The 72089-nt window shown below is 41.2% G+C and overlaps 2 protein-coding genes, 2 long non-coding RNA genes and 6 gene segments (V, D, J or C); 3 read left to right on the top strand and 7 right to left on the bottom strand.

The window, feature by feature from the left end:
- Positions 1-5430: 5430 nt before the first annotated feature.
- LOC121677724 lies at positions 5431-7879 on the bottom strand. The segment is given in 2 exon segments: positions 5431-5995; positions 7716-7879. Coding segments are annotated over 2 exon segments (438 nt in total).
- Positions 7880-12505: 4626 nt separating this feature from the next.
- Positions 12506-25791, top strand: LOC121706296. The gene is made up of 3 exons (XR_006031004.1): positions 12506-12516; positions 20000-20010; positions 25341-25791. It is a non-coding gene; the product is annotated as an uncharacterized LOC121706296 (long non-coding RNA).
- On the bottom strand, positions 20874-23092 carry LOC121706259. The segment is given in 3 exon segments: positions 20874-21092; positions 21203-21547; positions 22960-23092. Coding segments are annotated over 2 exon segments (438 nt in total).
- On the bottom strand, positions 20874-39890 carry LOC121706275. The segment is given in 3 exon segments: positions 20874-21033; positions 37784-38129; positions 39732-39890. Coding segments are annotated over 2 exon segments (438 nt in total).
- Positions 39891-40770: 880 nt separating this feature from the next.
- LOC121706283 lies at positions 40771-41341 on the top strand. The segment is given in 2 exon segments: positions 40771-40843; positions 40941-41341. Coding segments are annotated over 2 exon segments (360 nt in total).
- Positions 41342-44159: 2818 nt separating this feature from the next.
- On the bottom strand, positions 44160-46597 carry LOC121706252 (piggyBac transposable element-derived protein 4-like). The gene is made up of 2 exons (XM_042087840.1): positions 44681-46597; positions 44160-44412 (listed from the first exon to the last, which is right to left on the bottom strand). Coding segments are annotated over exons 1-2 (1770 nt in total). The 5' UTR covers positions 46450-46597; the 3' UTR covers positions 44160-44411.
- A 2598-nt stretch (positions 46598-49195) lies between these two features.
- LOC121706257 lies at positions 49196-51989 on the bottom strand. The segment is given in 2 exon segments: positions 49196-49613; positions 51536-51989. Coding segments are annotated over 2 exon segments (438 nt in total).
- A 250-nt stretch (positions 51990-52239) lies between these two features.
- Positions 52240-52814, top strand: LOC121706289. The gene is made up of 3 exons (XR_006031001.1): positions 52240-52367; positions 52460-52743; positions 52804-52814. It is a non-coding gene; the product is annotated as an uncharacterized LOC121706289 (long non-coding RNA).
- A 4377-nt stretch (positions 52815-57191) lies between these two features.
- LOC121706266 lies at positions 57192-59679 on the bottom strand. The segment is given in 3 exon segments: positions 57192-57410; positions 57525-57869; positions 59524-59679. Coding segments are annotated over 2 exon segments (438 nt in total).
- A 7616-nt stretch (positions 59680-67295) lies between these two features.
- The window catches only part of LOC121706248 (NACHT, LRR and PYD domains-containing protein 3-like), a 9823-nt gene continuing 5029 nt past the window's right edge, over positions 67296-72089 (bottom strand). Inside the window, 5 exon segments of the mRNA XM_042087825.1 lie at positions 67296-67320; positions 68703-68752; positions 70142-70315; positions 70513-70686; positions 71462-72089. The exon segment at positions 71462-72089 is cut by the window's right edge and continues 1039 nt beyond it. Coding sequence (XP_041943759.1) covers positions 68737-68752; positions 70142-70315; positions 70513-70686; positions 71462-72089 — 992 coding nt within the window. The 3' untranslated portion in view covers positions 67296-67320; positions 68703-68736.

Raw genomic sequence — 72089 nt, 5'->3', positions numbered from 1 at the left:
AAGACATGTAGACAACTTTAGGTTATCAACATTCACATCAAAGAGCAAGAACTCTTGTGATTCTAAAGATTGTGTTTACCATGAAAAATGTCCAAATGTAACCCAGTGGGTTTTACCCATTGTAATAATTAAATATTTAAATATAGTATGTAATATATTGTAGAATATTCATTTTCCTTAAATATTAACAGATTGTAATTACAATCAGAACAGCAGAAGCAGATACATACGGAAACAAGTAAATACACATTCAACAACAAAGAAGAAACTTGAAAGAAGTTAATTGTTCAGTCCAAAATTACTACAAAAATATATCTGCGAGCAGCAATGAGGGGGCCAAGCAGAAAGGCTGGAGTTGCCATGACAACTTAATGCTGTTACATCAGACATATGGCCGTAAACCAGGGGTGGGCAAACTCCGCCAAGCACTTTCATTTTTCCACATTTTTTATGTGGGTGTCGTGGGGGGTGGGGGGGTGGTTGTTGTGCGGCCCGCCGGCCAATTTTCAAAACCCAGTGTGGCCCTTGAGCCAAAAAGTTTGCCCACGCCTGCCGTAAACAGTCAAAGCAAGTTTTATGTCTAACAAACCAAGACTGCCTAAGATACACGGTCATTTCCAGTTAAGCAGCTTCACCACCAATTTCGATTGGCTGTGTTGATGATGGACTCTGACGAAGACAGACGTGTCGATTGCTGTGCACCAGAGTAAAAGAAATTTAAGCCGTCTCTGTGGGCTCCGGTGAACCTTCTCCTTCTCTACGTGATCAGTCCTCTCCCGTGAAGCACCAGACGAAGGGTGGAACAACCCTTTTTTGACAAACGCTGTCTCCCTTATTATTTTCAGATTGTATCCCTTTTCTTGGCAAACACTGCGCTCTCCCGATTGTTCTCTTGTTTCTTGTGGGTGCGTGATCCAGGGAACTCATAGAAAATAACAAATGGTCGCACCTGATGCCTGATGGCCTTCGTCAGTGTGTTACCAGATTGTATCCCTAAAATTTCCAGCTATCGTTTCTATTTAACTTAACAATTGTGTACAGAGTTTTGGGTTTTACTGTTCCTCCAAGCTGCTCACTTAGGTCAGCCCACACTGTGTCTGAGGGACCAGCAATTGACTTTCCCTTCACAACTCTGTCTCGGGCAGTATTGATGGCATGTAGGATTTCATCCTTTTTATATGCAGTTGACCTTTAACCTGACTCTCGCCAGATGAATTTCGTTCTGCCTAGCTCCACTCACATCCATCTGGGATCGCTTCGTTGAGAGTGATTTCGGCACCAGATTTCATGGTAGAGCCAATCAGGACGCAGGGCGGGAGTTTTATAGATGTGACGTAGCGTAGAAGCGACTGTGAGACTGTTCTCAGCGTCACGGGTTGGCTTCGATGTGAAGTGGTTGAAGTAGCACGTCAATAGATGACGGACAAGTGGCTTATCCAATCATATGCAAGGATTTTTGATAAGGCCCAGCCTTCTGAAACACCACTCCAATGGATCGATCGATCGAGTTGAGCTAGGCGGAACGAAATTCATCTGGCGAGTCAGGTTAGTTGACCTTGGCATCTGTTGTAAAACAATTGTCTGAGTGTAGCTGCTATTTCACTTTGAATCAGACTTTGAACTCTTTTGGCAAGCTTTTCCCAAGTTCAACTATTTTTTGTGATATCAATGTTATTGTTTGGTTGCCAACTCTTGTGGGTAGCAGGCCTCACATCCACAACCAAATGAACTTTCTCACTAATCCCAAACACACCAAGTGCATGTAATCGAGCACAAATTGGGAGACCATACCTATGTTGATGTCTGTGAGAGCACTTTCACCATCCTTTTGGTGATCACTTTGGCCGTAAAGCTGTCGTCTGCACGTGGTGCCGCCATTGTCTCAGTGAAGTCTGTTATTGCACCAAACACCATCCTGAACACACCTCTCGCATACGGTGTTCATTTTAGGACATCCTCAGACTCCGGTGTCAGACTCAGAAAAACATCGGTCATCTTCAGACAAAACTGCCTCAGCGTCAGAAAAACCAGACTCAGGTGTCAGACTCAGAAAAACATCTGTCATTTTCAGACAAAACTGCCTCAGCTTCAGAAAAACTTCTGTCATCTTCAGACAAAACTGCCTCAGCGTAAGAAAAACCTCTGTCATCCTCAGATAAAACTGCTTCAAACCAAACTGCCTCAGAAAAAGTGGAGTCAGGTCTCAGAAAAAACGCTGTCAGAAAAAGTGGAGTCAGGTCTCAGAAAATCAGGTCTCAGGAGTCAGACGAAAAAGTCTCAAATGAAAAGTTATTGTGGGGACAGAAGAAGACGACGGATACAGAACGGTGAGTTTAATATTATGCTTAATACGTTATTCTGTCACTGGCAGGGTAGGAATTTCACGGCGGCGAGACGGCCGTGGTAGCCCCTTGCGTTGGCCGTGAAGCCCCTTTGAAAATCATAGGTTTACAGGCCACGGTGCACTTGGTGCCCCCTTCTTTCAATATTCTGCTTTGTGTCCTACTAATAGCGATTTTTATTTAGCCTGCGGCCTGTCAAAATAATCTTAGCATTCACAGCGCAAATTAATTTAGTCTTTTACGCAGTGGAGAAAGTGACATCGCAAGAAAGTGCGTCAAAATTCACCCATTCTTCTCAGTTGAACTACTCGCGAAGTAGCCTATTCATCACACAGACATCACAAGTGATGTCACATGAAAGAGCTTTTTCTCAGCTTTTAAACGATGTTAGCCGATAATTGCTGTGTTGAACGGTTCGCGAGAAAAGTAAATAATATATTTCAATTTAATCATACATTCTACTGAAGGTTTTGCGTCCATGATCTCCCTACCCATTCATCTCGGTGGAATTCTTTACGAACCCTTCTTTTAACACATGACAAACCACATATCAGAATAAACAGCAGACCTTACCGAACATAAAGGTGTAAAGCAGTCCCCTGTACAGTTAGCCGTTGCAGAGTAATCCAGTTTTGAATTTGCAGTAATTTTCGACATGCATTGATGTCTCCAAATTTGGGCTTTAAGTTTTACAATATGTTTAAATTGTTCTACATGATTTCATAACGGGCCAAATACAAAATAAATGTTACAAATATCGCCTAGATATTGGTAAATCAGAGGACGGCTGACTAAGAGTTTATGAAAGTAGCCTCACAAAATGCTAAGCATGCATCTAGGCTATTTGAGTTTCTTAAAGATGAGCTGTGCTTAAATTTAAATTGTTCAATACATGATTTCATAGCAGGCCAAATATCAAATAAATGTTATATATAGCCTAGATATCTGTTTTTATTAGATGATCAGATGATTTACAGTTATATGTAATATGTCATGTTTCATGTTTTGTAATGTTTCATACAATGATGCAGGTCTACTGTAGTGAATAGGCTAAATACAACTTTGATCATTTTTATAGCCTACTACTGTATAGTTAACTTTTGCCTTGGTGCCCATGTGGCCTTTGTGCCCCCCACCAAATATGCCCAACTGAAGGCCAAGTGACCTTGCCCCCAGAATGGTGAAATTCCAAGCCTGGTCACTGGCATGTTATATTTGGTGCTTGGTTAGATGTAGAAATTATAAGTAAAGGTAGAAAATGATCCAATGGTATACACATTGTAGGAAATCCATGGATGTAACTTAGCTAACCTCACTTCGCTAATAACATTAGCAGCTGCTGTAAGGCACATACCGGAGTAAGCTACGTACTACATACAGCAAAATAATTTGTTTTTCATAGGATTACGGTACATTCAATGAGCTAGGGAAAAGTGGGTTAAACATTTTTCCACCACGAAAGTCCAGAACGACACCTGGACCATTATTTCTTACTTTTGCTAACCGTTTCCTAGTTGTACACTACCTACCAGTAAGAAACCTGCATCATTATCATCACATCATTATTCCCAAACCCCCATAAAGACAAATGTGCTATGTCATGATGTAATACCATATAATACCATTATGATAATACATGAAATAGCAGGTACCAACAACAAGGCACATTTCTCTAAATAAGTTAAGATAACATCTCATATCAAATGAATTCAACAACGCTGCAGTTATTGTCCCCTGGGGATTACATTTCAAGTACCTGTCTATCTTTATGTCTGTCTATTATTGTTGTGCAATGACAATGACAACTGCTAACGTTTTATAATGGTATTATATGGTATTACATCATGGCATAGCACATTTGTCTTTATTTAATACTTAATACTTTTCTGAGACCTGACTCCACTTTTTCTGACAGCGTTTTTTCTGAGACCTGACTCCTTAGAGATGTTTTTCTGAGGCAGTTTGGTTTGAAGCAGTTTTATCTGAGGATGACAGAGGTTTTTCTTACGCTGAGGCAGTTTTGTCTGAAGATGACAGAAGTTTTTCTGAAGCTGAGGCAGTTTTGTCTGAAAATGACAGATGTTTTTCTGAGTCTGACACCTGAGTCTGGTTTTTCTGACGCTGAGGCAGTTTTGTCTGAAGATGACAGAGGTTTTTCTGACGCTGAGGCAGTTTTGTCTGAAGATGACCGATATTTTTTTTCTGAGTCTGACACCTGAGTCTGAGGATGTCCTAAAATGAACACCGTACTCGCAGCCGTAATAAGAATTGTGATATTTTATATTTTTGAGGAACGCTTTTGCTGGTGCATCGCATACAAAGGCCGAAATGACTATTTTGTGTAATTTTGTTTGGTATGTAACACGACCTGAGGAGATGACTGACATCTCCACAAAATTGGAGAAAAACTCACATTTGATGTCTTTTTTAAACCCAGAGTACAATGCCACAACAAAGGGAATTTTGTCTTCTTCAATTAATGCCAATATTGGCCATAATTGGTCATTGTTGCTTTTAATAAGTGGCATGCCATCAATATTGATTTGTAGGTGGAGCGTTTGAGTGATTGTTAGGGTAAGACTGTACTGCATTCTCACCAATACACCTTTAGTTACTCCAAAATAATGCATGGATCCCCCTGCGTTTTCTTCCACCTCTATGCTTTTAAGAGTGGGCAAAAGTTTATGACCATCTTCTGGGAGACCTGCGTCGGGCAGGTGTTTGTTAAGGACAGTGACTTGAAAGATGGTTGAGTGGTGTTTCCACTGCCCATGCCTTTAAATCATCACGTAAGTTAACATTGACATTGACAGTACGGATGAATATGACAAAGTCCTCATCTTGCATATCATAACTGTAATCGATATTTGGGATTTCCTTCAGACCACAGGTGGCACTTATGTCCTCTAAACCAGAGCTGGTACTAACGTTACACTAGGTTCCTCCTTTATCACAGCTGTCTACTGCCGTATTATTAGGAGAGCATTGGGTTTCTTGTGAAGTCCTGGTCAGTCCATCAACGGGGTTCCTCTCTTCTCTGTGTGGGACTGTATTGGAAGTACTGATGACATCACACACAACAGTTTCTCTCAGATTCTTTATTTTTCAACAGTGTTTCACATAAAGCGCTGAAGATACACACAGATCAGAAACACATCAGCTAAATTTTAACAACAAAGCATATCTTGATTTTTTATTAAGCAATACACTCTCTCTTTGTCAGCGTGTGTTTGTGTGTATGTGTGTCTCTCTCACTCTCCCTCTCTCTCTTTGTCTAAGCATGTCTGTGTGGCTGCGTCTCTCTCTGTAAGCGTGTGTTTGTGTGCTGCGTCTCTACTGGGCGCAGTCTCCCGTCTTGATGTCCTGGGTGACGGGTTCCTGGGTGCCCTGGGTGGCCTCACAGGTGACGGCTGGCGCCTTCCTCCACTGCTCCTGGGTGAGGGTGAGGCTGCTGCTCCAGCTGTAGAGGCCGTCCTTCTCCAGGAGCGCAGGGCTCTGGCTCCCCTCCCAGCGGCTGCTGCTCCCGGACACCTTCCAGCTCAGCCTCCAGTCCCAGGGGAAGCCCTTGGTGGCCAGGCACACCAGGGTGGCCTTCCCCTGCTGCAGCTCCACACTGGAGGGGGGAAGCAGCGTCAGGCTGGGACGCGCATCAGCTGCAGAGGAGAGGAGGGGGAGAGAGGGAGAGGAGGAGGGAGGGAGAGAGGAAAGAGAGGGGAGAGGGAGGGAGGAGGAGAGAGGGAGGAGAGAGGAGGAGAGAGGGAGGGAGGTAAGTGAGGAGGAGGTGAGAGGAGGAATAGAAGCCAAAAGAAGAGAGAAGAGGTGAGCGGATTAAGGAGATGAGAAGAGGAAAGGAAAAGAGAGAAGATGACAGGAGTGATGGGACAGGAGAGAGAGGAGGAGAGAAGAAGGGATGTTAGAGAGGAGAGAAGTGGAGAGGAGGTTAGAGAACAGAGGAGGGCAGAGAGGAGAGAAGTGGAGAGGAGGTTAGAGAGGAGAGAAGTGGAGAGGAGGTTAGAGAACAGAGGAGGGCAGAGGGAGGTGAGTAGATCCCCTCAGGAGGCCTCTTGTCCTCAACATAGTGGAGCAGCAGCTCTCTCTCTCTCTCTCTCTCTCTCTCTCTCTCTCTCTCTTTCTCTCTCTCTCTCTCTCTCTCTCCCTCTCTCTCTCTCTCTCTCTCTCTCTCTTCTCTCTCTCTTCTCTCTCTGGGTTCAGCTGCAGCTCCTCCTCTGGGGGTCTGAACAGGACTCAACACACAGGCCTGCATTTGCATCCCACTCTCACTTCTCTTTACCCACTCAGCACAGCAGTGGAAACACTTCAGTCATTTACATACTGAAACATAATCTAAAGTTTTATTTCTGTTATCTAGAAAACATATCTGTCATCTCAGTCATTAAATTCAAACACTACTGATAAATAGTCTATTGGCATTGGAAAAAACTCTGTAAATCAATTGTAAGAGTTGCCTTTGCTGAACCTTTCAATCAGCCTAATTTCAACATGTCTGTCATTTTAGATGTTGAAAGCTATTAACAACAAATGAAAGAAGAATATCCATATGTTTAAATAGCATAACTTAAATCAGTTTTCAGACCAGCAGAATCTGTTTCCATTTTTAACTTCTTCAACCAAAATCTGACTTCTAATACCTTAATTTAGACAGGTCTGAAATGTGTGGCCACGTTTTTATATCATTAACTGCAGTGTAATCAAAACTATATGGCAAGAAGAGAGTACACATGTGTACCGTAATAAAGACAAAAGTAAGTCGCCTTACTGACACACAGAATGAGAGTTATCATGGCATGTATGCCATATCTGTATTACTGTATATGCAACATACCGGGGTACCCTATGACTAGCAGTTTTCAAAAGTACAGTAAATTGCAAATGCAATGCAGCTGAATTACATCAAATCTCAAAAGCCTCTGAGATCCTCTCGTAATAGTATTGTAATAATTCCTAGCTTATAGGTCTCCTCTGCACTCTAGCTTGAATGTTATTTTCTTTCTGTGAGTCTCTTTGGATAAAAGCGTCTGCTAAATTAATAAACAAGATACCAAAGAGAAATATTCTGGATGTTTTTGAAGCAAAATCAAATATCTTAAACTTTCCATCACCCATGTTGAAATAAATTCTTTTTTTTATTTTTTGTTTTATCAATGTGGATATACATATTGTTTCTAGAGAGCACTTGGGCTGAGCAAGGCTTTCAAAACTATCAGTTAAATCAGCTGATAGATATAAACAAATACAAAAATATCAGTTAAATCAGCAGATAGATATAAGCAAATACAAAATGCTCTCATCTCATTAGACATTTTACCCCACAATGTTTTCCTACAGTGAAAAAATAATAAAATGGTTACTTACTTCCAACTGCCAGTCTGGTTCCTCCACCAAAAGTGAGCCACAGTGATACAGACTCATTAAGCAGCCGTACAAAAACCTCCTGCACACTCCAGTAGTCTCCAGTACACAGACAAGACATGCTTTACATTTCATTTTGTTTACATGGAAGAATGTTATTAATTATGTGCATTTGATTTATTTTGAATTGTTATTTTGAAAATCAATATACACTATGTTTATTTAATTTCAATATATGAGTCATATATTTATATTTTAGTCAGTAAAATACCCCATGTATATTCATAGCTCAACATTTTTTCTAATTATTTAAATAAATGTATTGTTTATTCTTTCAAATACAAATGTGAAGAAAGAAAATTCATTTAAGATATTCACAATTCAATTTGATGCCAAACCTTAAAAAAGGCTTTGTTAAGTGAGAAAATTATTGGATTCATTCATTTGAGAATATTTAATTTTGCACTTACTTCGAAATCTTTCTATATTATACTTCACGTTAAATACAGCGGAGCGTTTTGGATTTATCAAATCAATGTACTTAAAAGTTCACACTGTTGGCTTTAGTAAAGGTGAAGGGAAAAGGCCTTTGATGTCTGCACTGCCTGTGATTGAGGAGCGCCCTCTACAGGCTGATTTGAATACGATCATTTTTTTAAATCTCTTTTAGAATTCTGAAGAACCATCTTACTTGGGTTTGTTAACTTCCATCCCTTTTGATGTTGTGGAATTTGGAGAAGAGGCTATGTTCAGGGGTTTTATTACATTAGTGTGTGTGTGTGTGTGTCAGTTTTGCATAGTGCTACACCCCTTGCAGCTCCATCTACTTTAATAGTCGCTGAGGGGATCAGAGCACTTCAGGGCTTCATTGATCAAGATCCACAAAGATGATTTCTCCCACTCTGATGCTGCTAGCTGTGGGACTCATGGCCCAAGGTAAAATGCTTTTATTCTCTGAATTACATTCTCTGATTATGTTTTTTCTGCTACAATTGCATTTGCGTAAAGGTCTACATTTTTACAACACTCCCGTTTTTCTCAACAGAATCATCTGGAATTAAAATTTTGACCCAGTCTCCCTCATTGTCTGTGAAGGCTGGACAATCTGCCTCCATCCGCTGCACAGCAAGTGAAAGTATTTCCGATGTTCTCAGCTGGTACTCCCAGAAACCTGGAGAAGCTCCTAAACTCCTGATCTCCCACTATCCATCATACACTCGTCAGCCTGGTGTACCAGCTCGGTTCAGTGGGAGTGTGTCTGGTACACAATACACTCTGACCATTACAGGAGTCCAGCCTGAAGATGCAGCAGATTACTACTGTCAGCAGGGTAATCAGTTTCCGTTCACACAGTGTTAGAGCGCCGTACAACAACCTCCCTCAGCTGGAGAGGATCAGAGGCCTCAGCAGACTGATCTGAGAACAGGTGCAGAGCTGCTACAGATGACTGAACTCAGCTCATGTAAAAATAGATCTCACACTTCCCCGGTTTGACTGACAGGTGTCAGTCCTTCACATTAGTCACGGAGTCATTTCCCTCAGTGATAACTGATTCATTTCCATTAGAGTCTCCTGTGGCCCCTGATGTCTGCCCTCCACTCATCAGGTTATTATGGTCTGTCCAGTCTGCCCTCCACTCATCAGGTTATTATGGTATGTCCAGTCTGCCCTCCACTCATCAGGTTATTATGGTCTGTCCAGTCTGCCCTCCACTCATCAGGTTATTATGGTCTGTCCAGTCAGGCCACCATGCTTGTGTTGATTGATGCCTCCTGTAGTACCATAAAGCACCATAGACATACTGGATTACATTACCTGTTCTTTTGGTTCCAGTTAATCCCATACACAGTTTGATCTCAGTGGTGACGCTTTGAGTTAAACATTAGGGGGGGTTGAACCCCCTTCATCACGCTCATCATGCTTCATCAGACCACATGATTGGCTCAATGTATTCACATTGAGCCAATCTTGAATTTCCCCTGGGGATCAATACAGTATCTATCCATCTATCTATCTATCTATCTATCTATCTATCTATCTACATGTCGACGTTTGCCGCGGAAGGGGTGGGATATGTGTAGACAAACTAACCCTATGCATTTCTATGGAGAATTTTTTGAGTGCTGTGTCTCCTCATTAGAAAGTCTCTGCTAACATTACACTAGGTTCCTCCTTTATCACAGCTGTCTATTTCCGTCCCTGACAGAGTAATCTTGATGATCTTTCTTATTATTAAGAGAGCATTGGGTTTCTTGTGAAGTCCTGGTCAGTCCATCAGCGAGGTTCTTCTCTTCTCTGTGTGGGACTGTATTGGAAGTACTGATGACATCACACACAACAGTTTCACTCAGATTCCTCCACCAAAAGTGAGCCACAAGACATGATTTACTATTCATTTTGTTTACATGGAAGAATGTTATTAATGTGCAATTGATTTATTTTTAAACAAATCAGTCTATACAATAGATAAGGGCAAAGTCTTGTAAAAATTAACATTTAGTGAATTAAGAATATTTTGTACATTAATATAACATACTATAACATACTATAACATTTTTGTTTATTCCCCTCACCTTAAATTGATCAGAGCACTTTAGATTTACTGAATCAGTGTGATTTTAAATCACACTTACTAAAACCACAAAGATTTTAGTAAGATTTTGTGAAAGGCAAGGGCCTCTGTCTGCATTGTTGAAGAACGCAATCCACAGGCACATATGTATAACATATTAAATATTTATCATTTCTAATCTGTGCCGGTCTTCTGCAGAACCAATTTATTTGGGTTTGTTTACTGTCACCTTATTATTGTAATGGGATTTGGGGTAGGGCGCTAAAGTACTAAAGTAGGGTTTCAGGGGTTTCTATGTCTACTCTATCTCATCTAAACACCACATTTAAATTAGCTGGTGATCTGGAAACTCCCGTTCCCCCAGAAGCTCCTGTGAGCGCATGGACATAGACCTCCGATCGCCTACAAAGTAGCTATCATCTTTGCCCATATAAGAAGATCCGGTAACTTGAGATTTTTCCTATGGGAAAATAACATGGGGATTTTGAATTGCAAAGATTCCAGCTGTGGTTCCTTTTTGTAGGCAAACTTCAGACGTCTATCAACAATCAACAGTACCTGTGTGTGTGTGTGTGTGTGTGTGTGTGTGTGTGTGTGTGTGTGTGTGTTTGAGTGTGTGTGTGTGGGTCTTTTTGCATAGTGACACACACCTTGCAATTCCATCTACTTAAACAGTCCCTGTGGGGATCACTCAGAAGACTTGAGTGCAGGACTTGAAGAAGCACAGAGATGATTTCTCCCACTCTCATATTGCTAGTACTAGCTATGGGACTCCTGGCTCAGGGTGAGAGAGACTTCTGTTCTACACCATATGTTGTAATACCAGATCATTTCTCATTTCTGTTTAATAATTAACCCTGCCTTGTTCAACAGTGTCATCGGCTGATATAATTCTGACTCAGACTCCCACCTCAAAGTCTTTCCAGCCTGGAGAAACTGCCTCCATTAGCTGCACAGCAAGTCAACGTATTCCTCAGGTTATCATCTGGTACTCCCAGAAACCTGGAGAAGCTCCTAAACTCCTGATCTACGATGCAACAAATCGTCAGTCTGGTGTTCCAGCTCGGTTCAGTGGGAGTGGGTCTGGTACACAGTTCACACTGACCATTACAGGAGTCCAGCCTGAAGATGCAGCAGATTACTACTGTCAGCACCGTAATTCCCTTCCATTCACACAGTGTTAGAGCACCGTACAAAAACCTCCCTCAGCTGGAGAGGATCAGAGGCCTCAGCAGACTGTTCTGAGAACAGGTGCAGAGCTGCTACAGATGACTGAACTCAGCTCATGTAAAAATAGATCTCACACTTGCCCGGTTTGACTGACAGGTGTCAGTCCTTCACATTAGTCACTGAGTCATTTCCCTCAGTGACAACCAGGCTCGGACTGGTAATCTGTACAACCGGGCAAATGCCCGGTGGGCCGGTGACCTCCGGGAAGTTTTTTTTTTTTTTAAAGTTATTTAGCCTATTTGCGGCCTAGGCCTAGCCTATAAATGCAGTTGCATCCATTTGGCTTGGGGAGTGACAGGTCAATCATTTTGGCCTCTTCATGACAGGTTCAGTGTGTGTTACGATCGCGCCCCCCTGCCCCACCCCTCAAGTGGATTTGTCAATGGCTCCGCTAGTTCCAGTGCATGCTGGCCGGTGTTCACATTATCGCAGTTTAACCGTAAACAGCAATCAGAGGTCTAGTTTTATTCCATAAATATATAGTTTTTATAGACGTTAGTTGCACGCGCTACCAAGAGCTTCCATTTACTGCACCATGTAGGCTAATGTAGTGCGGTTCTGTCAACATAAAAAAAACTACGGGTAGCCTACAATTTTCGCACAACTTGGTGGAAAAGTGTAGCACAGGTTAAAGAAAACCCATTCATTTTTGGAGCTGATCCTACTCAAAAGGAACTTCCCATATAGTAGGCCTAGCCTTTTAGCTCACAACGACAGTGAAAGTGAAACTTGGAAAGTGGTCTCTGAGTGTTAGATGCACAATCAATCGCGAGTCGATGCAGGTAAAAAGTAGGCTATCAACTGGTAGGTTAGTAGGGGAGAACGGGGTTAGATGTCACACTTTTTACTTAAAATTAGTTTCCACAAAAACCGTGTCCTGCACAAATTCCCTTTCAGGACACACAGGAAGCCTCATGTGTCAGGTACAAATGGAGGGACCTTGGTCTGCTTGAATCCAGTCAGTTAGAAGGATATGGGCTGTCAAATGCACCTTGCACAAATGTGACAACCATCCCCATCACGGGGTAGGTTGTCACACGCTATGGGGTTAGTTGTCCCAATGTTATTCCAATGGGATAAAAATGAAAAATGGATACATTCTTAAAAATAATGTAAAAAGTTTAATTTCATTGAAATGCAAAACATACATACATCTAATGCGTTGAGAACATGAACAGGAAACATCAAGTATGTTCTTTTCATTAGTATTTTATGTTTTATGTTGTTTTTTAGACTATTTAGATTACAGTTTTTTCTGATTGCTTAAGCACATTTTTTGTAACTATGGCTTTTTTTGCAAAACTCTACACACAAATGGCAAAACCTCTCACCCAATCAGCAAAACATTGTAGTTCTCTTGCATAAGCTAACACACCTTGCTTAACTCTTCACACCTTCGTAAAAATGGTGTTTTCGTATCTAACAGTAAACACAAGCCATCACAATAGTAAGCACACAATGTGCCAACAACACACTGATGGTATGCAGTGTTTCCCCTAGAAATGTTTCCAGCAGCGGTGCTATTACTTGGGGGGGGGGGGGGGGGTGTTGCGCATTTTTTTTATTTTTTTTATATCATACCTTCGTGTTTCTTTTGTGGACATTTTCAGCTTTCTTTTACATTATTGGTTAAAAATGATAGAAGAAAAATGAAATGACACAACCCAGAAAAAGATTATTTACAATTTATTTAAATTTGTCTTAATGGCAAAGGCCACACCCAATCTGCGAGCACTTAATTTTTCTGGGCTTTTCAAAGAACATCTCTAATGCTCTTTGGTAATTGAATTGAATTGTTGGGGGGGCCATTAATGCTGACACGCATGCACGTAGCCAGATGCTCTCCTTGTAGTCTATTTCTCAGTCCCAAAACAAACCCACGTATAAAAAAGTAAATACTCACTTTTCTTCTACATCACTCCCACAGTTACCATACAACTCACTCACAATTAACTCGAAAAAGACCTAGGCTACTTGATTGAAGTGCGACCGTTCGTCTCACCGTCAAGAGAACGCTGAAGTTATGAGAACACGTCTTTCTGATAAGAGAATGTAGGCTCCTATGTCTAATGCCGCAAACGTAGAAAAGGTCTGTTTGTGATAGCCTATTATAGCTAAGTGGACAGAATTTAGGCTATACGTATATGCCAACATATGCTCATATTTCCTTTAACTATCAGAAAGTTTAAACAGGCCTAGACTGTGTTCGCCTAGCTTTCCCATGCAAACATTACATATAGCCCTACGCTAACGTTACAAGTCTGGGCTACAATTAACGTTAAGACCATACACCTTGTAGCACATTGGTTTACTCTATTGCATTACTTACGTTTTAATAATTTGTCGTTGAATGTTGATGGAGGCTCATCTTTGGGAAATCAGCTCTCTGGATAAAATTGTCAGCCGGAGCAAGAGTTCTCAGAGTTGACGACACCGGACGTAAATCCAGTCAGCAGAAAGAACCGCATCACAACAGTAGGCTAAATCGCAACAAACTTTTTTCCCCCCCATGTTAAATAAATTTCGGTAATCATGAATTGGTTTCTTTTATTTGATGTAGGCTAGGAGAGGAGGATGCATGTTTCACATTAGTGTCAATGTGTCAAAGCAGGCTTTGGATCAGAGGAATTGCTCAAGCTTAACCTATGGCATAGGCTACAAGCGAATTCACGGCATACAAACAGCTTCGTGATGAAATATAACTAATATCATTTTTTATTGTCACCAGGCCTATAAGTAGGCTATTTATTGTGTAACCTACAAGTGAACGATGACACCATAGGCTACACTGTGGCGGAGCAAGACCCAATCAGTCGGATAGCTAAACAATGTAACCGTGTTCAGAACGTAGGCTAGCCATATGGGCTGCAGAGTTGTCTTTGGGCTTGTAATCACCTGACACATCATGCCGCATATATGTCCTGAATAATGAGAGGCTAAGTGCGGATTTGATGCACTTAACTTACTCAAGACTTTCAGAAAACAATTTCGAGATGACGTTGGCCGTTGTGCTTTTACAGTGTGTTAAAGTGAATCTCGTGATATTATGTTGCAGCGGCGCTGAAAATCCAGCGGCGGCGCTGCGCCGCTGTTAAATACACTGTAGGGGAAACACTGGTATGAATAAAAAACACATCTGGCTTTTGCTTTCTCTGTGCACAAGGTAGACTATGTCAGTTTGAGGTCATACTTTTGTCATAGTTCTGTAAACATACAGGGATCCAAACTTCAAGTATTACTGTAGTGTTTATTTACACACATCAAAACAAACACAAGTGTGTTTTTCCAAGTCAAAACACAAAATAGCATTTCACTGAGACAAAACAAATCAGTCTACATCGGGTCGTCTCTCTCAAAATTCTGTCTACATCACATGCACATGCACATAAAAAATATATTCTGGAATGATGTATCCAGGCCTGACATGACAATATCCCCACATGTAGACTGTTTTTTGTCTGTAAAAGGGCTATTTCTTTCTCTTCTCACTCTTCCTGCTCACTCCATTGTACCCATTGTACATTACCTGTGGCTTATTTATAGTGCTTAGGCTGATTGCAAAGTGAACTAATTATCTAAAACAGTTTTCACATGAGAAAGTGTGCCAGAGAGTTGGCAAAATAGTGTAAATAATAGCCATTGTGCCTACAGTTGTGCAAAGTGTGTGTTACAAAATTGCAAACTGAGTGCAAAGCAGTGTTTGTGCTTTTAGTTTTGCGAACTCAGTGAGTGGTTTTGCCATTTGTGTGTAGAGTTTTGCCAAAAAAGCCATAGTTACAAAAAATGTGTTTAAGCATTCAGAAAAAACTGTAAATCCCTATTGAAACCAAGGTAATATGATGATATAATGAAATACTGAAGAGTCCATAGGCCAACATGTGACAACTAACCCCACAAAAAATGTGACAACCAACCCCAACTGACATTGCTAGCTCTTTTGATGGCCAGCATCCACATGTTTTAGTGTAGCTATGATGAAAGGTAACTGAATTGTAGCTCTCTCTTTATACTTCTAAATGGTACTAATTGTTTTATTGTCAACCCATTGTGTAATGAGTTAGAAGAAAAAGACTGAATGTCTCAAAATTTACTTTTAGACATGAAAAACAGTTAAAGTTGTCTCACATCAAGCTAATAAATCTTTCATTTTAAATTCCAACGTAGATGACCTCTGACACTAATTCTGATCATTTCTGTATTAACGGTTTTGACCAGTGCCCTTGAGTGGCTGAGATCTAACACATGTGACAACTTACCCGTGTGACATCTAACCACACTCTCCCCTAGCCTAGCGAAGGTAGCCTAATTTTGAAAAATGTGATGACGGCACACAAACTAGGGCAAAAACTTTTAGTATAGCCTACACTTGTGGTAATAGCCTATACAGTTAAGGTGAATCGCGGACTATAACCAAAGGAAAGGAGAATATTTGTACCAAATAAAGGCTGTGTTTGTGTTTCTACAACATGTTGGCACAAAACGTAATTTCTGTCAACTATGACGATGTCCATGTTCAGTAACCTATATTTTTCATTTAGTCAAGCAGTGACATGTGGTTTAATGCATGGGGTAACATGACGTGAGACAGACAGAAGATGAGCCTGTCAGTAGCCTATCCCTGAATCCTGTCCCTCTCAATTTCAAATCACTTTAAAATGGTGTAGCAACCATAATTTTTTTTAACCTCCTGAGAACCAATCCATATAGACCTACAGTGTATGTCCTCTGTAGTGGACATAAGTTCTAGAAGCATACCCCTTTACCCCTTTGAGCTATTCTATCAATTCCTGTGGTCTTTTAAAGAGGACATCTTGAGCTTTCTAATGATATATCATGTGATTGGCTGGGTTGCTGGGAACCTCCTCTTCCTGGTTCTCAAAAATGGTTGACATCAAAACAAGCACATTTTATGGAAGGAGGAGAGATTAGTCAAATAGTGTCTTATTAAGCATTCATTATGATGGCAATATATGGTCTTGTTAATGAAAATGTCAGGAATCATATGATTCATTTTGAAAGAAGTTAAGTTATTTACATTTTGAAATAATAGTGACTTTATGAATGTCCATTATAATGGACACCAGGACCAAAATATTTAGATTTTTTGGGAAATTTAGGAGATCATTTGTATAGGATGAATGAGGGGCGGTTAGATTTGGAGATGAGTGAGTGAAACAGAGATGAGGACTATGAACCTGTGCCTCAAGAAGATAGCGAGGAAGAGTAAGACTAAAAAATGAATTATCACAGATGAAAAAAAAACATGAAAATGAAATGAACAATCCAGAAAAAAGAAATACAACTGTCCAAAAAGGCAAATAAAGTAGTCTAGAAGGATAAATAACAGTTTCCCCTTATATTTGGTTAAGTTTACCCTTAATTTAATACCACTAAAAGCATAATTTGTCCATTTTTGTCTATTTTCATGGCTACCTTTTCCTAGTAAAACGGTCCTTTTGTCCACCACAGGGGACATGCTATAAAATTTTAAATAAAAATACATTTTAAAAAATAAAAATTGTAAGATGTTTTTTTAATCCTAAATAGAAAGGAAATCACACAAAAAAAGAAATTGTTGGACACTTTGTTTTCTTGGTTCCCAGGAGTATAAAACGGAGAGACACCCCTGGACCCCTGTGTTATTGTGATTAGGCTATAGGTCCAAATCTAAATGTTTGGGTTCAGTTTATGAAGTGTTGCTAAAGTATAATACTGTGTGTTTGTTATTTATGGGAGGAATCAGGTTTTTTGTGTGTGTGTGTGTGTGTGTGTGTGTGTGTTGTGGTGGGCCGGTCCAGGAGAAAATTGCCAGGGCCGAATTTTGCTCCCAGTCCGACCATGGTGACAACTGATTCATTTCCATTAGAGTCTCCTGTGGCCCCTGATGTCTGCCCTCCATTCCCCTCCACTCATCAGGTTATTATGGTCTGGAGAGGATCAGAGGCCTCAGCAGACTGATCTGAGAACAGGTGCAGAGCTGCTACAGATGACTGAACACAGCTCATGCGAGCAGCTCTGTCAGATTATATGCACATAACCTCAGTCTCAAAAGCACAGCATCTACAAATAGATGTCACACTTCCTCTGTTTGACTGACAGGTGTCCATTGCATGAGTCATTCAGAAACACAAAGTGGTGTTCAGCAAAGGTTCTGTTTGGTTTTAATGTGCAATTACACCCTACACTCTCTATCTCTCTCTCTCTCACACACACAGACACACACACACACACACACAGTTAATTGTTGATCCATCTATGTATGTGTAGTTTTATTCTGAATATGTGAATTGATGTGTTTCCGTGGTGACTCTACTTGTGTTTCCACTAAAGTCTCCTGTAGCTCCTGATGTGTTCTTCCCTCCTTATTGCTTGTGTGGTTTTTCCATCACTTGTTGAAACTAGCAGCAAATATAGATTACATTATCTATTAATCTGACTTCATTTAATCCCATACACAGTTCAACTATGATCACACTCAGATTCATAATGTGAGTTCTGACCATCATAGCCAAGGCCCCACACTAGAGTGCAGTGGTTATCATATAGCCAAGGCCCCACACTAGAGTGCACACAGTGGTTATCATATAGCCAAGGCCGCACACTAGAGTGCAGTGGTTATCATATAGCCAAGGCCCCACACTAGAGTACACACAGTGGTTATCATATAGCCAAGGCCCACACTAGAGTGCAGTGGTTATCATATAGCCAAGGTCCCACACTAGAGTGCACACAGTGGTTATCATATAGCCAAGGCCCCACACTAGAGTACTGTACACACAGTCGTTATCATATTGCGAGAAAAAAAAAAAACGGATGAACTGTCCGCTTTGCGGCGGTCATAATAAATAAATGTTAATTACGAATAATAATAAGAAGGTTCTACCTAATGCGACTATTTTTTCCCATAGAAAAACACATTTTTCCCGCTGTATTATCCATAAACAATAAAGTATATAGACCTCTGAAGTTCGCCTACAAAAAAGCTGCCATTTTTGAGATCTGGTATCTTTTTCCTATGGGAAAATAACATGGGGATTTTGAATTATCGCACCTGTTAAACTGTCGTGGGCACAAAGACGTCTGAAATGCAGATGTCTTGAGCCAGCAGCCAGACCAACAGATACCTTGTCTAGCTGAATTACTGAAGCTAAGCAGGTGTGGGCCTGGTTCAGTACTTGGACGGGAGACCTCCTTGGAAAATTAGGTTGCTGCTTGAAGTGGTGTTGGTGGGTGGTCAGTACTCTTCCCTCTGGCCAAAAAAGATTGATCCCAATAGTGCAGTGACTGGGACACTGTACTGTAGGAGATGCCGTCCTTCGGATGAGACGTTTAACCGAGGTCCTGACTCACTGTGGTCATTAAAGATCCCATGGCATTTATAGCAAAGAGTAGGGGAGCCACTGTAATTGGCTCATTCACTCCCTCACTCTCCACCTCAAGCTGGTATGTGGTGAGAGTTCTGGCGCATAATGGCTGCCATGCATCACCCAGGTGGGTGCTACATTGGTGGTGGTTAGTGAGGTCCCCCCTTTCATGTGAAGCGCTTTGAGTGTTGAGAAAGGCGCTATATAAATGTAGCGTGTTGTTGTTTTGCTCAACACACTTTTGTCCTCTGTCTTTGAGTGAGTACTGTGATCTTTGGTACGTTAAGACGGCAAACTTAGATTTTTGCTACCCCAGAGCTAACTTGCAATGCAACTTGCCATAGGTAGTTAGATTCAATTAACACCTGGATCTTCTTATATGGGCGTTTTGGTTCTTTGTTGTAGAACCATACTTCAGAGGTCTATTATGCAGGCCCGGGGTGGGTAATCGGGAGAATCGGGAGAATTCTCGGGCCTCTTCACTTTTGGGCCGGTCGAGGAAAAAAATATTGACATTTGTCACGTTAGTCTATGTTCTCATAAAGTAGGCTATACACGTTCCGCATTCTGTGCATAACACCGTTGCCTCTGCATGTGTTGTAGCCTATGTCAGGGAGTTCTCCCCTCCCAAAAAGAGTTGGTTGGGTCCATATATCCCGTCTTTTCCAAAAAAATTCTCAGATAGCCTATACGGATAGCCGGGCCGGCCCTACAGTAGCCATAAGCGTCAGGAAGGATGGATGGCAGAAAGAGGCCAGGAGGGACTGAAACGGCCAGGTAGAATGCTGCTAAATGTGCCAAGCTTCCAGATTAGAGACAAAAGTGGCAACTAGCAAAGAGAGATAGCCTAATGATTATTAGCAATGTAATCATTGGGCTAATATTGGATGTTGTAGTGTTGTCAAGCTATTCGCAAGCAACATAGCGTATTAAATGACTTAAAATATTAGCCTTTTGTATCCGATTCATAGACTTTGCAGTATGCCAATAATGATAACAAAACTGAAGCTTGGTCTGTGTACAAATTGTAGCCTCTGAGCAGCAGATCAACCAGTCGATCACTGAAAATGATGGGCCTGAAATTAGTGATGAGGAGGCCATGAGCAGGAACAAGTAGAGAGGATAAATTAAAGTTATTTAATGTAAGAAAGAGCAATTATGCTACATGATAAACCTATATCCTTGTTTGCACAGAAGAGGGAAGTAAAGGAAAGGAGTAGGCCAAATCACCAATCAACAATATAGCCTATGCAAAAAACATGTAGCCTAAACATTAGTTCAATATGCCTCTTTGTGGAAGCGTGGGATAGGCTTCATTTTAAAGGCTTTCTTTCTTTCTTTCTTTCTTTTTGTTTTTGTTAACTTGTGGAATAGTGGAATATTTTTTGTTAACTTCTCAATTGAAGTGAATTATTATAGCCTATAACCTTTACACATTTGTTGAACCATGGTTCTAATAGAAACTACAGGGTAGTAAGAGCTGAAATGTTGCTTCATTTATCCAATTTCCACCACTATGGAAAACGTGGGCCAGTCTTGGGCCTGAAACTCCCGGGCTGAAAAGTGGCCCCACTCCGGCCCTGCTATTATGTAAATCCTTTCAGTTTGACGTCACTTCCTGGACTCGTCTGTCTCGTCTCTAAATTACTTAACTCCTACTGCAACCTTCCTCCAGCGGCGAGATCACAACACATGATTGGCACGATGGCTTCACAACAGACCACATGATTGGCTCAATGTATTCACATGTCGACGTTTGCCGCGGAAGGGGTGGGATATGTGTAGACAACTGCCATATTGGCGTTACAAACTAACTCCATGCATTTCTATGGAGGATTTTTTGAGTGCTGTGTCTCCTCATTAGAAAGTCTCTGCTAACGTTACACTAGGTTCCTCCTTTATCACAGCTGTCTACTTCCGTCCCTGACAGAGTCATTTTGATGATCTTTCTGTGTGGGACTGTATTGTAGATATTGATGGCATCACACACAACAGTTTCACTCAGATTCTTTATTTTTCAACTGTTTTTCACATAAAGCGCTGAAGATACACACAGATCAGAAACACATGAGCGAAACTTTAACAACAAAGCATATCTTGATTTTTTCTCTCTCTCTGTAAGCGTGTGTTTGTGTGTGGCTGCGTCTCTCTCTCTCTCTCTCTCTGTAAGCGTGTGTGTGTGTGCTGTGTATCTCTCTCTGTAAGCGTGTGTGTGTGGCCACGTCTCTCTCTCTCTCTCTCTCTCTGTAAGCGTGTGTGTGTGTGCTGTGTCTCTCTCTCTCTGTGTAAGCGTGTGTATGTGTGCTGTGTATCTCTCTCTGTAAGTGTGTGTGTGTGTGTGCTGCGTCTCTACTGGGCGCAGTCTCCCGTCTTGATGTCCTGGGTGACGGGTTCCTGGGTGCCCTGGGTGGCCTCACAGGTGACGGCTGGCGCCTTCCTCCACTGCTCCTGGGTGAGGGTGAGGCTGCTGCTCCAGCTGTAGAGGCCGTCCTTCTCCAGGAGCGCAGGGCTCTGGCTCCCCTCCCAGCGGCTGCTGCTCCCGGACACCTTCCAGCTCAGCCTCCAGTCCCAGGGGAAGCCCTTGGTGGCCAGGCACACCAGGGTGGCCTTCCCCTGCTGCAGCTCCACACTGGAGGGGGGAAGCAGCGTCAGGCTGGGACGCGTGTCAGCTGCAGAGGAGAGGAGGGGGAGGGAGGAGAGGAGAGGAGAGAGGGGGGGAGGAGAGGAGGAGAAAAGGAGGAGAGGGGGAAGAGGAGAGAAGACGGGAAGGGGAGAGGAGGAGAGGAAAAGGGGAGATGACAGGGAGGGAGGGAGGTTAGTGGGATCCAAGGAGTGATGATGATGATGAAGAACACCAAGTGGAGGGAGGTGCAGGTGGAGCCCATCAGGAGGCCTCTGTCCTCAACACAGTGGAGCAGCAGCTCTCTCCCTCTCTCTCTCTCCCCCCCCTCCCCTCTCTCTCTCTCTCTCTATCTCTCCCTCCCTCTTTCTCTGTCTCTCTCCTTCTCTCTCTCTCTGGGTTCAGCTGCAGCTCCTCCTCTGGGGGTCTGAACAGGACTCAACACACAGGCCTGCATTTGCATCCCACTCTCACTTCTCTTTACCCACTCAGCACAGCAGTGGAAACGCTTCAGTCATTTACATACTGAATCATAAGCTAAAGTTTTATTTATGATATCTAGAAAACATATCTGTCATCTCAGTCAATTACTGATTACTGATACTGATTATTGATAAATAATCTCTTGCCATATAAAAAAAAATACATAAATCAACTGAATTTTTCAATCCACCTGAATTAAACACAGCAAGCCCTTGAGAGCTTTATATGCCAATATACCAAGCAATATTTTAATCTACTGGTATTTTCATTTGCTAAATGAGTTTGTTATTTCACAAGCTATGAACAATAACTTCAAGATAAATATTCATATTTTTAAATAACATAACATCTGTCTGGATTTTTGAGACCGGCAGAATCAGTTTCAACTTTTAACTTTTAAACCAAATCTGACTTCTAATACCTTAATTTAGACAGGTCTGAAATGTATGGCCACATTTTTCTATCATTATTTGCAGTGAGTGTAATCAAAACTATATGGCAAGAAATGAGAGCACATGTTTACTGTAATGAACTCGACATGGTAAGAAAAAAATAAGTCTCCTTGCTGGTACACAGAATAAAAGTGAAGTTTTTAACAGGGCGTGTATGCCACATATGTATTATATGCAACATACAGTGGCACACTATGACTAACTAAGTACATTGCAAATGCCAGGCGGCCAAATTAGTTGTTAAATCTCAAGAGCCTTACCTGCTGAGATAGCAGAGACAAATATTCTGGATAGTTTTGAAACAAAATTAAATATTTTAAACTTTTTTTCATATATGTGATAACCTTTCTGTTTTATCAATCTGGATATGCATATTGTTTCAAAAGAGCACTTGGGCTGAGCAAGGCTTTCAAAAATATCCATTAAATCAGCAGATAGATATAAGCAAATACAAAATGCTATCATGTCATTGGACATTTTACCCCACAATGTGTTCCTACAATGAAATAATACAATTGCTACTTACTTCCAACAGCCAGTCTGGTTCCCCCACCAAAAGTCCACCACAGTGATACAGACTCATTAAGCAGCCGTACAAAAACCTCCTGCACACTCCAGTAGTCTCCAGTACACAGACAAGACATGCTTTACATTTCTTTTTGTTTACATGGAAGAATGTTATTAATTATATACATTTAATTTATTTTGAAATGTTATTTTGAAAATCAATATACACTATGTTTATTTAATTTCAATACATGAGTCATATATTTATATTTTAGTCAGTAAAATACACCAGGTATATTCATAGCTCAACATTATTTTCTAATGATTTAAATACATGTATTGTTCATTCTTTCAAACACAGTGAAGAAAGAAAATGAATTTAAGATATTCATAGTTTTACAATTTAATGCCAAACCTTAAAAAGGCCTTGTTATGTATGTAAAGCTAAACTAAAGAAAGTTGAATGTAGAATGTAAAGTAAAGAAGAATGTTATTAATTATGTACATTTGATTTATTTTGAAATGCATGAGTTTTAAATCAATATACACTAGATGTATTTAATGTCAATGCATAACTAGTATAGTTACAATTTAGTCAGTAATGGATTACATGCTTGTTCATAGCACCACAATATTTGTGTGCTGTTCATTCTTACAAAAACAAACATGACCAATGAAAATTGAAAAAGGAAAGAATAATTTAAGATACATTCACACATTTTGTTATGTCTTCTGAAATGAATACAATTTCATCCCAAAGGCCTCATGGGTCAAATCACTCATCAAACTACATTTATACTCCAGCACATCAAAACACTGCAGATAAATGTAGCTGCTAATCAGGAATCTGCGGTTCCCCCAGAAGCTCCCATGAGATTCTGTAAATGACCAACCCATATTATGACCAATCAACAGTACCTGTGTGTGTGTGTTTGGGAAAAACCTGAGGGAAAGGAGGTGCTCTGTGTGTGTGTGTGAGAGAGAGTTTTGCATAGAAACGACACACACCTTGCAGCTCCATCTACTTTAATAGTCGCTGAGGGGATCAGAGCACTTCAGGGCTTCACTGATCAAGATCCACAAAGATGATTTCTCCCACTCTGATGCTGCTAGCTGTGGGACTCATGGCTCAGGGTGAGACACTTATGTTATATGTTGTAATTTCAGATATATGTATTTTTTTTATTTTGTTCAAATAATTTACTCAACCTTTGTCAACAGTGTCATCGGCTGATATAATTCTGACTCAGACTCCCACTTCAAAGTCTGTCCAGCCTGGAGAAACCGTCTCTATCAGCTGCTCTGCCAGTCAGAGTGTTTACGACAATCTCCACTGGTACTCCCAGAAACCTGGAGAAGCTCCTAAACTCCTGATCTACACGGCAACAACTCGTCAGTCTGGTGTTCCAGCTCGGTTCAGTGGGAGTGGGTCGGGTGCACCGTACACACAGTACACACTGACCATTACAGGAGTCCAGCCTGAAGATGCAGCAGATTACTACTGTCAGCAGGGTTACTCAGCTCCGTTCACACAGTGTTAGAGCGCCGTACAAAAACCTCCCTCAGCTGGAGAGGATCAGAGGCCTCAGCAGACTGATATGAGAACAGGTGCAGAGCTGCTACAGATGACTGAACTCAGCTCATGTAAAAATAGATCTCACACTTCCTCTGATTCACAGACAATGTTACTCTCTTCTCCCATTATATCCACAAATAGGATGAATACATCAGACCCAGTCTTAACCGCAGTCCTGTAGAATAGTCTGAGTTGGTGTCTGGATACAGCCAGATTTACTGAACATCAGGAAATTCAAAAAGTGGTTTGTCTTCAATTCTTTCCATAATTGCATCGTAAAAATCATTAATAAGGTCAACTGTGGACGATTTGATGGTCTTGAAAAACTCTCATTAGGGCAACAATATGAAACCTATATGGTTTATACGGAGCTGATCAATGAGATATGTTCATATCCAACTAAAATACAGATGCACAAATGGTATTTTCTGATGACGCACAAACATGCATATCTGTTTTCTGCATCTTGTAGAGAAAACTAACCATCATGCCCCTTCATACTGTGTGGGACATGAGTAAGTACTGATGATGTCACACAAACAGTTTCATTTGGATTCTTTATTTTTTAGCAGTTTCTCACATAAAGCACTAAACACACAGACACATCAGAAAGACATGAGTGAAAATGAAAGGACAAAGCATATCTTGCATTTTTTAAAGCAACACTTTTCACTGTATCTGTTTGTATGTTCTACTGGGCGCAGTCTCCTGTCTTGATGTCCTGGGTGACGGGTTCCTGGGTGCCCTGGGTGGCCTCACAGGTGACGGCTGGCGCCTTCCTCCACTGCTCCTGGGTGAGGGTGAGGCTGCTGCTCCAGCTGTAGATGGACACCCAACTCCCCTCACCAAATCCGTTGTAGCTTGGAGAGTATTGGTCTGAAATACAAAAACATGCAAGGTGTCTCCAGACTAATATGGGCAAACATGGTCATTTGTTGTTTTTTTTTCATTTTGATACCACAGTGCATGGGATTCTGGATACCTGATACCTAGACTGTGTCCAATATAAGTACTGCATTATCATATAGATACATCAATAATGGATACAACATTTCACATGGAGGAGATAGACACTACAGTGAGTCATTCTTTCTATTGAGTAATTAGATTGCTCAGTCTATATGTAGGATCTTTCTGTAGGGCAGAGAGCAGCTCCACTCCAGACTGATGGAGTCTGTTGTATCTTAGGTTCAGCTCTCTCAGACTGGAGGGGTTTGATCTGAGAGCTGAAGCTAGAGATGAACAGCTCCTCATGCTGAGGTCACATTTCCGCAGACTGAGGGAATAAAATGTTTAAACAACACAATGAGTGAGTAACCCATGGTACCTGATAAAGATTTGCGTAGGAAGGGCACACACACACATTTCTTCTTTTGGCTGACACATTTACTCATGTATTATTATTTAATTATTGTTTGGACAAAAGCATCTATCAACATAAACACACACACACATCATAGATCTGGAAACAATGGTCAAGTTTTCATTGCAGAGCTTCAGTTTGAGATAGAGGAGTTGTTTATCTCCTTCTGTCTTATTGGGCTTGTGTGTTGAGTTTTGACACAATGAGCCAAATTCTACAAAAAGCATGTAAGCTGTTGAAAAAAGAAAACTGTAATATCCTTACCATGGGCAGGAATTCTATAATGGACGATGAAATATGGTTCACCCCTAACACACACTTCCAGTCACCCACACAGGTACAAAGACACAAACAATGCTTACTGTAGTTCCTCCAGTCTGCAGTTTAGATGCTCCAGACCAGCAGAAAGCTAGCCTAGAAATCTAGACGCGCCCCTAGCGCCTACGGCTAGTCTAGCAACCAGGGGGTCAAGAGCGTGCAGATTAGCTTCGGCATGTTAGCATACGCCATTTTCAAATATAGCGCTGCATGGAGCGTTTGGAACCAGCTCCATGCACGAAAATCCGCGTTGGGCACGAGCTCTCATGCGCGTACATGTTGGTGGGCGGGTACCTATCCGGCGGCTACAGCCAAACGTTATTCAGTGCGTATTTCTTGAGGATCCTATGAGAAGACGTGCATATTATGGTTGTTTATCCATCATATGACAAATAAACAAATAAAGAAAATTGTATTGATCTTGTTTCATTGTTGTTTGTCCCAAACAAACATAGCCTAAACATGATTAAAAACAATAAATTACACAACAGCGGCATAAAGCCCTTGTCTCGTTACACCATGGGTCTCCAACACGTTGCTCTCAACCTATAGCCGCCCCCTTTGGAGCTTGCCAGAGGCTGAAGCACTAGGCTACTACATTTAAACACAATTATTGGCACGAGGCATTCCAGCCTACGAATTTAATAAAAAGTAAACCATGCATAATTTAAAAAAAAAACTAAATTTAGGCTACTTCGCTATGCAATAAGGTTTCCATTAGAGCACAGCGCACGTTCAATGAATGAAGGAAAGGCCTTGTCTCGCAATAAACAGCTGGAAATCCCAACACTTTTTCAACTACACGAAACTTTACAGTAATCATCAAATACCCTCTAGATTTAAATGCCCATCAGTCTCAACATTTAACTATATAATAAAAGTCAAAAAGTAAATTAAATCCCATACCAAAACCGAAAATCGTCTGCGTTTGATAGCCTGGTATGCCGCTCCAAACAAAACGCATGTTTCACAATAACGTACAATGTAAGAAATAAAGGTCTGCCTCGAATAAGCCTACCTCAAATAAATACCTGTGCTTTGCAGCCTAAGTAAATAGCAGACCCTGGACATAATTTAGGATTTACGGAAAGTATGCAAGTATGGCCGTCTACTGTGCCTCTGACACCGCTGCCTCATTTGGATGGTAACTCCACAGGTGAGCGCGAAGATTGGATGTCGTGGATGCGTAAGTAAACGTTTTTTTGCTGAGTCAACAGACATACAGTAGACTGTAAAAATGCGCTACATTTGGCACTAAAAAATGAATAGTTTATTTATAGTTCGACTACGGATATTTCACGTAATGTTCGAATGCATATTTGCAGCAGGACAGCAGGCAGACCACTCTTAGTTAGAGCCGCTGTGTTATCCAATGAAATTAAGTTGCGCTTCAGGGCGACTCGGACTCCATGCGCGTTCCTGAGCAACTTTTTCTTCTTCTTGTTATGAGGCAAGGACTTTATGTGCATTATCGCCACCCTCTTACTGGAGGACAACTCTCTTTTTACAGAATATCCAATAAAAATCGACGTTGGTCCATGCGTCATTTCCAGCTTTGTAACTTGGCACATGATCAGAGCCGACTGGCGCTGGATCCGAACCCGTGTTCAAGATGGCGTTGACTATGAATTGGCCGGATTTACTAGCCTAGCCTCCACCATTTATTTGTATGGAGGGTGGGACTTAGTCACTCTCTCCAGTTATATATATAATACCTCCATGCTAGCAACTCTCCGTTGGCTTGTGAGCTCCAGAAATCGAAACTCAATCAGGCCAATGAAATCGTGTATAGAGTCGTTAGGTGGGCTTAACATAATGATTGATGGCAGAGTTGCAACAGTTTGGCTTGAATTCCCTGCTACTTGAAAACAAATAAGATGGATGTTGCTGTTGGCGAACAGTGTGACATTTATTAAGTTGGCAAACGTTTGAACTAGCCAACTAGCTCCGCTGGTGGGAAACGCATGAGACTCATAGCGCTGCCGCTGTCCTATTGCGTGCAGAGGGAATTTGAAAGACAACTGATTATCCCGCCCCTCGGACTGAGCACTGCGAACGGTGAGTGCCCAGACCTACATTTGAATGTGAGTCTGGCTCGTCAGACCAGCAGAAAGCAGCTCCACTCCACTCCACACTGAATCTCCCAGCTTATTGTCACTCAGGTCCAGATATGTCAGACTGGAAGAGTTTGAGCTTATAACTGAAGATAAAGCAGCACAGCTCTTCACTGTGATGTTAGTGCCCCTCAGCCTGTGGGAAACACACACATGCACGCACGCACGCACACACACACACACACGCACGCACGCATGCACACGCACACGCACACACACGCACACACGCACATATACAGCATGAGAGCATTCTGTGACCTCTAAATATCACATCATAAGCATTTGTTTTTGTTTGTTTTGAGAAGCTGGTGTTGTACATCACGTGACACAATTGATTATTTACAGACCCTTTCTTTATAGGGGACATATTATGAACATTTCACTTTTCAAGTGCTTTTACGTTTATATTTGAGTATCTTACTTTTTACTTATTTTTTACAGTCTATGGTATCTTATGCAAAACCCAGCTGTTTGTTTATAGGCTGCATGGGCGTAGGTTTAGGGTGGGACGCTAGTGACTAGTCCCAATCAAAATTTTGAGATGATAAAATTGTCCCCACCAATATTTTAGCGAACTCCTTTGTGCTATTTGGACTATTCGACGACAGGACGACAGTCAAAGAAACACTTCTTCATTTGATTGGCTGAAACCGAAGGGGGTTTATCTGACACACACAACAGCGTCAAAGCATAGCCTAGGCCTACTTTGTAGTGACACTATCAGAAAAGCGAGCGAGTGTGTAGCCTATGCCAAGTTATCGAGCGAGTGAGTGTGTATGCTAAATTATCAGGGATGTCTACCAATACATAACCCAAAAAAGGCCAGTGTAAAACATTGTAATATTCCCTTTGCCCTTCAGCATGCACATTTTGCCCCTTTTTGCTCTTTGTAGATCAGCTATGCCACCAAAGAAGAAAAGGAACATTCGAAGTTTTATTATGCAGCAGGGCTTGAAAACGAAATTATTTTTCAAACGTTCCGTTCCGAACGGTTCAGGTAGGCCTATGTTTAACGTTTTCGTTCTTGCATGCGTTCCGCCACCAACATATCGGTCCTGAACCGGTTCGGAACGCAAAATATCGTTCGTTCTTAAAGTTCCGGCAGTGTTTGGCGGGCCTATCAAGTCTATTTTTGTGGACTTTACCTTAGAATAGACATACTCATTATTTCCTCTTGATTTAGCCTATATCGTAGCTATGCCCAAAAATAATAAATCACAGGCGGCATCCAAAAACATTCAGATGGGCTATCCATCGCCTACAGACTTACTATAGGCCTAACCTATGCCTATAAATAATTTCTTATCAAAAATATTTCTGGATACGTGCTAAACTCCTTACCTGGTTGTAGCCTAAGTTTTATCCATATGGAGATCTTCAAAGGCTTGCGCTAATTCCAACCCTGTTTATAAACGAACCTGTCTGTTGCTGACAAGGCCTATCTCAAATTTCCTGTTTAACTCTTCTACATAGAATAGGCTATAATTGCGCAAACATTTCAAATCCCGACTTTAAAACGACAAAGCGTGGACAGGCAAAATAGGCTATTACGCATAGGCTACAAACAATTTCCAAATCAGTTTCAGTAGCCTACGCTACGAGCTGGCCTAAGATCCGAAGTGGCAGACGGATAGGTTACATTACAACAGTAAGACAAAATATACACATTTGGACCAAAGGTCCATTTATGGGTTTTTTTTTTTTCAAACTGCAGAAATCAAATTATTAGGCTGTTCGCCTACAGTAGTTGGCTACATAGCGGCTTGTTATCTCACATTAACAGTGTAGATGCGGGCTTGTTTTTCGCACAACCGGAAATAATCTCCCTGACATAGGATATGCTTTTGCGAAATTTTATAAAATATATAGAGAACGAAAAAAACCCCCGTTATTAACCGGTTTTGTGGATTTCAGAATAACGTTTCTGTTCCGGAACAGTTAAAAGACCATTTTGTTTTCGTTTCCGTTTCCGCTCCTCGTAAAAAATTCCGTAAAATTCCGTTCGTTTTCGGTTTTCGTTTTCGTTCCTTGAACCGGTTCGGAGCCCTGTTATGCAGAGTCTAAGTAGGCAAAGTAAGACTGTGGCAACTGGTGACAAGGCTTTCAAATGCGGATTTTACTAAGGAAAATAGCATTAACTGGATATTGTCACAGCGAAACCTATCTTCTGTAATCTTTCAACCAAGGAGTCATGTTGAATAAGGATGTGCCGCACGGACAGTCGCAATAGAAGTCACCATGTCACTGACTGTTAGGCTACCAATCTTGCAGTCGCAATAGACATTTTCAAAGTCAAAGTCAAAGTCAAAGTCAGCTTTATTGTCAATTTCTTCACATGTTCCAGACATACAAAGAGATCGAAATTACGTTTCTCACTATCCCACGGTTAAGACAAGACATATTTTTCCAATTTAAGTCCACAGACAAACATAACATTCAAGTAAACAAAAAAGTAAGTAAATAAGTAAATAAGAGGGCACATATAATAATGAAAAAAATAAGAGCAGCAAAATTTGGTTGAAATTGTGCATAGACAGTCAATAAAATACTAGTGCAAAGTCAGGCCAATAAAAGGCTTGGGTAGTTCTGTTTGACCTAAGTAATAAAGAAAGTGGCATAGTGGTGCAAGTTATGTAAGAGCAGCAGAAGTGTTGTGTTTTCAGGACAACAACACCAAGTTGTAAAGTGTACAAGTGTGCAAGTGTCAGTGGAGTGCAAGTGCAAGTGGAGTAGTGCAGGCGGCCATTGTGGGTCCAATGTCCAGGATGTTATGTAGCTGAGGGTGGAGGGGGGAGAGGAGGGAGAGAGTTCAGCATCCTTACAGCTTGGTGTATGAAGCTGTTGGTGAGTCTGGTAGGGCGGGAGCGCAGGCTTCTGTACCTCTTCCCAGAGGGCAGTAGATCAAACAGATTGTGAGCGGGGTGACTTGCATCACTCACAATTTTGGTCGCCTTGCGGGTGAGGTGGGTGGTGTAAATGTCCTTCAGGGAGGGGAGTGAAGCACCAATGATCCTTCCTGTTCCTATATTCTGTTTATGTAGGCTAACGTATTTGTGAATGTAGCCTGCACAGTGCAAATAAATAAAAGATAAACTATGGTGCGTTTCCTTACTCATAGAAATGAACATTGCTATCTCCTTTTATGATCTCATTCAAGAAAGATTTTCTTTGACTTGTCCGTTTTTTGAACATTTATTTTATCTAATGACATAGCAAACATGATGAATTGAATCCACATATCCTTGCACTATGCGAAACTATTCTCCACTAGCCTAAAAGTGAGTCTGAAAGCTAATTGCTTTCACGTTCTCCTTAAAGTGGCAGGCACACAATTAGACTTGCACACAACAAATGTGATGATATTGAAGACAAGTGTAGACTAATAATTTAAATATCAATATGATGTATTCAATTTACCAAATATGTTTAGCTATTAGTAATTATGCAGATCATAAAATGTTTTAAATAATTAATAATTTACAGTATATAAAGTTTATATGAATTCCAAAATATGAAATGAAACCTATGACAACCATCACTTTCTGTGTGTGTGTGTGTATGTGTGTGTGTGTGTGGAGGGTCAATCAAATTCTATGATTGCCACTGATGTGAATGATCACACAATATTCAATATTTCTGATGGCGTCAAGGTGTTGGGGGCCTCCAAACCAAATCAAATTTTTAAAAAATCCCAAAGGTATCGAAATCGAGATTCTTTACTTGGTATTGGTATTGAAACAATACTGTTGGTATCGTGACAGCAGGAGTTGGGAATGTATCCCCACCAAAGCTGAGACCAAACCTACGCCCTTGATAGGCTGCATAGGTCTGGAAACGTGATTTAGTGAGCTGTTCAGACTCACTGGCCAAAATGACTGCATAAACTGAATAGATTTGTAACATACAAACAATGGGAAAAACTTAACAAAATCAACAACAGAACTGTGAACAGTTGAAGGTTTCTACCCCCCATGCACATCTCAGTACATACCAACATGAACCCGGTTATTTTTAAATATGAGAAAGTCTTTTGAACTTTCATTCACATGCAAACTCAATTTCTGGGTCACTGAAAACAGTTATTGTTAAATTACTGAATAACCGGCCAAAGTGAAGGTATTCAGCCATTTCCGTGTTCGTATGACAGGAAAAACTGAGTTTTGGGCTTCTTTTCTTTTTTTTTAAATGTCCAGGTCAGGTCTTGGCCAATGTTGCCATCTGTTTGATTGACAGGTTCTTGACAGCCTTTCCGAAGTGTTTTTACATATTCGGAAAAATGAGGAAAAATATCCAGAATTAAAAATACCCGGGTTTGTGGGAACAAGGCCCCAAATGTCCTTTTATGCATTGCACCCTGCAACCAGCTCTGAACTTACCCCAGCTCCCTCAGTTTAGAGTTTGGACATTTAAGGCCAGTAGAAAAGACCTCCACTCCTAAATCTCCGAGGGGATTATAACTCAGGTCCAGCTCTGTCAAACTGGAAGACTTTGAGCTAAGAGCTGAAGATAAAGCTGGACAGCTCTTCTCTGTGAGGTGGCTCCATCTTAGGCTATGAAACACACACACACACACACACACACACACACACAAACACACACACACACACACTTACATTTATTATTTTGGCTGGCACATTTACTCACGTATTATTATTGAATTATTGTTTGGACAAAAGCATCTATCAAGTAGTATAAATATCAACACATACACACACACACACACACACACACACACACACACACAAATAAACTGGCAGACTCACTCTAGTTTCTCCATTCTACAGTTTGGATGCTTCAGACCAGTAGAAAGCAGCTCAACTCCTGAATCTCCCAGATTGTTTTCACTCAGGCCCAGCTGCCTCAGACTGGAAGAGTTTGAGCTTATAACTGAAGATAAAGCTGCACAGCTCTTCATTGTGAGATGACTATGTCTCAGCCTGTGTGAAACACATACCCAAAGTAAAATAAACAATAAACGGTTATATTTCAACAATAAACTCGAATCTGTAGGTTCCAGTGATTTTAGAACAGCTAAGAGGCGTTTACTTTTCTAAAAAGAGTCAAGTCACTTTCATTTATATAGCGCATTTTTGGATAAAATCACATTTCTTTTTGTTAACATGGAAGAATCTTAATTATGTACATAAGATTTATTTTCAAATGTTATTTTGAAAATCAATATACACTATGTTTATTTAATTTCAATACATGAGTCATATATTTATATTTTAGTCAGTAAAATACCTCATGTATATAGCTCAACATTATTTTCTAATTATTTAAATACATGTATTGTTCATTCTTTCAAATACAAATGTGAAGAAAGAAAATTAATTTAAGATATTCATAGTTTTACAATTTAATGCCAAACCTTAAAAAGGGCCTTGCTATGTATGTAAAGCTAAACTAAAGAAAGTAGAATGTAAAGTAAAGAAAAATATGATTAATTATGCACATTTGATTTATTTTGAAATGCATGATTTTTAAATCAATATACACTAGATGTACAGTATTTAATGTCAATGCATAACTAGTATAGTTACAATTTAGTCAGTAGCTAGCCTGGCTAGCGCCACCACTTCTCAATGAGACGTGGTCTGGGAACCAAACGTTAATTTTCTCGTATTTGAAAAAAATGCCCAGATCCGTTTATTGGGTGCCACAGATGTCTATCAAATGCGTCTGTGCATAGCCAGAGACTTTCTAATGTGGAGACACAGCACTCAAAAAATACTCTATAGAAATGCATGGGGCTAGTTTGTCACGCCAATATGGCCGTTGTCTACACATATCCCACCCCTTCCTCTGCAAAACGTCGACATGTGAATACATTGAGCCAATCATATGGTGTGTTGTGAAGACATCGTGCCAATCATGTGTTGTGATCTTGCCGCTGGAGCAAGATTGGTGTCGTGAAGCCTTGCGCACGCGCAGTTCGACCCAAAGACTGTGCCCGATGAATGTCCATAAAACGTTGGTATATGGCCGCCGAGTGGAGGGACTTGCCTAAAAGAACTTTGGCATAGCTCATCATCGTCTTGCTTTCCCCCTTGTTCTGTGATTGGTCCCCTCAGACATGTGGACTCGAGTCACATGACTTGGACTCGAGTCAGACTCGAGTCATGATTTTAATGACTTCAGACTCGACTTGATAAAATTCGGCATGACTTGCGACTCGACTTGGACTTGAATACTATTCACTCTAGACTTGACTCGGACTTTGCCTCTTTAACTTGTAATGACTTGACAGGTCTCGAGTCAAAAAATGAATTTCCTGATCGTGGACCAGTCACCCCAGAGATGCTTTCAACTCGCAACGAAAAAAACAAAATACACATAGTGGACACAAACACGCACTGTGTGTAGGGCACCAAGAGACAGAGGAAGGACCAATAATAAATAAATATTAGCTTTACTGCAAACTGATTTGCATTTTTGTTAGAGAACGTTTACAATGTCAAAATGTATCAACAGCATGTTACATAACGATGATCCAACTTGAACGTATGCTAGCGGCCTACTCCATTTCATTGAGAACGCGTCTCAGCGCGCACAAAAGGGAGAGAAACGTGGGCCTATGAAGGGAAATCATGAAGGAAACAAAGACGAGATTAGAGGAAATTGCGGATTTATCCGGTACTCACTACTGTTTTAAACTGTGAGAGCCAGGGAACTTTGACAGGCTGCAAATGGACAAGAATATGAAGAGTTGTCTTTGCTTTTGTGTAATGGAACTGGTGAGTCTTGAAGTCTTCAATAATTCGTTTACATGAAGCACATGATATTATGCCGATTGAAACGCATTCCACGTAGCTAGGTGGCTACTGGCTATACCAGGCTCATAATTCACTTTTAATTGCAAACAGAAAATGTCTAGCAAGCATCATGTCATTACATCCTTTTATTTCCAAAGGAATGAAAGCTGTTTGTGCCAACTTAATATCATGCGTATCATTGTTAATATCGTGCTATACATGTGGCACAAACAATGTTAGAGTTTGTGGACTAGCCATAGCTATATTTGAATGGAGCTGGTAAAAAAACATCATTAGGAGAACGTGTGGACAGTGGCACACAATGGGCTTAAAGTGACAGTGCACCTTTTACAAATGAGTTAAACAGCATCACATGTATAGTATTTAAGAAATAAATACTTTAAAACAAAATTACTTTGTCATTATCCTTTAAATAAATAGAAGTGTTTTACTTTTACCTTTGTGGTTACTCAGTAATATTGTGATTTATGCTGTATTTAATATGCCATATAAGAAGCTTTAGTCTTTAGTGAGAAAATTTACTTTTTAATCGCAATTAATATAGAAAAAATATGAGATTAATTAGTTCTTTTTTTAATCGTTTGACAGCCCTAATAAAAACGTAAAATATTTAACCGCAGCAATTTACTAATGTAGCCTATGTGACGATTCTTCTCGTCACCATTTATTGTAATCATTAACCATGACCTTGGCTTCCCTTATGAGTCGCCACTGGCAGACAGCCTAATAAATTGATTGCAGGCAAATCTGTGGCCTAGCACAGTGAAATGCAATCAGTCAAATTATTACTCATCCTTACAGTGGACACCGCAATTTGGAAAAACAATATATATTTGCTGCTATGAGTGTCTTGTAGCTATCCGTTTCGTACAGATTACTCAGGTATGCTCATGCGTATATTACACAGGTATGCGCATGCATATATCGTAAATGATTTCAAGACAAAACCATTGAACATATTTTAATCTGTATTTATAAAAAAAATGACTGTAGATTAGATTGATGTGTTAAAATTATGATCGATAGTCTAATAATGACATTATTAAGTGAAGAGTACCTGATGACTTGTTCAGGACTTGAAAAAGATTGGGACTTGGACTTGGACTCGACTTGGCTTTGAGGTGACTTGGACTTAGACTCGACTTGCCCTTCTCTGTATTTACTTGGGACTTGACTTGGACTTGACTGCTTAGACTTGAGACTTACTTGTGACTTGCCAAACAGTGACTTGGTCCCACCTCTGGGACCAAGACAGGCAGGAAGTACAGGGCACTTTGCATTGCCAAGACAAGCCTGAATGCACACAGACTCTTTAAAGCAAACTGGAGCCCTAACTGAACACGCTAACATGAGTGAAGGAGAAACCATGACTTTAGCTAATGTCGTCATCATTGCTCTCGCTTGCTGCATCAAAGGTGAGATCAGTTGAAGTGATACTGTTGAAATGTTCCGTTGGATGTCAATATAATATTCACGTAGACGTAACAAATCTGTATCTCATATTTCTGTACATGTTTTGCAGCATCGGCAGGACAGGTGACCGTCACTCAAAGTCCAAATCTATCCATTTTACCAGGAAAAACTGTCTCAATAAACTGCAACTTTGACAAAGCCGTCTATCATGACTGTGGACCCAGTGGTGTGTCTTATGACTGTCTAGCCTGGTACTTACAGAAGCCTGGAGAAACTCCTAAGCTACTGATCCTTTGGGTTAGTCATCGCGCTTCTGGTACCTCAGATCGCTTCAGTGGTGCTGGATCCAAGACTGGCTTCACTCTGACGATCAGTAATGTCCAACCTGAAGATGCAGGAGATTACTACTGCCAGAGTTATCATAGTGGTGGGGTGTTCACACAGTGATACAGGGCCGTACAAAAACCTCCTTCATGCCACACTGATCAGCCACAGCAGGGATAGCAGAGGTGGGGGCAGGGGCTACAGTATCAGAAGTCACTGTAGTCTTCATCATAACACTAAAGTCCACCCAATCAGACACAGGAAGTAACTGTACTCGAGATTCAGCTTAATCCTACTACAATCAATATTGAATTCCTCTCCAGTTTTATACAAATCACTTTTACATTGCTATCTATAGTTATTTTGTCCTAATTGCTCTTGAATATTCTATCCAATCTGTTATTGCCTAAGTGAGTCAAAGTTTGAAGTAAGAAGTAAGTAAGATGAAGTATATGAAGTAAGAAGTATAAATATTATGATATTTGCTTCACTGAACAAAGTCACAGCAGGATGACACAGGAGTAGCTCAACTTTGAGTTTGTCATGTGTGATGGCAGAGTTCATGAGTTCATCAACCTCAAACCATTTTTTGTAATTATGTCATAAGGACTGAATCCTTTGAAATTATTTGAAGAATAGAAAACACGAACACATTTTAAAAATTCATAAAAATAATGTTAAATCCATTGAAATAGTTTATAAGTTAAACAAAGGAATATTCCAAACAATAATAAAATGATGATCAAGTGTCTTTATTTTCTTTCTGTATTTCACAAACACAATATAAGAGAAAATATAAAAAATATGAAGCATATCACTATAACATATAATGTGTGTGTGTGTGTGTGTGTATGATTTTCTCTCTGTTTGTAAGCGTGTGTCTGTGTGCACACATGTTTCTTTCTCTCTCTCAGTAAGTGTGTGTTTCTGGCTGTCTCTCTCTCTCTGTAAGCATGTGCGTAAGCGTGTGTGTGTGTGTGCGTCTCTACTGGGCGCAGTCTCCCGTCTTGATGTCCTGGGTGACGGGTTCCTGGGTGCCCTGGGTGGCCTCACAGGTGACGGCTGGCGCCTTCCTCCACTGCTCCTGGGTGAGGGTGAGGCTGCTGCTCCAGCTGTAGAGGCCGTCCTTCTCCAGGAGCGCAGGGCTCTGGCTCCCCTCCCAGCGGCTGCTGCTCCCGGACACCTTCCAGCTCAGCCTCCAGTCCCAGGGGAAGCCCTTGGTGGCCAGGCACACCAGGGTGGCCTTCCCCTGCTGCAGCTCCACACTGGAGGGGGGAAGCAGCGTCAGGCTGGGACGCGCGTCAGCTGCAGAGGAGAGGGGGAGAGAAGGAGGAGAGGAGGAGAGGGGGAGGAGGGCAGAGAGGAGGGGAGGAGGAGAGAGGGGGAGGGGAGAGAGGGAGGAGAGAAGACGGGAAGGGGAGAGGAGGAGAGGAGAAGAGGGGGGAAGAGAAGAGGAGAGAAGATGGGAGGGGAGAGGAGGAGAGAAAGAGGAGAGGGGGAAGAGGAGAGAAGACGGGAAGGGGAGAGGAGGAGAGGAAAAGGGGAGATGACAGGGAGGGAGGGAGGTTAGTGGGATCCAAGGAGTGATGATGATGATGAAGAACACCAAGTGGAGGGAGGTGCAGGTGGATCCCCTCAGGAGGCCTCTTGTCCTCAACACAGTGGAGCAACAGCAGCTCTCTGTCTCCCTCTCTCTCTCTCTCTCCCTCTCTGTCTCTCCCTCTCCCACTCCCCCCCTCCCCCCCCTCTCTCCCTCTCTCTCTTCCTCCCTCTCTCTCTCTCTCTCTCCCTCTCTCTCTCTCTCTCTCTCTCTCTCTCTCTGTCTCTCTCTCTTCTCTCTCTCTCTGGGTTCAGCTGCAGCTCCTCCTCTGGGGGTCTGAACAGGACTCAACACACAGGCCTGCATTTGCATCCCACTCTCACTTCTCTTTACCCACTCAGCACAGCAGTGGAAACGCTTCAGTCATTTACATACTGAAACATAAGCTAAAGTTTTATTTATGATATCTAGAAAACATATCTGTCATCTCAGTCAATTACTGATTACTGATACTGATTACTGATTACTGATAAATAATCTCTTGCCATAGAAAAAAAAAATTCTACATCAATCAACTGAATTTTTCAATCAGCCTGAATTAAACACAGCAAGCCCTTGAGCGCTTTATATGCCAAAATACCAACTACTGTTTTAATCTACTGATATTTTCATTTGCTAAATGTGTTTGTTATTTCACAAGCTATGAACAATAACTTCAAGGCAAATATTCATATGTTTAAATAACATAACATCTGTCTGTGGATTTCTAAGACCAGCACAATCAGTTTCAACTTTTAACTTTTAATCCAAATCTGACTTCTAATACCTTAATTTAGACAGGTCTGAAATGTATGGCCACATTTTTCTAACATTATTTGCAGTGAGTGTAATCAAAACTATATGGCAAGAAATATGAACATATTTACTGTAATGAACTCGACATGGTAAGAACAAAATAAGTCTCCTTGCTGGTACACAGAAAGGGAAGTTTTTAACAGGGCATGTATGCCACATATGTATTATATGCAACATACAGTGGCACACTATGACTAAGTATATTGCAAATGCCAGGCGGCCAAATTAGTTGTTAAATCTCAAGAGCCTAACCTGCTGAGATAGCAAAGACAAATATTCTGGATAGTTATGAAACAAAATATTTATTTACAAAATATATATTTTAAACATTTTTTCATATATGTCATAACTCTGTTTTATCAATCTGGATATGCATATTGTTTGTGCTGGGGCTGAGCAAGGCTTTCAAAAATATCCGTTAAATCAGCAGATAGATACAAAATGCTATCATGTCATTGGACATTTTACCCCATAATGTTTTCCTACAATGAAGTAATAAAATTGCTACTTACTTCCAACAGCCAGTCTGGTTCCTCCACCAAAAGTGTATCACAGTGATACAGACTCATTAAGCAGCCGTACAAAAACCTCCTGCACACTCCAGTAGTCTCCAGTACACAGACAAGACATGCTTTACATTTCATTTTGTTTACATGGAAGAATCTTAATTATGTACAGTTTCTTTATTTTGAAATGTTATTTTGAAAATCAATATACAGTATGTTTATTTAATTTCAATACATGAGTTATATTTTTATATTTTAGTCAGTAAAATATCCCATGTATATTCATAGCTCAACATTATTTTCTAATTATTTAAATACATGTATTGTTCATTCTTTCAAACTCAAATGTGAAGAAAGAAAATTTATTTAAGATATTCACAGTTTTACAATTTAATGCCAAACCTTAAAAAAGGCCTTGTTACGTATATAAAGCTAAAGTAAAGGAAGTAGAATGTAAAGTAAAGAAGAATGTTATTAATTATGTACATTTGATTTATTTTGAAATGCATGATTTTTAAATCAATATACACTAGATGTATTTAATGTCAATGCATAACTAGTATAGTTACAATTTAGTCAGTAATGGATTACATGCTTGTTCATAGCACCACAATATTTGTGTGCTGTTCATTCTTACAAAAACAAACATGACCAATGAAAATTGAAAAAGGAAAGAATGATTTAAGATACAGTCACACATTTTTTATGTCTTCTGAAATGAATACAATTTCATCCCAAAGGCCTCATGGGTCAAATCACTCATCAAACTACATTTATACTCCAGCACATCAAAACACTGCAGATAAATGTAGCTGCTAATCAGGAATCTGCGGTTCCCCCAGAAGCTCCCATGAGCTTCTGTAAATGACCAACCCATATTATGACCAATCAACAGTACCTGTGTGTGTGTTTGTTTGGGAAAAACCTGAGGGAAAGGAGGTGCTCTGTGTGTGTGTGAGAGAGAGAGAGTTTTGCATAGAAATGACACACACCTTGCAGCTCCATGTACTTTAATAGTCGCTGAGGGGATCAGAGCACTTCAGGGCTTCACTGATCAAGGTCCACAAAGATGATTTCTCCCAGTCTGATGCTGCTAGCTATGGGACTCATGGTCCAAGGTGAGACACGTATTCTGTGATTATGTTACATCTCACTGATAATATATCTTATAAGGAAGTATCAACTGCAACAATGTCTCCTCTTTCATGTCAACAGAATCATCAGGAGACAAAATTCTGACCCAGTCTCCTACTTCAAAGTCTGTCCAGCCTGGAGAAACGGTTTCTATTAGATGCACAGCAAGTGAGAGTATCAGTAACTATCTCAACTGGTACTCCCAGAAACCTGGAGAAGCTCCTAAACTCCTGATCTCCTATGCAACATCTCGCCAGTCTGGTGTTCCAGGTCGTTTCAGTGGGAGTGGGTCTGATACACAGTTCACTTTGACCATTAGCAGAATCCAGCCTGAAGATGCTGCAGATTACTACTGTGGTCAGAGTGCTTACATTCCGTTCACACAGTGTTAGAGCGCCGTACAAAAACCTCCCTCGGCTGGAGAGGATCAGAGGCCTCAGCAGACTGATCTGAGAACAGGTGCAGAGCTGCTACAGATGACTGAACTCAACTCATGCGAGCAGCTCTGTCAGATTATATGCACATGACCTCAGTCTCAAAAGCACAGCATCTACAAATAGATCTCACACTTCCTCTGTTTGACTGACAGGTGTCCATCGCATGAGTCATTCAGAAACAAAGTGGTGCTCAGCAAAGGTTGTATTTGGTTTTAATCTTGAGTGCAATTACACCCCCCCCCCCCCCTCCTCTCTCTCACACAGACACACACACACACACACACACACACAGTTAATTGTTGATCCATCTATGTGTAGTTTTATTCCAAGTGAATTGATATGTGTTCCCGTGGTGACTACTTGTGTTTCCACTAAAGTCTCCTGTAGCTCCTGATGTGTTCTTCCCTCCTTATTGCTTGTGTGGTTTTTCTATCATTTGTTGAAACAAGCAGCATATAGATTACATTATCTATTAATCTGACTTCATTTAATCCCATACACAGTTCAATCGTGATCACACACCGTGATTCATAATGTGCATAATCACTCATTACTCATATCTCTGAACTCACATCATGATGTGGAGTTCTGACCCTCTTCACATCACCACATGTAGTTATCATATAGCCAAGGCCGCACACTAGAGTGCAGTGGTTATCATATAGCCAAGGCCCCACACTAGAGTGCACACAGTGGTTATCATATAGCCAAGGCCCCACACTAGAGTGCACACAGTGGTTATCATATAGCCAAGGCCCCACACTAGAGTGCAGTGGTTATCATATAGCCAAGACCCCACACTAGAGTGCACACAGTGGTTATCACATAGCACAGTAGAGACGGAATAACTCTGTCTAGTGTCATTTTCAACACTGTAGAGATTTGCCTCCAGACAGTGGGGCACCTCTCCTCTTATGGACACACTTTTAGACCAGCAGATGTCTGGAGATCTCGTGGATTTGGTTTTTAAATGATCTATTTGTTGTGCCCTTAAGCAACGTAGTGTAGTTGTTTGACCATTAACTCTTTAACTGCCACGGAATTCTAGAATACTGCACCCCCTCACTGCCAGAGCAACATTCTAAATCCCCCAAAAATCTGCTGGATATTGTCAAACTGTGTATAAAGTATCTGTTTTCTGGTTTTACACTACTTTTTGATAGCTACAGTCAAATAACAAAGGATGTTACACCACTGCCTCTATTTAGGGCTCCAAAAACATTGTGTATGTCATTGTGGTCATTACAAACAGCAGTTGCACAATACAATTTGTAATATGTACTAATGAATTATCACCTCAAAAACACACACAATAGATAATATTCATAGGAAGATATGTAATTTAATCAATTAATAATATATTATTACATACTCTAAATATTCACACATCTCATTACATCATTACAAAATGATTGAGTAGCAAACTTATAACATACAACGTGACAAACGGTAGGTGGTTTCAATTCAGATAAATCAGGTAGTCTAACAAACAGTGACATGTTAATCATGTAGTACCATGCATGTCATTATTTATGCTGTTCCTTTGCAATTAAATTCAGGTCCAGAAAGGTTTAGAATGACTAAACATAAACACCCCTGTAGTAAAATTGAACAATAAATATAAATAATAAGTTCTTTTTGGTAATTGAGGGGCAGCCGTGGCCTACTGGTTAGCGCTTTGAACTAACCGGAGGGTTGCCCATTCGAATCCCGACCAGTAGGAACGGCTGAAGTGCCCTTGAGCAAGGTGTGTGCTTCACCTCACTGTATGTTCACTGTGTGCTGAGTGTGTTTCACTAATTCACGGATTGGGATAAATGCAGAGACCAAATTTCCCTCACGGGATCAAAAGAGTATATATACTATTGTATTGGTGACAAACCAAGATACTTTGCACATGACAATTTGCAGATCATAAAAGAAAAAATGTCCACCTGCTGGGGTGTTTTTTTAACATCTGCAAACAGTAAAGGACTGACATAGGTTAAGTTCTTGTGAGCACACTAACAGCAGAGACCAGTGTTGTGCCCGGGGAGCAACCTATATGTGGCCACAATACTCATGTTCTCTGTGATTCATTTCCTATTTTGCCTTTGAAAACACATTGGATTAGATCCATGTTTCATTTGAGTATACAGCTACATGTAATAACTGTTGAAGTGAACAAAAAAGAACTCTGAACATCTTTTGGAAACTAGTGTACTACTAGCCAGCTACTTGCTAGCCAGCTACTATAGCCAGTTCAAGTTTTGTATAGATTTCTAAAAATGAACAGTAAAACCTCTACACTGGTAGAGATTTGAACAAACAATAAATATCAGTTCAAGTTTTGTATGAATTTCTGAAAATGAACAGTAAAACCTCTACACTGGTAGAGATTTGAACAAATAAACAATATCAGTTCAAGTTTTGTATAGATTTCTAAAAATGAACAGTAAAACCTCTGCACTAGTAGAGATTTGAACAAACAATATCAGTTCAAGTTTTGTATAGATTTCTAAAAACGAACAGCAAGACCTCTACACTGGTAGAGATTTGAACAAACAAACAATAAATATCAGTTCAAGTTTTGTATAGATTTCTAAAAATGAACAGGAAAACCTCTGCACTGGTAGAGATTTGAACAAACAATATCAGTTCAAGTTTTGTATAGATTTCTAAAAACGAACAGCAAGACCTCTACACTGGTAGAGATTTGAACAAACAAACAATAAATATCAGTTCAAGTTTTGTATAGATTTCTAAAAATGAACAGTAAAACCTCCACACTGGTAGAGATTTGAACAAACAAACAGTAAATATCAGTTCAAGTTTTGTATAGATTTCTAAAAATGAACAGTAAAACCTCCACACTGGTAGAGATTTGAACAAACTAACAGTAAATATCAGTTCAAGTTTTGTATAGATTTCTAAAAATGAACAGTAACTGATTGGAAGAACTAATCATTTGAACTGATTGAAAGAACTGATAATTTGAACTGATTGAAAGAACTGATAATTTGAACTGATTGAAAGAACTGATCCTTTGAACTGATTGAAAGAAGGCTGATTTAACTGATTGAAAGTGCTCCTAGACAACCTAGGCTGGTAGTGGTGGATGCCTGAGATGGAAGATTCTGAAAAAAAAGGAAAAAAAAAACTATATTTAGAGAAGAAAATTCAAACAAAATGGAACATTTTGGCAAATGTCTACATTTATAGTTATTAGCAGTGTAATTTAACGTGCATAAATAACTTTTATATAATCAATAGTAGTAATTATTACATTGTATGAAACAAGGAAAATGCATATCAACATGTGCATATTAAAATTAATGTAATTTACCAGATACTAGCAGATACGCATACTAGATAGCCTACTATAATAAGCAAACAACATCTCACCAGTGTTTGTACACAAGCTTTGTATGGTACATCTCAAAGCAGTCAGTGGGGCACAGTGCAGGGTGGTCTGGACAGGTCTTGCAGAAGAAAGGTGTCTGCTTCCTCCCTCTATGTGCGTCATCTGGACTGCGCTTCCGCGTGGAACAGACTTTGCAGTCCGGACGCGATTTCTCGTGTTGTCCGAGAAAGTGTCGACCAGTGAGACGCACGGGCACTAACGGTGTGCTGATTGGCCTGGGAGGAGGAGTGAGCTCAATTTGCCTCCGTCTCAGTAGCCCCTTCACCACAAGCTCGCGGAATCCAGCCGACTGCATTGTATTGCCACTTTCTTTGTGCAAGATGTAGGCATTCACAAGTGCGACCTCTCGGATATGATGGAACAACCGATGGTACCACTTCATTGCACGGTGTTGGTAGCTGTAATAGGAGCATAGCTGGTCTCCGCGATCTACCCCTCCCATGAAGCGGTTGTAGTCCTCCACGCTCTTTGGCTTGCGCAAAGTTCTGTAGCCATCAGGCCCCTTGCTACGCACTCGTTTGGTGATAACGAGATTGTCGTGCACTGTGGAGAGGACGGTGACTGTGCCAGCATCACGAAAAGACGCAGTTAAAAGTGGACGTTTTTCAAAAAACACAGGGGGATCTGAAGGCCGCAGTTTCAGACCATGGAGTTGAGGGGGCATGCCTTTCCTGTTCACACGAACAGTTCCACACGCGCCGGTGTTTTGCCGGTGGAGCTCTTGGAAAAGAGCGGGTGAGGTGTAGTAGCTGTCAGTATAGAGACTGTGTCCCTTCCCCAAAAGCTTGGCTTCCCTTAGCAAGCCAACAACTGAACTATGGCCAATACCCAGACAGCGATCGTAGTTGAAGGCCCCTCCAGTGTATACGTGCCACAGGTACGTGTAATTACTTGTCGCGTCTGATAGGACAAAATTCTTCAGACCAAACCGGTGTCTTTTATTTGGCACGTACTGACGAAAAAACACCCTTCCACGAAATGAAACCATGGATTCATCAATGGAGAGGTGTTCGTGGGGGTAGTACTCGCTCTGAAAACTCTTCAGGACTAGATCCATAAGTGGGCGGATTTTAAAAAGTGGATCATAACCCGGCTGACCTCTCTCCAACCTCAGAGAGTTGTCATTGAAGTGGATGCAGGAGGACAAGAGCTGAAAGCGGTTGCGTGTCATTACACGGGCGAAATTTGGTGTCAAGCCCAGTGAACTTTGGGTGCTCCAGTAATCAGCGATTTGAGGCTTTCTAGTCAGACCCATGCTGATCTGAATGGCCAAAAACGCCTCCATCTCAGAGCGATCAGTGGGTTTATAGTCACGTAAACGAGAGTGACTCGCTAGCTCGGTGGAAGCTAACGCCTCAGCATAGCGGTTTGTCTCAGCCACCATGAGATCAATGACACAATCGCTAAAAAAGGCTTTAAAAAAAAGGTATGGATCACTACAATCCCAAACTCTCTGCGGACCAGGTCGTGGGTTGGTGTGTACAAAAGGGATCCTCCCATCAGATCGCTTCCTCTCCCCCTCAGTGGCCACCGTCTTGCCCGTCACATCTAGCCACTCCCGCGGGGCGTCTCCCTCACCACAGCCAGTGAAGTCGCCGGCCTCGGTGAAGTTGCCGGCCGCTCCTCCTTCTTCGACTCCCTCCTCGTCCTCCCCTGGACCACACAGGACCCCCTCCAAGTCCTCCTCTCCAAATCCGAAAAACTCCTCATCGCTGTCACTGTCCCAGTTGAAATTAAAACTCTCCTCCATGGTCTATAAATTCACGGTACCGCAATCGCAAACTCTCTCTGTGTGCTAGCTAGATAGCTTGATATTTAGCTGATGCTAATTTGTTTTTTGAAGTTTGTGAATGACGTAATTAGCATATTTGTGAAATATTAACCAATCGTGATCTGTCTAGAACATATTTACTATCAAATCAACATAGCAACAGCACAGTAACGATGTTTTAATTGGCTACATGTTAGCGCGGCAATGATGATGCTCCTTGGGCGCACATATGCACCCTTGGCATTCTAGAACACACTCATTGTGGGCGCATATATGCACCGTTGGCAGTAAACGGGTTAAATAACAGCTTCATGCTCTCTTTGATGCCACACTCACTGGCATTGCCGTTGTGCACCCGGAACTCCTGGTATTGCTCAATGTAACGCTGTTGTTGCACGTAGGAGCGTGACCCTTTTTTGTCATTTGTTTACACAATGGGTAGCCCCTTACCCCATAGAATGTATGCAGTACTCAAATTGAGTGGCCCCTTACCCCTTAGCATGTATGCAGTACTCAAATTGGGTGACCCCTTGCCCCTTAGCATGTATGCAGTACTCAAATTGGGTGACCCCTTACCCCTTAGCATGTATGCAGTACTCAAATTGGGTGACCCCTTAACCCTTATGCAGTACTCAAATTGGGTGACCCCTTAACCCTTATGCAGTACTTAAATTGGGTGACCCCTTAACCCTTATGCAGTACTCAAATTGGGTGACCCCTTAACCCTTATGCAGTACTCAAATTGGGTGACCCCTTAACCCTTAGCATGTACTGTATGCAGTACTCAAATTGGGTGACCCTCTTACCCCTTAGCATGTACTGTATGCAGTACTCAAATTGGGTGACCCCTTAACCCTTATGCAGTACTCAAATTGGGTGACCCCTTAACCCTTATGCAGTACTCAAATTGGGTGACCCTCTTACCCCTTAGCATGTACTGTATGCAGTACTCAAATTGGGTGACCCTCTTACCCCTTAGCATGTATGCAGTACTCAAATTGGGTGACCCCCTTAACCCTTAGCATGTATGCAGTACTCAAATTGGGTGACCCTCTTACCCCTTAGCATGTATGCAGTACTCAAATTGGGTGACCCCCTTAACCCTTAGCATGTATGCGGTACTCAAATTGGGTGACCCCTTAACCCTTAGCATGTAATGGAAACGCAGCACTCTGATGAAAAGGGAAATTCCTACTGTGCTGCTTCACTACGAGTTCAGGGAACACAAAGGTGTAACTCCACGTCAACCACCATTGCCACCAGCCACCCCCACCACCCCCATGGTCATAGTGGATGATTGTGCAGTGTTTTCATTTTCTGTTTTCAGGTGTGTTTTCATGTGTTATATTTTCAGACAGGAAGTACAGGGCACTTTGCATTGCCAAGACAAGCCTGAATGCACACAGACTCTTTAAAGCAAACTGGAGCCCTAACTGAACACGCTAACATGAGTGAAGGAGAAACCATGACTTTAGCTAATGTCGTCATCATTGCTCTTGCTTGCTGCATCAAAGGTGAGATCAGTTGAAGTGATGCTGTTGAAATGTTCCGTTGGATGTCAATATAATATTCACGTAGACGTTACAAATCTGTATCTCATATTTCTGTACATGTTTTTCAGCATCGGCAGGACAGGTGACCGTCACTCAAAGTCCAAATCTATCCATTTTACCAGGAAAAACTGTCTCAATAAACTGCAATTTTGACAAAGCCGTCTATCATGACTGTGGACCCAGTGATGTGTCTTATGACTGTCTAGCCTGGTACTTACAGAAGCCTGGAGAAACTCCTAAGCTACTGATCCATTGGGTTAGTCATCGCGCTTCTGGTACCTCAGATCGCTTCAGTGGTGCTGGATCCAAGACTGGCTTCACTCTGACGATCAGTAATGTCCAACCTGAAGATGCAGGAGATTACTACTGCCAGAGTTATCATAGTGGTGGGGTGTTCACACAGTGATACAGGGCCGTACAAAAACCTCCTTCATGCCACACTGATCAGCCACAGCAGGGATAGCAGAGGTGGGGGGAGGGGCTACAGTATCAGAAGTCACTGTAGTCTTCATCATAACACTAAAGTCCACCCAATCAGACACAGGAAGTAACTGTACTCGAGATTCAGCTTAATCCTACTACAATCAATATTGAATTCCTCTCCAGTTTTATACAAATCACTTTTACATTGCTATCTATAGTTATTTTGTCCTAATTGCTCTTGAATATTCTATCCAATCTGTTATTGCCTAAGTGAGTCAAAGTTTGAAGTAAGAAGTAAGTAAGATGAAGTATATGAAGTAAGAAGTATAAATATTATGATATTTGCTTCACTGAACAAAGTCACAGCAGGATGACACAGGAGTAGCTCAACTTTGAGTTTGTCATGTGTGATGGTGCAGAGTTCATGAGTTCATCAACCTCAAACCATTTTTTGTAATTATGTCATAAGGACTGAATCCTTTGAAATTATTTGAAGAATAGAGAACACGAACACATTTTAAAAATTCATAAAAATAATGTTAAATCCATTGAAATAGTTTATAAGTTAAACAAAGGAATATTCCAAACAATAATAAAATGATGATCAAGTGTCTTTATTTTCTTTCTGTATTTCACAAACACAATATAAGAGAAAATATAAAAAATATGAAGCATATCACTATAACATATAATGTGTGTGTGTGTGTGTGTGTATGATTTTCTCTCTGTTTGTAAGCGTGTGTCTGTGTGCACACATGCTTCTTTCTCTCTCTCAGTAAGTGTGTGTTTCTGGCTGTCTCTCTCTCTCTGTAAGCATGTGCGTAAGCGTGTGTGTGTGTGTGCGTCTCTACTGGGCGCAGTCTCCCGTCTTGATGTCCTGGGTGACGGGTTCCTGGGTGCCCTGGGTGGCCTCACAGGTGACGGCTGGCGCCTTCCTCCACTGCTCCTGGGTGAGGGTGAGGCTGCTGCTCCAGCTGTAGAGGCCGTCCTTCTCCAGGAGCGCAGGGCTCTGGCTCCCCTCCCAGCGGCTGCTGCTCCCGGACACCTTCCAGCTCAGCCTCCAGTCCCAGGGGAAGCCCTTGGTGGCCAGGCACACCAGGGTGGCCTTCCCCTGCTGCAGCTCCACACTGGAGGGGGGAAGCAGCGTCAGGCTGGGACGCGCGTCAGCTGCAGAGGAGAGGGGGAGAGAGGGAGGAGAGGAGGAGAGGGGGAGGGAGGAGAGAAGGGGAGGAGGGAGGGAGAGAGGAGGGGAGGAGGAGAGGGAGGGAGGAGAGGAGAGAAGGAGGAGAGGGGGAAGAGAAGAGGAGAGAAGATGGGAGGGGAGAGGAGGAGAGGAAAAGGGGAGATGGCAGGGAGGGAGGGAGGTTAGTGGGATCCGAGGAGTGATGATGATGATGAAGAACACCAAGTGGAGGGAGGTGCAGGTGGAGCCCATCAGGAGGCCTCTTGTCCTCAACACAGTGGAGCAGCAGCTCTCTCTCTCTCTCTCTCTCCCCCCCCTCCCCTCTCTCTCTCTCTCTCTCTCTTTCTCTATCTCTCCCTCTCTCTCTCTCTCTCTCTCACTCTCTCTCACCCCCCCCCCCTCTCTCTCTCTCTCCCTCTCTCTCTCTCTCTTTCTCTGTCTCTCTCCTTCTCTCTCTCTCTGGGTTCAGCTGCAGCTCCTCCTCTGGGGGTCTGAACAGGACTCAACACACAGGCCTGCATTTGCATCCCACTCTCACTTCTCTTTACCCACTCAGCACAGCAGTGGAAACGCTTCAGTCATTTACATACTGAATCATAAGCTAAAGTTTTATTTATGATATCTAGAAAACATATCGGTCATCTCAGTCAATTACTGATTACTGATACTGATTACTGATTATTGATAATTATACCATGGTCTAGGTTGAAAAGGGTGTCGTTTAAAAAGTGATATACTACACCTATGAAGTAAATCTGGTAAAAAAAAGTTTAATCGCCGTTCCATATCAATGCTTATGAATGGTAACTATAACAACGATAGCAGGACGACGGTTGAGCCTGGAGGCAGTTTGTAAACAGCTGAAATAACTAACGATTTTAGCTCTAAAACTCATTCAGTATTAATAATTGATTTCATATTTATTTATTTTGTAAGTGACCATGGTATAAACGGGATAATGCCCTTCAATGTGTCCATTATCAGAAATAAATGCTTCGCGTCGGACGGTTCACGCCTCCGCATCGTCCATTTATTTCTGATAATTGACACCTTGTCGGGCATTATCCCTTACATAATCTTTTGCCATAGAAAAAAAAATCTACATCAATCAACTGAATTTTTCAATCAGCCTGAATTAAACACAGCAAGCCCTTGAGTGCTTTATATGCTAATATACCAAGCAATATTTTAATCTACTGGTATTTTCATTTGCTAAATGTGTTTGTTATTTCACAAGCTATGAACAATAACTACAAGACAAATATTCATATGTTTAAATAACATAACATCTGTCAGTGTATTCAATCAGTTTCAACTTTTAACTTTTAATCCAAATCTGACTTCTAATACCTAATTTAGACAGGTCTGAAATGTATGGCCACATTTTTCTATCATTATTTGCAGTGAGTGTAATCAAAACTATATGGCAAGAAATGAGAGCACATGTTTACTGTAATAAACTTGACATGGAAAGAAAAAAATAAATCGCCTTGCTGGTACACAGAATAAAAGTGAAGTTTTTAACAGGGCATGTATGCCACATATGTATTATATGCAACATACAGTGGCACACTATGACTAACTAAGTATATTGCAAATGCCAGGCGGCCGAATTAGTTGTTAAATCTCAAGAGCCTAACCTGCTGAGATAGCAGAGACAAATATTCTGGATAGTTTTGAAACAAAATTAAATATTTTAAACTTTTTTTCATATATGTCATAACCTTTCTGTTTTATCAATCTGGATATGCATATTGTTTCTAAAGAGCACTTGGGCTGAGCAAGGCTTTCAAAAATATCAGTTAAATCAGCAGATAGATATAAGCAAATACAAAATGCTATTATGTCATTGGACATTTTACCCGACAATGTGTTCCTACAATGAAATAATAAAATTGCTACTTACTTCCAACAGCCAGTCTGGTTCCTCCACCAAAAGTGTACCACAGTGATACAGACTCATTAAGCAGCCGTACAAAAACCTCCTGCACACTCCAGTAGTCTCCAGTACACAGACAAGACATGCTTTACATTTCATTTTGTTTACATGGAAGAATGTTATTAATTATGTACTTTTTATTTATTTTGAAATGCATGATCTTTAAATCAATATACACTAGGTGTATTTAATGTCAATGCATAACTAGTATAGTTAAAATTTAGTCAGTAATGGATTACATGCTTGTTCATAGAATCACAATATTTGTGTTCTGTTCATTCTTACAAAAACAAACATGACCAAAGAAAATTGAAAAAGGAAAGAATAATTTAAGATACATTCACACATTTTGTTATGTCTTCTGAAATGAATACAATTTCATTCCAAAGGCCTCATGGGTCAAATCACTCATCAAACTACATTTATACTCCAGCACATCAAAACACTTCAGATAAATGTAGCTGCTAATCAGGAATCTGCGGCTCCCCCAGAAGCTCCCATGAGCTTCTGTAAATGACCAACCCATATTATGACCAATCAACAGTACCTGTGTGTGTGTGTTTGGGAAAAACCTGAGGGAAAGGAGGTGCTCTCTCTGTGTGTGTGTGTGTGTGTGTGTGTGTGTATGTTTGTGTGTGTGAGAGAGAGAGTTTTGCATAGAAACGACACACACCTTGCAGCTCCATCTACTTTAATAGTCGCTGAGGGGATCAGAGCACTTCAGGGCTTCACTGATCAAGATCCACAAAGATGATTTCTCCCAATCTGATGCTGCTAGCTGTGGGACTCATGGCTCAGGGTGAGACACTTATGTTATATGTTGTAATTTCAGATATATGTATTTTTTTTTTTTATTTCTGTTGAAATAATTTACTCAACCTTTGTCAACAGTGTCATCGGCTGATATAATTCTGACTCAGACTCCCACTTCAAAATCTGTCCAGCCTGGAGAAACCGTCTCTATCAGCTGCTCAGCCAGTCAGAGTGTTAGTAGCTACCTCCACTGGTACTCCCAGAAACCTGGAGAAGCTCCTAAACTCCTGATCTCCTATGCAACATCTCGTCAGTCTGATGTTCCAGCTCGGTTCAGTGGGAGTGGGTCTGGTACACAGTACACACTGACCATTACAGGATTCCAGCCTGAAGATGCAGCAGATTACTACTGTCAGCAGGGTGTTACAACTCCGTTCACACAGTGTTAGATCGCCGTACAAAAACCTCCCTCAGCTAGAGAGGATCAGAGGCCTCAGCAGACTGATCTGAGAACAGGTGCAGAGCTGCTACAGATGACTGAACTCAGCTGATGCGAGCAGCTGTCAGATTATATGCACATAACCTCAGTCTAAAAAAGCACAGCATCTACAAATAGATGTCACACTTCCTCTGTTTGACTGACAGGTGTCCATCGCATGAGTCATTCAGAAACACAAAGTGGTGCTTAGCAAAGGTTCTGTTTGGTTTTAATCTTGAGTGCAATTAACCCCCCCCCCCCCTCTCTACTTGTGTTTCCACTAAAGTCTCCTGTAGCTCCTGATGTGTTCTTCCCTCCTTATTGCTTGTGTGGTTTTTCTATCACTTGTTGAAACTAGCAGCAAATATAGATTACATTATCTATTAATCTGACTTAATTTAATCCCATACACAGTTACACCATGATCACACACCATGATTCATAATGTGCATAATCACTCATTACTCATATCTCTGAACTCACATCATGATGTGGAGTTCTGACCATCTTCACATCCACCACATGTGGTTATCATATAGCCAAGGCCCCACACTAGAGTGCACACAGTGGTTATCATATAGCCAAGGCCCCACACTAGAGTGCACACAGTGGTTATCATATAGCCAAGGCCCCACACTAGAGTGCAGTGGTTATCATATAGCCAAGGCCCCACACTAGAGTGCACACAGTGGTTATCATATAGCCAAGGCCCCACACTAGAGTGCAGTGGTTATCATATAGCCAAGGCCCCACACTAGAGTGCACACAGTGGTTATCATATAGCCAAGGCCCCACACTAGAGTGCAGTGGTTATCATATAGCCAAGGCCCCACACTAGAGTGCACACAGTGGTTATCATATAGCCAAGGCCCCACACTAGAGTGCAGTGGTTATCATATAGCCAAGGCTGCACACTAGAGTACACACAGTGGTTATCATATAGCCAAGGCCCCACACTAGAGTGCAGTGGCTATCATATAGCCAAGGCCCCACACTAGAGTGCAGTGGTAATCATATAGCCAAGGCCCCACACTGCAGTGGTTATCATATAGCCAAGGCCCCACACTAGAGTGCACACAGTTGTGGTCAAAAATATCCAGGCAACACTCAGGTGTGAGGAACCACTGCAGGTTTATTCACGATACCGGGAGCAGGTCACTAGCAACAGCATGTTCCAGTAACACTACTCGAAGTTCTCTAGGGCGAAGCCCCATCTTATACATGTTAATTACATTGGTAATACAAATCACATGAGTACAATCCTCATACATACAGAAATACAACAATACATACTGTATACACTTCTTGGACATAGCATGTGATCCATGCGCCATACAAGTCATGGGGCTACTCCAAGTAAGTAGATAATTGGTCCATACAATACATATACATCCTTCAGCATTCTCTTGCCATAGTCTAGTTCCTGTCGGGATATTCCTAATATTACTGCCTAAGGCAGAATACCCTTAACTCGTGACAAAAGGGGTCGCATGACCTTTATTAGAAAATCATGACATGGAGAGAACAAATGACAGACAAAGCAAAGTTGATGCACAGTATTGAATGTATAGAAAGCATACAAAGAATATATATAAGTAAATGAAATGTTAATCACTTCTATGTAATAAATGTAGATTAGTATTCACTTCTAATACATGTAAAATTATTAGTAATCCAAAATTTCTCCTTCACAGTGGTTATCATATAGCCAAGGCCCCACACTAGAGTACACACAGTGGTTATCATATAGCCAAGGCCCCACACTAGAGTACAGTGGTTATCATATAGCCAAGGCCCCACACTAGAGTGCACACAGTGGTTATCATATAGCGAAAAAAAACAAAAAAACGGATGAACTGTTTTGCGGCGGTCATAATAAATAAATGTTAATTACGAATAATAATAAGAAGGTTCTACCTAATGCGACTATTTTTTCCCATAGAAAAACACATTTTTCCCGCTGTATTATCCATAAACAATAAAGTATATAGACCTCTGAAGTTCGCCTACAAAAAAGCTGCCATTTTTGAGATCTGGTATCTTGTGATTTTTCCTATGGGAAAATAACATGGCGATTTTGAATTATCGCACCTGTTAAACTGTCGTGGGCACAAAGACGTCTGAAATGCAGATGTCTTGAGCCAGCAGCCAGACCAACGGATACCTTGTCTAGCTGAATTACTGAAGCTAAGCAGGTGTGGGCCTGGTTCAGTACTTGGACGGGAGACCTCCTTGGAAAATTAGGTTGCTGCTTGAAGTGGTGTTGGTGGGTGGTCAGTACTCTTCCCTCTGGCCAAAAAAGATTGATCCCAATAGTGCAGTGACTGGGACACTGTACTGTAGGAGATGCCGTCCTTCGGATGAGACGTTTAACCGAGGTCCTGACTCACTGTGGTCATTAAAGATCCCATGGCATTTATCGCAAAGAGTAGGGGAGCCACTGTAATTGGCTCATTCACTCCCTCACTCTCCACCTCAAGCTGGTATGTGGTGAGCGTTCTGGCGCATAATGGCTGCCATTCATCACCCAGGTGGGTGCTACATTGGTGGTGGTTAGTGAGGTCCCCCCTTTCATGTGAAGCGCTTTGAGTGTTGAGAAAGGCGCTATATAAATGTAACGTGTTGTTGTTTTGCTCAACACACTTTTGTCCTCTGCCTTTGAGTGGGTACTGTGATCTTTGGTACGTTAAGACGGCAAACTTAGATTTTTGCTACCCCAGAGCTAACTTGCAATGCAACTTGCCATAGGTAGTTAGATTCAATTAACACCTGGATCTTCTTATATGGGCGTTTTGGTTCTTTTTTGTAGGCGAACTTCAGAGGTCTATTATGCAGGCCCGGGGTGGGTAATCGGGAGAATTCTCGGGCCGCTTCACTTTTGGGCCGGTCGAGGAAAAAAATATTGACATTTGTCACGTTAGCCTATGTTCTCATAAAGTAGGCTATACACGTTCCGCATTCTGTGCATGACACTGTTGCCTCTGCATGGGTTGTAGCCTATGTGAGGGAGTTCTCCCCTCCCAAAAAGAGTTGGTTGGGTCCATATAGCCCGTCTTTTCCAAAAAAATTCTCAGATAGCCTATACGGATAGCCGGGCCGGCCCTACAGTAGCCATAAGCGTCAGGAAGGATGGATGGCAGAAAGAGGCCAGGAGGGACTGAAACGGCCAGGTAGAATGCTGCTAAATGTGCCAAGCGTCCAGATTACAGACAAAAGTGGCAACTAGCAAAGAGAGATAGCCTAATGATTATTAGCAATGTAATCATTGGGCTAATATTGGATGTTGTAGTGTTGTCAAGCTATTCGCAAGCAACATAGCCTATTAAATGACTTAAAATATTAGCCTTTTGTATCCGATTCATAGACTTTGCAGTATGCAAATATTGATAACAAAACTGAAGCTTGATCTGTGTACAAATTGTAGCCTCTGAGCAGCAGATCAACCAGTCGATCACTGAAAATGATGGGCCCGAAATTAGTGATGAGGAGGCCATGAGCAGGAACAAGTAGAGAGGATAAATTAAAGTTATTTAATGTAAGAAAGAGCAATTATGCTACATGATAAACCTATATCCTTGTTTGCACAGAAGAGGGAAGTAAAGGAAAGGAGTAGGCCAAATCACCAATCAACAATATAGCCTATGCAAAAAACATGTAGCCTAAACATTAGTTCAATATGCCTCTTTGTGGAAGCGTGGGATAGGCTTCATTTTAAAGGCTTTCTTTCTTTCTTTCTTTCTTTCTTTTTGTTTTTGTTAACTTGTGGAATAGTGGAATATTTTTTGTTAACTTCTCAATTGAAGTGAATTATTATAGCCTATAACCTTTACACATTTGTTGAACCATGGTTCTAATAGAAACTACAGGGTAGTAAGAGCTGAAATGTTGCTTCATTTATCCAATTTCCACCACTATGGAAAACGTGGGCCAGTCTTGGGCCTGAAACTCCCGGGCTGAAAAGTGGCCCCACTCCGGCCCTGCTATTATGTAAATCCTTTCAGTTTGACGTCACTTCCTGGACTCGTCTGTCTCGTCTCTAAATTACTTAACTCCTACTGCAACCTTCCTCCAGCGGCGAGATCACAACACATGATTGGCACGATGGCTTCACAACAGACCACATGATTGGCTCAATGTATTCACATGTCGACGTTTGCCGCGGAAGGGGTGGGATATGTGTAGACAACTGCCATATTGGCGTTACAAACTAACTCCATGTATTTCTATGGAGGATTTTTTGAGTGCTGTGTCTCCTCATTAGAAAGTCTCTGCTAACGTTACACTAGGTTCCTCCTTTATCACAACTGTCTACTTCCGTCCCTGACAGAGTAATTTTGATGATCTTTCTGTGTGGGACTGTATTGTAGGTATTGATGGCATCACACACAACAGTTTCACTCAGATTCTTTATTTTTCAAATGTTTTTCACATAAAGCGCTGAAGATACACACAGATCAGAAACACATGAGCGAAACTTTAACAACAAAGCATATCTTGATTTTTTCTCTCTCTCTGTAAGCGTGTGTTTGTGTGTGGCTGCGTCTCTCTCTCTCTCTCTCTCTGTAAGCGTGTGTGTGTGTGCTGTGTATCTCTCTCTGTAAGCGTGTGTGTGTGGCCACGTCTCTCTCTCTCTCTCTCTCTCTCTGTAAGCGTGTGTGTGTGTGCTGTGTCTCTCTCTCTCTCTGTGTAAGCGTGTGTGTGTGTGCTGTGTATCTCTCTCTGTAAGTGTGTGTGTGTGTGTGCTGCGTCTCTACTGGGCGCAGTCTCCCGTCTTGATGTCCTGGGTGACGGGTTCCTGGGTGCCCTGGGTGGCCTCACAGGTGACGGCTGGCGCCTTCCTCCACTGCTCCTGGGTGAGGGTGAGGCTGCTGCTCCAGCTGTAGAGGCCGTCCTTCTCCAGGAGCGCAGGGCTCTGGCTCCCCTCCCAGCGGCTGCTGCTCCCGGACACCTTCCAGCTCAGCCTCCAGTCCCAGGGGAAGCCCTTGGTGGCCAGGCACACCAGGGTGGCCTTCCCCTGCTGCAGCTCCACACTGGAGGGGGGAAGCAGCGTCAGGCTGGGACGCGCGTCAGCTGCAGAGGAGAGGAGGAGAGAGGGAGAGAGGGAGAGGAGGAGGGAGGGAGAAGAGGACAAGGGGAGGAGAGGAGAGGAGGAATAGAAGCCAAAAGAAGAGAGAAGAGGTGAGCGGATTAAGGAGATGAGAAGAGGAAAGGAAAAGAGAGAAGATGACAGGAGTGATGGGACAGGAGAGAGAGGAGGAGAGAAGAAGGGATGTTAGAGAGGAGAGAAGTGGAGAGGAGGTTAGAGAGGAGAGAAGTGGAGAGGAGGTTAGAGAACAGAGGAGGGCAGAGGGAGGTGAGTAGATCCCCTCAGGAGGCCTCTTGTCCTCAACATAGTGGAGCAGCAGCTCTCTCTCTCTCTCTCTCTCTCTCTCCCCCCCTCCCCTCTCTCTCTCTCTCTCCCTCTCTCTCTCTCTCTTCCTCCCTCTCTCTCTCCCCCCCCCCCCCCTCTCTCTCTCTCTCTCTCTCTCTCTCTCTCTCCCCCCCTCCCCTCTCTCTATCTCTCTCCCTCTCTCTCTCTCTCTTACTCCCTCTCTCTCTCTCTCTCTCTCTCTCTCTCTCCCTCCCTCTCTCTCTGTCTCTCTCTCTTCTCTCTCTCTCTGGGTTCAGCTGCAGCTCCTCCTCTGGGGGTCTGAACAGGACTCAACACACAGGCCTGCATTTGCATCCCACTCTCACTTCTCTTTACCCACTCAGCACAGCAGTGGAAACGCTTCAGTCATTTACATACTGAAACATAAGCTAAAGTTTTATTAATGATATCTAGAAAACATATCTGTCATCTCAGTCAATTACTGATTACTGATACTGATTACTGATTACTGATAAATAATCTCTTGCCATAGAAAAAAAAAATTCTACATCAATCAACTGAATTTTTCAATCAGCCTGAATTAAACACAGCAAGCCCTTGAGCGCTTTATATGCCAATATACCAACTACTATTTTAATCTACTGATATTTTCATTTGCTAAATGTGTTTGTTATTTCACAAGTTATGAACAATAACTTCAAGGCAAATATTCATATGTTTAAATAACACAACATCTGTCTGTGGATTTCTAAGACCAGCACAATCAGTTTCAACTTTTAACTTTTAATCCAAATCTGACTTCTAATACCTTAATTTAGACAGGTCTGAAATGTATGGCCACATTTTTCTAACATTATTTGCAGTGAGTGTAATCAAAACTATATGGCAAGAAATATGAACATATTTACTGTAATGAACTCGACATGGTAAGAACAAAATAAGTCTCCTTGCTGGTACACAGAAAGTGAAGTTTTTAACAGGGCATGTATGCCACATATGTATTATATGCAACATACAGTGGCACACTATGACTAACTAAGTATATTGCAAATGCCAGGCGGCCAAATTAGTTGTTAAATCTCAAGAGCCTAACCTGCTGAGATAGCAAAGACAAATATTCTGGATAGTTATGAAACAAAATATTTATTTACAAAATATATATTTTAAACATTTTTTCATATATGTCATAACTCTGTTTTATCAATCTGGATATGCATATTGTTTGGGCTGGGGCTGAGCAAGGCTTTCAAAAATATCCGTTAAATCAGCAGATAGATACAAAATGCTATCATGTCATTGGACATTTTACCCCATAATGTTTTCCTACAATGAAGTAACAAAATTGCTACTTACTTCCAAGAGCCAGTCTGGTTCCTCCACCAAAAGTGAGCCACAGTGATACAGACTCATTAAGCAGCCGTACAAAAACCTCCTGCACACTCCAGTAGTCTCCAGTACACAGACAAGACATGCTTTACATTTCATTTTGTTTACATGGAAGAATCTTAATTATGTACAGTTTCTTTATTTTGAAATGTTATTTTGAAAATCAATATACAGTATGTTTATTTTTAATTTCAATACATGAGTTATATTTTTATATTTTAGTCAGTAAAATATCCCATGTATATTCATAGCTCAACATTATTTTCTAATTATTTAAATACATGTATTGTTCATTCTTTCAAATTCAAATGTGAAATAATAAAATTTATTTAAGATATTCACAGTTTTACTATTTAATGCCAAACCTTAAAAAAGGCCTTGTTACGTATATAAAGCTAAAGTAAAGGAAGTAGAATGTAAAGTAAAGAAGAATGTTATTAATTATGTACATTTGATTTATTTTGAAATGCATGATTTTTAAATCAATACACACTAGATGTATTTAATGTCAATGCATAACTAGTATAGTTACAATTTAGTCAATAATGGATTACATGCTTGTTCATAGCACCACAATATTTGTGTGCTGTTCATTCTTACAAAAACAAACATGACCAATGAAAATTGAAAAAGGAAAGAATAATTTAAGATACAGTCACAGATTTGTTATGTCTTCTGAAATGAATACAATTTCATTCCAAAGGCCCCATGGGTCAAATCACTCATCAAACTACATTTATACTCCAGCACATCAAAACACTGCAGATAAATGTAGCTGCTAATCAGGAATCTGCGGCTCCCCCAGAAGCTCCCATGAGCTTCTGTAAATGACCAACCCATATTATGACCAATCAACAGTACCTGTGTGTGTGTTTGTTTGGGAAAAACCTGAGGGAAAGGAGGTGCTCTGTGTGTGTGTGAGAGAGTTTTGCATAGTGACACACACCTTGCAGCTCCATCTACTTTAATAGTTGCTGAGGAGATCAGAGCACTTCAGGGCTTCACTGACAAGATCCACAAAGATGATTTCTCCCACTCTGATGCTGCTAGCTGTGGGACTCATGGCTCAGGGTGAGACACTTATGTTATATGTTGTAATTTCAGATATATGTATTTTTTTTATTTCAGTTCAAATCATTTACTCAACCTTTGTCAACAGTATCATCGGCTGATATAATTCTGACTCAGAATCCCACCTCAAAGTCTGTCCAGCCTGGAGAAACCGTCTCTATCAGCTGCACAGGTAGTCAGAGTCTTGGTAGCTCTGTCTACTGGTACTCCCAGAAACCTGGAGAAGCTCCAAAATCCCTGATCTATTCAGTGTCAACTCTTCAGTCTGGTGTTCCAGCTCGGTTCAGTGGGAGTGGGTCTGGTACTAAGTTCACACTGACCATTACAGGAGTCCAGCCTGAAGATGCAGCAGATTACTACTGTAAGCAATATTACTCATATCCAATCACACAGTGCTACAGCGCCGTACAAAAACCTTCAGCTCATACTAGCAGCTGGGTCAGAGGATTTGCATATGCCCTCAGCCTCACTAAAAATAGCGCTCACTCTTCCTTTACTTCACCAACAGGTGTCCATCACATTAGTCATTCAGAAACACCACATCTTATTTCACCAACAGGTGTCCATCACATTAGTCATTCAGAAACACCACATCTTATTTCACCAACAGGTGTCCATCACATGAGTCGTTCAGAAATGCCACATCTTCCTTCATTTCATCAACAAGTGTCCATCACATGAGTCATACAGAAATGCCACATCTTCCTTTATTTCACCAACAGGTGTCCATCACATGAGTCCTTCAGAAACGCCACATAAGTCTCTCAGAGTATCAGCTGTGGCTGGTGAGCTCCGACTCCTGAACTGAGCCACAGTTGAGTTGAGCCACAGGCTGCTCATGTCTGTCAGTTCAGGAGGATTTGAACATGCGGTGCATGAAGTCATCCCCCTCTTTTGGTAGAACATTTTAGTCTCTTCCTAAATTGCATGTGTTGAACATTACATTTTGAATTATTATGCATATGGTTTACATACAGAGTATTACGTTAGGGAAGAACTGGTGTTCTTCTTCAGTATTTGAGTCTATTATTATTATAGGATATATTCCTGTACATCCAACTTGCTTTCTTCATAAATGACTCTCTGATAAATATCATGTGACAGCCATTAGAATAGTGAGGGAATTCCCTGAGAGAATAGTGCTGTGCTGACATAATCAATATCATGTGATGTGGCCTCCAACAGCAGGAAAGATGCATACAGTATGTGGTATTCAGTGTTGCCACAGTTACCTTGAAAAAGTAATCTGATTACTGATAACTTAGTTACTTTACTGATTACTTGATTTTAAAAGTAACTAAGTTAGATTACAAGTTACTTTATTAGTTACTTTCAGCAGCTGCCGACAACACCCCCACCGCCTCAACATAAAAATGATAACCGGTTTTGCTAATACTCACTATACTGGAAGTGCATTTTAACAGTAATGTCAACAATGTATAGCAGACATCCCAACCTAACCTACTTAGATACTGAAATTCAGACGTTTGTTCAATAATGTCTAGTCAGTACACCAAATAAGGAAGGCCTATTGATAGAAATTGTGATAGTAAAATATGTAGATTTTGGTAGTTTAGCCTTTTCATGTAGCCTTGGCAACTAGCCATCTAGTATAGGCCTGAGTAATATGCAAATTAAATTACACTTGTTAAACTCACCTCAACAAGTCTTTTGCAATAATTTAACCCGCCGTGAGCAATGCTAAAGTCACTGTTACAAACAGTGCAGTGTGCAAGACTATCATTATGTTTTACTCTTATGAGACAGTTGGGTAAACGTTTGTGTAGTCTGATGTGAAATGGGTCTTAAATATTCCTTTTTGAGGGGCACTGACTCTGCCATGACGCTCCTGTTCCTAGATACACTGACTGAACTGGTTAAGTTCGGGAGAAAAGAGATATAAGCCCACCTACACTGAAAACTGATTGGTTGATTTAGCAAAACAGACCAGGATGCGCTCTGTCTTGGATGCGCTTCAGGCACACACGCGCCACTCCTCTCTCTCCCTCTCCTTTGTGTGCGCGTAAAACTCAGATGCACACGCGATTTGAAGTCCGGTCTGGCTTGCGTGCTCTTGTTCGCTCTAGGTTCCGTCAGATTTTATGTAATTTGCGGGCGCCAGGCTTTTACTGTCTATGGCGCCAGGAAGCCGCTATCAATATGTGGAAGAGAGACTCCCAAAACTTCGGGAGACTTGGGATGTCTAGCTAGACAGCACTTTGTCTCCAGCACAGAATGTACAATGTACCATGTTTAGCGGACACAAACTCAAAATAATAACTGTATAGATAAAGTGCATCTCCTGCTCCCTCCATTGTTGTTTACGTTTGTGTCGCTGCATGGTTTTACACGTGAGTTGTCCTCATGCTGAAAACGTGAGCATAGAAGAGAACAAGAAGAAAGCAAAGAATAGGCTTCTTTTTACTAAGGAAAATGACAAAAATAGTAACGCACAGTGACTTAGATAAGTAACTTTAATCTGATTACTGGTTTGTAAATAGTAGCGCGTAGATTACTCCTTACCGAAAAAAGTGGTCAAAATAGACTAACGCCTTAGGCTACTAAGTAACGCGTTACTGGCATCACTGGTGGTATTGTGTTTGAGTTGTCTATTGTCTCTGCTGAAACTACAGCATGACAGTCATGGGTTTTGTCATATGTCTGTATGTAATGGTTTTGCCTGGAAACAATGTAATTAAGATGAATCTGTATAAGATTGGGCTTTACCCCACAGAACCTTGGATTTGCTACTGTTTGGAACTTTGTTGCTGGTAACCCGTTCGTGATTTTAATCTCCAATAATGATCCTTTTTTCACTCCTGCCTGTGTTGCCTGGTACCACACTCTCTCCAAAATTGTATTGACATGGATGAACAGAATAACAGTCAGGTCAAAAGAGGCCGTGGCATTGTGCCTAACAACGCCCCTTAGCTGCTCTAAAATCACCGGAACCTTAAAACTTGACTCCCTTAATGCTTTTCTAAAATTGTTACTACATACACTGGGCAAGATTTCATAAAATAAAGGCATGTTTTAATTAATTTAATTTAACAGCAGAAGAAATGCTAAATTGTATTCCTTGTAAAACTATCCAGGCCCACAGCCATATTAGCACTTTAGAGGCTACTGTCATCTTGTTTGACACATTCGGTTTAAAAGTATTGTTTCGACAACGCTGGTTGGCTTTAACCAAACCTATCACACATAAACTTCAACCTGTCTCTGCCCACTTAGTGATTTTGATCACACCTTGTTGCTTGCTTTACCACGAGTGCAGCATTGCAAATGTACTCCTGTTTTCGCTGTGAGAAATTCCGTGATCAAACTTAGGCCCCACCTGTTGTTGTTATAGTAAGTGTGTTTTAAAAGTAAAGTGACTTGACAGTATACTTTGTGCGAGTACATGCTGATCTGGTAGACAGTACATTTTGTTATCAAGCGTAAACGCAATTGACCCTATGATGATTTGTGGATGTGGAGGTCTTATTCTGAGAATAGCATTTAAACTTTATAAAATGTTAAATGCTTTAAAACTTTTAAAACTATAATATGCATATCATGTCAAGCTTGCATTTGTAACAAAGTATTTTACGGCAAATAACATATTTTTTTGCTTCTGTCCATACAAAATATATTTTAGATACATTCAATTAAAATACCCCCCATCTCTGTCTGTAGATCAGTTTGGATGAACGTGTATATTACAATTGGTCACAATTGCTAAAACATTAAACTCCATTCTCTGAACCAAATTATCAGTTGTCTGAACACATTTGTCGAATCGATCCCCCTTTTGACAAAACCTTTAACAGTTTTCACATATGAAACAGATCTCATTGACTCTTTTTGCAAAACTCTAAACACATTCTCATGCAATAAGACACATTTGCATTGTGATGCACTTATGATGCATAATGGTAACCACAAGTGTTGTTTCAAATGATGTGAAACACCCAATATAAGCTAGTTCAGAGTATAAACAGGTTGCTGAACAGTGCGGGTTCATATCAACAATGTACAGAAATTCTCAGTGAGGCATTCAGAGTACATTGTACTGTAGGCTGCAAAGTAGCCTACTTCTTATTTACAGTACTGAAATGCCTGTCTTTTCCGGTATACAGTTTTTCACAATTGCTAAAACATATTTTTGAAACCTTCCACCCTGTTCTCAAAACTGTAAACACAAACCCCCATTCTCAATACTTTATGTTTACTGGAGTTACAGTAAATGTTGAATCGTACGTCTAATGACTGATCAGTTCTTTTCATTTTGACTGTGTTTGGTTTTGAGCACAGGTACAACTGTTTTGAGGTGATTGTTCAGTTTTGCAGAGGTTGGCAAAGGTTTGGGGAATGTAGTTTGAGGTTTAGGATTTGTGTTTATAGTTTTATAGATGCAACTTCATGTTTGAATCCTTATGTCTGTGGCAGTACCACAGCGCCCTCTGATGGCATCAATGGAAAATTCTAGCTCTGTGTTTTTACCTGTAAATGTACCATCATGCAAAGTTAGAGACTACCAGTTGGTTTAGTCATTGAGATATGGTCTTGTGAAACTTGAACAAACATGGTAATTTTTTTTTTTTTTTCAATTTTGATACCACAGTGCATGGGATTCTGGATACCTGATACCTAGACTGTGTCCAATATAAGTACTGCATTATCATATAGATACATCAATAATGGATACAACATTTTACATGGAGGAGATAGACGCTACAGTGAGTCATTCTTTCTATTGAGTAATTAGATTGTTCAGTCTATATGTAGGATCTTTCTGTAGGGCAGAGAGCAGCTCCACTCCAGACTGCTGGAGTCTGTTGTATCTCAGGTCCAGCTCTCTCAGACTGGAGGGGTTTGATCTGAGAGCTCCTCATGCTGAGGTCACATTTCCACAGACTGAGGGAATAAAATGTTTAAACAACACAATGAGTGAGTAACCCATGGTACCTGATAAAGATTTGCGTAGGAAGGGCACACACACACACGCGCACACACACACACACACACACTGTCAGACACCAAACAGGACGAGGACCACAAAAGCGTCACGTTCGAAAGTTTATTTAAGGGTTGGGGGGTTATGGGGGTTCCAGGGGAGTACGGGAGTTCCAGGAGTTCCGGGGGTTCCAAGAGTCTGCGTGTGTGTGTTCCCCCAGTAGCCGAACAGCGATGGCAGGAGCTGGATGATCCGGGAAGTCCGGGGCTGGAGAACACAGAAGTAGTCGAGCGGATCCGGGATCACAGGCAAAGAGTCAGAGGCGTTTTCCAATACAGGCAGGTAACTGGTGCTGGTTGCAGACGATCTGACAAGTGTGAACTGAAAAGCAAGGCTTTATATACAGGGCATGATGAGTGGTGAATGCAGTGCAGCTGGTAGGTAAACGAGGGTGAGGCAGAGCAGAGCAGAGCAGGAACAGGTGGAGGTCATCAGACTTCAATCAGCGTGTGTTACCAGGCAGAGAGAGAGCTCATGACACACACACACATTTCTTCTTTTGGCTGACACATTTACTCATGTATTATTATTGAATTATTGTTTGGACAAAAGCATCTATCAACATAAACACAAACACACATCATAGTTCTGGAAACAATGGTCAAGTTTTCATTGCAGAGCTTCAGTTTGACATAGAGGAGTTGTTTATCTCCTTCTGTCTTATTGGGCTTGTGTGTTGAGTTTTGACACAATGAGCCAAATTCTACAAAAAGCATGTAAGCTATTGAAAAAAGAAAACCCCTAACACACACTTCCAGTCACCCACACAGGTACAAAGACACAAACAATGCTTACTGTAGTTCCTCCAGTCTGCAATTTGGATGCTCCAGACCAGCAGAAAGCAGCTCCACTCCTGAATCTCCCAGCTTATTGTCACTCAGGTCCAGATGTGTCAGACTGGAAGAGTTTGAGCTTATAACTGAAGATAAAGCAGCACAGCTCTTCACTGTGATGTTAGTGCCCCTCAGCCTGTGGGAAACACACACATGCACGCACGCACACACACATATACAGCATGAGAGCATTCTGTGACCTCTAAATATCACATCATAAGCATTTGCTTTTGTTTGTTTTGAGAAGCTGGTGTTATACATCATGTGACCCAGATAGCAAACATACACTGGGACGGAACTGGGCCACACCTACCACAACGTCCGGCACGGATCTGCATAATGGACCTGATCCGGCGTCCAAACGCACATCGGTCCAAAATTGGCCTGGATCCGTTTGACGGATCTGGTACCAATAAGGGCTAAGACTGGCCCAGTTCCGTATGGTAGTCTGTGTTACTGACGTGTTCCAGATCTGTTTATCATATGCAATACGGGTCCGCTTATTGTGTGTGGTACGGACCCGTTTATCAGACATCAGCTGGCTTTATTTGACATGTGAAATGTGATTGGTAATTAGGGCTAATTATCCTGAAAAATCTGTTTGCTACACATTTGCTAACAGGTTCGTTATAGGTTCACCCAGGCTAAAGTTCGTAACGTTTTCCCAACAGCTCAACTGATAAACATAAGCTAGGCTACAAACACAAGGGGGGTAAAAAAACTTTACACATAAGTCTTATTATTTTTTTTATTCAACAACCTGCCTGTAGAAGTGCCATCCCAGACAAAGTTTAAGTCGTGTTAATTCCACTGTTCCCATCGATATTCAGGCTGTCTTCCTCAGTCATCTCCATGGTCAATCTGAAACAACAAAAAATAAACATTAGCCATTTATTCCTTTTTGCAAATAGCCTAAGTCACAATTACACTCGTTTTTTATCATCAGTGATCCTGTTAGCGTTATCACTGTTTTTTCCAAAATAGTTATTGTGATGGCTGTTTTGTTTAAGTTAAGCTAGTTGTTGTTGCTGGAAAATAATAGTAAAATTATCAATCGCTCGGTTGCTTGTTGTTGTCTCTGAATAAACCAACAGAGATAAAAAGCAGATACTATCTTGAAAAGTTGGGCTGTCCTAGTCAAACCCAGGCTGGCAAATCATGTCAAAAGATTGATAGTGAGCAAACCAAAGATCCTTGATTAACATTACTGCTTGGACTTCTGCATGCGTGGCAAGAATATGGGGTTGTCTCATAGCACTGTTAGATCTGACACAAACAACTGACTACTTTTACCACTGCTAGGTAATAATAAAAATAATGAAACGAACATATGATCAATATTGAGCCAACTATATCTTCTTTTCCAGCCTTACTGTAGAAATGAAGTGGCCATGGGAACATAGTGCACCCCCATGGTTTCTAAATTTGTGCCATTCCAAAATACCTTTTTTTTTCTTTAGCAGCCAGTTGACAATGAAGTAGGGAAAGGACAGTCAATTTAGCAGAATCAGCACCTTAATTAATGTCATTACCACCTGGGTCTGCTGTGAAAAAATGGTCCTTCGGCTCATATCCGTATCACAGGTTTGGGCCAAATCAGTGTTTTGTATTTTAAACGCATCTCCTGACTTCCAGTTGAGCTGCGGAAATTGGACCTGGGACAAATCTGTAAACCGGTGATAAAACAGCATTGCTAGCAGAGCTGAAACCTGTATCAGGAGTAGACCTGGCCCACAGTCAGATACCGTATGTCCGCTACAGGCGGATCTAAAGGCTTTTATGCGGATCCGGCCCAAAGGAAATTGCTATCTGGGGACACAATTGATTATTTACAGACCCTTTCTTTATAGGGGACATATTATGAACATTTCACTTTTCAAGTGCTTTTACGTTTATATTTGAGTATCTTACTTTTTTATTTATTTTTTACAGTCTATGGCATACATGGGCAACATCAGGCCCGCGGGCCACATCCGGCCCATGGGCTTTCCCTGACCGGCCCGCGTAAGGTCCGTGAAAGAACAATAGTCAAGAGCCTAGCATAGAGATAATACATGCAAATCAATATTGTTGCTTTTATTTTGAAAGCGACTGCTATTTGTACGCCCATACATTTGTGCGTGGATGCATACGATGTAAACACCCTCACTGATGTGCTGGTGAATAGAATTTATGCTTCTGCGTCGACACAATGCAGTTGCCTTTAAGTCGGCGTAAACCTTTCAAAGTTTTGTGTCTCTTACTGTATGTCTGCGTCGCTCACCACCGCAAAGGTTGTCAGAACGAACTCCTGCTGTTTGTTGGAGATACGAAGTGTTAATTTCAAAACGTTACTGGCAGTCAGACAGTTTACATTCGGATAACCCCGTCACTGTAACCAAAATATGTCTGAGTTTATTTGCAAAGCTTATGTTAGCGAACTAGTATGATGCTACTACCCACAGGTTGCTTGAAGCAGCCTGCTCAACACACAGGGTGAGTTGACCAATCACAGTTTTGTGCATAAAGTTGAAGCAAAAACATTTTTACAGCCTACATTTTTAAAATAGTTTTCTTTGTGCATGTTGATTAACTAATGACAGCCTACTATTGTCTGCTTCACATTTCCATAGTCTAATTCTGCATAGAGTTAATTTAATGATGGTAATGATTTAATGATGAAATATTGCTGAGTGTTGATGAAATGGTGGCACAGGCCTATGGTTGTACTGACTCCTTCACATTTTCATGGCCTAGCCTAATTATATAGATACTGTAGTACTTTTTTATATCAGCCTTTGAAAACTGAAAAAAAAAGTCAATGTCAAAAAAATCATTTTCGAGAATGAGGATTAAATACTGGACATAGATAAAATAGCCTATTGCTGTTTTTCCTTGGTCTCCCTCACATTTTCATCTGTTCTTACGAGTAGTAAACAAAACCATATAATTTACTTAATGTTATACAAGAACAGAATAGAATTGGACAGAATTGAGTTCAGACTTGAGTTTGGTATTTTGGGTCCGGCCCTCCTCAACAGTCCCAGTTTGTCATGTGGCCCCTTGGGGAAATTAGTTGCCCACCCCTGGTCTATGGTATCTTATGCAAAACCCAGCTGTTTGTTTATAGGCTGCATAGGTCTGGAAACGTGATTTAGTGAGCTGTTCAGACTCACTGGCCAAAGAGACTGCATAAACTGAATAGATTTGTAACATACAAACAATGGGAAAAACTTAACAAAATCAACAACAGAACTGTGAACAGTTGAAGGTTTCTACCCCCCATGCACATCTCAGTACATACCAACATGAACCCGGTTATTTTTAAATATGAGAAAGTCTTTTGAACTTTCATTCACATGCAAACTCAATTTCTGGGTCTCTGAAAACAGTTATTGTTAAATTACCGAATAACCGGCCAAAGTGAAGGTATTCAGCCGTTTCCGTGTTTGTATGTAGACAGGGAAAACTGAGTTTTGGGCTTTTTTTCTTTTTTTTTTAAATGTCCAGGTCTTTTCAGATCAGGTCTTGGCCAATGTTGCCATCTGTTTGATTGACAGGTTCTTGACAGCCTTTCCGAAGTGTTTTTACATATTCGGAAAAATTAGGAAAAATATCCAGAATTAAAAATACCCGGGTTCGTGTGAACAAGGCCTCAAATGTCCTTTCATGCATTGCACCCTGCAACCGGCTCTGAACTTACCCCAGTTCCCTCAGTTTAGAGTTTGGACATTTAAGGCCAGTAGAAAAGACCTCCACTCCCAAATCTCCGAGGGGATTGTAACTCAGGTCCAGCTCTGTCAGACTGGAAGACTTTGAGCTAAGAGCTGAAGATAAAGCTGGACAGCTCTTCTCTGTGAGGTGGCACCATCTTAGGCTATGAAACACACACACACACACACACACACACACACACACATACACACACACACACACTTACATTTATTATTTTGGCTGGCACATTTACTCATGTATTATTATTGAATTATTGTTTGGACAATAGCATCTATGAAGTAGTATAAATATAAACACATACACACACACACACACACAAATATAAACTGGCAGACTCACTCTAGTTTCTCCATTCTACAGTTTGGATGCTTCAGACCAGTAGAAAGCAGCTCCACTCCTGAATCTCCCAGATTGTTTTCACTCAGGCCCAGCTGCCTCAGACTGGAAGAGTTTGAGCTTATAACTGAAGATAAAGCTGCACAGCTCTTCATTGTGAGATGACTATATCTCAGCCTGTGTGAAACACATACGCAAAGTAAAATAAACGATAAACGGTTATATTTCAGCAATAAACTCGAATCCGTAGGTTCCAGTGATTTTAGAACAGCTAAGGGGCGTTAACTTTTCTAAAAAAGAGTCAAGTCACTTTCATTTATATAGCACATTTTTGTATGCACAGAGTGCAACACAATGCGCTCCACAGACAAACAGCATGCCGTTATCACTGTACATAAAAATACATGACAGGTTATCTCAGAGTTACTATATACTTATACCAAAGTTTCGTATCATACAGATACAGCAAAGATAATTATAATAATTTTTCATAGATAAACATTCTTCCGACCAGAATTACAACATGGTTTCCAAAAATATTGGGATACTGTGAAAATGTAAATAAAAATAGAATGTTCTGATTGGCAAGATTTGCATATTTAATTTAGAATAGTGCAAAAACAACATCATCAAAACAAATTAATACATGTTGACATATGGTAGAATGTAATGTGGTCAAGGTGAAAGGTTGCAGAGGGACACCAGCCAATCATAATCAAGGATCGGAACTCTCCGTTTAAGAAATAGACAATAATAGCAATAACACCACACTATGTAATCACTCTGAACATTGATTGACAGGGGCTCTGGAAAAAGAGCATTCCATTTCTCCACAAATTAACAAACTGTCAAACTCCATAACGGGATACTAGCAATTATCATCACCTATATTTAGTCAATTTTATTGAGTTTATTTACTCAATAAACTCAACATGTACTGTACAGTACTTACTGAGCACTTCTTGATGATTTGACCACTGGCAGCATCCTCAGCAAACCTTCATCAGATCTGGCAGGTGAATCTGATCCTCCATAATCCCTCAGGTCAAACTCATCCAGTTCTTGGTCTGACAACAGCAGCACAAACGTCAGAGCTGACAACTGGGAGAGAGAGAGATGCAGACTGGTTTCATTTCTCTTCCTCAAGTAGCCCTTTACCTCCTCCACCAAAGAATGGTTGTTCAGCTCAGTCAGGCAGTGGAACAGATTGAGGCATCTCTCTGGGTTGGGGACCTTTTTGATCTTCTTCTGAATGTACTTCACCGTTTCCTTAATGCTCAGTGAGCTGCTTCCTGTCTGTGGCAGCAGGTCTTGTAAGAGTTTCTGATTGGACTCCAGTGACAGACCCAGGAGAAAACGAAGGAAAAGGTCCAGGTGTCCATTCTCACACTCTAAGGCCAGATCCACTGCAGTCTTTTGTAGATCGTGAACTCTCTTAGCCCTGAACAAACAGGATAGCGGAGACGCTGGGTGTTGATCAGATGTGTTTCTCTCTTTCTTACCAAAAATGTGGAACACATATAAAGCTGCTAGAAACTCCTGAATGCTCAAATGAACAAAGCAGAAAACTTTCCCCTGGT

This window comes from Alosa sapidissima, chromosome 1 (assembly GCF_018492685.1).
Source record: "Alosa sapidissima isolate fAloSap1 chromosome 1, fAloSap1.pri, whole genome shotgun sequence".
Classification (NCBI taxonomy): domain Eukaryota; kingdom Metazoa; phylum Chordata; class Actinopteri; order Clupeiformes; family Clupeidae; genus Alosa; species Alosa sapidissima.
The sequence above is the reverse complement of the archived record's forward strand: the minus strand, read 5'-3'. Positions and strand labels throughout refer to the sequence as shown.

Excerpts from the sequence above, each read along its gene's own strand:
- LOC121706252 (XM_042087840.1), bottom strand. The coding sequence starts at position 46,449 with ATGGAGGAGAGTTTTAATTTCAACTGGGACAGTGACAGCGATGAGGAG.